At 42.7% G+C, this 71,603-nt stretch overlaps 2 protein-coding genes across 21 annotated transcripts; one reads left to right on the top strand and one right to left on the bottom strand.

Annotated features, from left to right (window-relative positions):
* Positions 1 to 12,188: 12,188 nt before the first annotated feature.
* Positions 12,189 to 45,936, top strand: EXOC7 (exocyst complex component 7). Of its 20 annotated transcripts, XM_033139370.1 has the most exons (23): positions 12,189 to 12,403; positions 13,932 to 13,997; positions 14,343 to 14,527; positions 15,644 to 15,749; positions 16,457 to 16,679; positions 18,682 to 18,822; positions 20,057 to 20,224; positions 21,554 to 21,565; positions 26,999 to 27,091; positions 27,790 to 27,858; positions 29,694 to 29,839; positions 29,929 to 30,081; positions 31,101 to 31,199; positions 31,714 to 31,776; positions 32,529 to 32,595; positions 35,356 to 35,394; positions 37,920 to 37,985; positions 38,821 to 38,938; positions 41,501 to 41,596; positions 43,970 to 44,033; positions 44,275 to 44,316; positions 44,440 to 44,573; positions 45,739 to 45,936. In XM_033139370.1, exons 1-23 carry the CDS (start codon positions 12,344 to 12,346, stop codon positions 45,839 to 45,841), a joined length of 2,313 nt encoding a protein of 770 aa, XP_032995261.1. In that variant the 5' UTR covers positions 12,189 to 12,343; the 3' UTR covers positions 45,842 to 45,936. The 20 variants fall into 20 exon arrangements, with proteins under 20 accessions (XP_032995261.1, XP_032995262.1, XP_032995266.1 ...); XM_033139371.1 differs by lacking the exon at positions 21,554 to 21,565; XM_033139375.1 differs by lacking the exon at positions 26,999 to 27,091 and having other exon boundaries at positions 12,190 to 12,403.
* A 4,872-nt stretch (positions 45,937 to 50,808) lies between these two features.
* On the bottom strand, positions 50,809 to 61,436 carry ZACN (zinc activated ion channel). The gene is made up of 10 exons (XM_033136220.1): positions 61,358 to 61,436; positions 59,644 to 59,804; positions 58,868 to 58,912; positions 58,518 to 58,624; positions 57,982 to 58,067; positions 57,365 to 57,553; positions 56,033 to 56,157; positions 54,794 to 54,998; positions 52,036 to 52,230; positions 50,809 to 51,189 (listed from the first exon to the last, which is right to left on the bottom strand). The coding sequence occupies exons 1-10, from the start codon at positions 61,434 to 61,436 to the stop codon at positions 50,993 to 50,995; spliced, it is 1,389 nt and encodes a 462-aa protein (XP_032992111.1). The 3' UTR covers positions 50,809 to 50,992.
* Between the last annotated feature and the right edge of the window lie 10,167 nt (positions 61,437 to 71,603).

Below are 71,603 nucleotides of genomic sequence, written 5' to 3'. Positions count from 1 at the left end.
AACTCAATATGGAGGTATTGCCTTCAAGCTTGTGGGAGATCTCTCCTGTTTGTGGCACACCAAGCTAGATTATCATGGGCTGTATTCCGTTTTCTGATATTCTAATACTATTATGCATGGGGGGGGGGGCAACACTCAGGGATAGGGGGCTAGGAGGCCTCAAGTTATTGGCTTCTTGGCGCCCCTCATTCCTAAGTATCCATTATAGCACCTGTCTTCTCATGCTGTTCACCTAGTGTAACTATTGTCCTTCACAGACTTTCAGCACTGCCGCAAAGCCTTCCCTGTTCATGGTCCTTTTGTGAGCACCCTGGATTGAACAAGTGAAGGGCAAATGTGACTCGAATGCGCCCTGCATCAACTGCTGAGCGTAGGGGCTAAAGCCAAGGTGGGTTGAGAGAGACAGATAGCCAGGTGAGGTTCTGCCACGTCACTGCGCTCTGCTGGCCTGCTTGGCGGTAGTCGCGATGCACGTCCTGCAGAGTGACCTGCCCCAGGGAGCCTGGCTCCTTAATTACTTTGCCTCCTTCCTTCCGCGCACCTTTGGGAGGCCAGAGAGGTAAACAAATATAAACAACATCCATGGCACCCAGCCGTTAACTGGCTGACGTGCTTCTCGGCCGAGGCAAATGTGTGGCACAATGAGGCTGGCAGGCCAGGGCATGCCCATGAAAGGAAGAAGGGGCTTGGGAGAATGAGGCTACCAGTGACCTGAAGCCACAGGTGCAGCCTGTCCCTTTCACGGCCAGCATGCCAGGAGAACAATTCCTGTCAGCTCCAGCTCCCTCGGCCCACACCCTGGTAGACACAGTTGTAGTGAACATCTCAGGCACCTGTTGGCTCAGTAGGTGTGTGTGTGTGTCTGCCAGTTTATTCTCAGAGCCTCTGGAGGAGGGTCTCAAGCTATCCCTCCCTCCCCCCTCCCTCCCCCTTGCCTTGTGCACTGGCAACACTCTGATGGGTTCCTCCATTTATTTACTTATGGAATTTATAAACTGCCCACTGTTTCGAAATATTGTGGTGGTATGCCAGAAGAGAAATAATAAATGCAAAGTTAAAACAGTAAGAATGCATTAAATCCATCTGTACTCTGTCTTTGTGGTGTAGCCACTTTCAGCAGTTCTACGGTGAGAACCGTTAGCTATCTACTGGGTGTCCCTTCAAGATTAGTTTCTAGGGGTGAGGGAGGAAACCCTTTAATCCAACAGATGAATTAGTACTGAATTTTGGTGAATGTTAATTCTGGAACATTATTTTTCACCGCCAGTACTTACCCCACTTCCAAAATGTGCCCCGACTTCACGGTCTGTCCCTACATTTGTAGGTGGGAAGACCCTTCGTAAAGGACAAATGGTCTTCCTCGGGGAGCCCCCCCCCCCCCGGATCCAAAGGAGCGTTACATTCAGAATGCCAGAACGAAAGAGAGATGAAATGTGATAATTTGTGTGAAAGATGGACTTTCTTTGGAACTGCCCATCTTGAGGTTGAGGAACACTCGAGGTGCAAAAGTCTGCTTGCTGGTGGTTGCTCTCTTTCCACCCCTCCCCCCGCAAAAAAGGGTTCTGGTACATTATTATATGCTCAGCATGGATGTATTAACATCTGCCCTTCAGGGTTTCAAAGATGAAAATAGAAACACTTGTGTGTGTTGGTATTCTCACTTCAACGATTATTGCTTGAGCCCCCACTGCGTTACATGTTGTTGAAGGCACTTCTCTGCTCGTGGTTTATGCTGTGTTTATTTAATCTGCAATATTGCCTGACCTTCACCAGCTTTCAAAGGAAGTTTCTTTAAATGCATGCACTTTCTTAAGAATGTTTAATCTTGCAGTGGATCTGCTTGTATTTATGACAGAATAGAAGGCACTCAAAACACATTTACCAACATTTGCTATCTGGGTAAGTACTAGCAACGGAGAATACAGAAGGAAAACGGCGAACCGACATTTTTAGTTCATGCAATAGAGGGTCACTGCAGGGATTCGGCTACAGGAATCTGTGAGGCATGCATGCCTCATTTGCTTGGTTTGCAGGAGGCAGTGCTTTACTGCGGCAGCTTTTACCACGAGACACATTAACAAGGGTGAGTGTATAAATATCCAAAGGTCACTTTGCTCCACTCCTATGATGAGGAGCTGCTTTGATCCGTTCGCAATTTATGAATGATCTGGCCATACAGTCAGGTTATGCAGGGCTGGAAAAACCTGGGGAAATTACATACAGATATTGCACTGCAGTAAAGGAATGCTCGCGCAAGATATGGTCTGAAGCTCAACATCAAAAAAACTAAGATCATGGCCACTGGTCCCATCACCTCCTGGCAAATAGAAGGGGAAGAAATGGAGGCAGTGAGAGATTTCACTTTCCTGGGTTCCATGATCACTGCAGATGGTGACAGCAGTCACGAAATTAGAAGACGCCTGCTTCTTGGGAGAAAAGCAATGAAAAACCTAGACAGCATCTTAAAAAGCAAAGACATCACCTTGCCAACAAAGGTCTGTATAGTTAAAGCTATGGTCTTCCCAGTAGTAATGTACGGAAGTGAGAGCTGGACCATCAAGAAGGCTGATCGCCAAAGAATTGATGCTTTTGAATTATGGTGCTGGAGGAGACTCTTGAGAGTCCCATGGACTGCAAGAAGATCAAACCTATCCATTCTCAAAGAAATCAGCTCTGAATGCTCACTAGAAGAACAGATCCTGAAGTTGAGGCTCCAGTACTTTGGCCACCTCATGAGAAGAGAAGACTCCCTAGAAAAGACCCTGATGTTAGGAAAGATGGAGGGCTCAAGGAGAAGGGGACGACAGAGGATGAGATGGTTGGACAGTGTTCTCGAAGCGACTGGCATGAGTTTGGCCAAACTGCGAGAGGTAGTGAAGGATAGGCGTGCCTGGCGTGCTCTGGTCCATGGGGTCACGAAGAGTCGGACACGACTGAACGACTGAACAACAACAAAGGAATGCTCAACCAATCATCATCCTTTTACCCAAACAAGTTGTCCGTTTTTTGTTTTGGTTGTTTGACAATTGTTTGTAAATTGCAAAATCAGAAAATTATAATAAAAAAGAGAGAAGGAGAAAAACTTCCCTCTGTCTACTTTCTCCAAAAAAAAAACCAACAAAAAAAACCCCCAAACAAGTGAGTTGTCCATGTGGACTTTAATGTGGGCAGGTGGGCTGCTGTCAGGAATACTTCCCACCGCACAGCAGTTTACTGGCGGAATCAAGTTGGGACAATAGAGATGCAATAAGATGTTGTTTAAAGAGATGCTTTAGTTGTGATTTCTGCATTGCAGGGTGTTGGACTAGATGACTCCCAGGGTCCCTTTCTAACTCTACAATTATATGATTCTGTAAGCTAGATGTTTTGACAGCTCTGTCCACTTCTCCAACATAGTCTGGAGGACCAACAATAGAAACAGTACAACTCCAGCACACGTAATCCCCAGTGTTCAATAAACTACTGTATTTCCCATTCTGTTGCAAGTTGTAATCCAAAACATTTAGGGGGTACCAGGCTGGGGAAGGATGATATAGTATTTATCATAACAAGAAGGATAAAACTCTGTATTCTATTGGTGCGGCTTTTGAACTCTGAGCCTTGTTTCTCTTCCCTCCCTTAAATCAAGGATGCTGTTATTGTCCACATGGGAGAGAAGAACTGAAATTTTCCAATGTTTTGAAAACCTTGAGCTCATGATTTTCTGGGTAAAGAGTAATTGCCCTAAAAGATGATGACCCAGGTGAGATGGATAAGATTAGATTGCATGTGGGGGGAGATGGGAAAGTGGCACAGTGGGCTCTCAGGCAGCCTGTTCTCACGCTTTGTATCACTGGGGAGGCGTCATGAGGTCACACAAGGAGGGGGGATTGCAGGGAGACTGATGTGTCCTTGCTTGCAGCCCAATAATGAAGGTTTTGTGATTTTATGTTAAGCCACGTGAGGTTTAAATAGTTCTTGAGCTCCTCTCCCTCCTATTTGTCAAGCCCAATCATTGTTAATGCAAAAAGAGGAAGAGGCATTTGCAAAGCAAATGAGCATGCTGGTCAATTTAGGTTTCCACAAGTTAGAAGACAATTAGCGAAGGTATTGCTGTATAAGCTGTATAAGTGGAAATGCCCTAAGTTTACAACGTCTCAGGCAGCAAAATGTCTTGATCGGGCCAGGGGCGTACCCAGAATCAAAACTGGAGGGGGGGGGAAGCCATGGTCGTTCAGGTTGTGACATTTCAGCATGGAAAAGGTGAATGAAACCAAGTTACATGTCTTATACTAATATCATTTTTCTTGGGTTTGAAGAAAACTTGTACAAAACTTTCGTTTCAATCCAGTCCTGATTTTCCTTGAAGAATTTCCGATGGACGCTCATCAAACACAACCCATTCAGTCTGTCCTCTCCCATTGTACTTCTGAGCCAGGTCTTTACCCTTCAAAGGGTACTGAAAGATCTTCAACAATAGCCGTGGTGGACGGGAAAGCACTTAAAATACTGATTTTAACTAGCGGCGGGCAGCTCAGTTTATATAGTGACGCGGAACTCACTAGACCCCTCTAGAAGATTCCCTCTTCTCTCTGCTAGAGCCTGCTAGAGACCTCTCCCTCCCTTGAATCCCATTGGCTGGCTGACATAGATTCCTCTACCAGTCGCTAGGTGGCTCTAGATACTTCTCGGTTTTTACACCATTTCAGTGTGGTAAACAACTGATTATTTGCCATCTCCCTACCTAATTTTGTTTCGTTTCATCACTTTATAACCATTTAATATATTTTTTTGCTTCTGGGGGGGCAGCTGCCCCCCCCTGCCCCTCGCTGGGTACGCCCATGGATCGGGCCCTGGACCAGGTGCAGAGCTGAGGTAGAAAATGGCAACCGTACAGGTTGGGGGATAGAAAACTGCTCTAAGTGCTAGTAGGACAGGAAGAGAACAGGACCCTGTATTGTGGAAGACTCAGATCTAAATGACTTGTGGACACTGGTGTCATCTAAATATTGCCAACTACAGATATGAACTGCTATGGTTTCATCTTGAAATACGAAGTATCTGCTAGCTTTAGATAGGAACAGAAGGCAAAGAAAGCATCTTTCAATTTCTGCATTACCCTATTTGTCACAACGAAGTGGAATACGGTGACATATCAGCGGAGCCTTCACCATTGTGTGCCCATCAACCTCAGCTGCGTCAATTAACTGGGGGAAATTCTCAATCTGTGATTATACGCTTTAGTTGATCTACTAATTATCTTGATTAAATCTTGCCGCCGTAATTATTTCATTTTGCAGCAAAATAGGATCCCAAATGTGAGGATCAAATGACTGTGGCTATTTTTAGCCACACAATAAGATCAAAGTGAATGAGTCCACCAGAAAGGCCCCCTTGTCCTCAGACAACATGTGAACCTGGGGGATTCGTCACACGCAATCCTGATCTGAAGACAGCATCTCTCACAAATGACAAGAGTCTCAGTAAACATCCCAACAATATTATTTTCTTTCTTGCACAACGTAGTGCCTTTTGGCCAAACAGTACTGACAAACAGGTTCCCTAGTCATTGTATAGATGTGGTGGCATGCAAATACACTTGCCTACAATTCACTTTTCATGGTGGCAAATGAAACTGCTGCTCTTTGAATGAGAACCAAAGAAGTACAGGCACACCCTAATAGATATTCATCAGGCATGCCCTTCCTTGGCTCTCTGAAACAATATGAAGCATGCTTTGGCCTCTCCGTAAGGCTGTCTGGTGGTCTAACAACTTTATTCACTTCATGCTGTGAAAGGAACTCAAAAGCTCCACCCTACTTTCATATTGCCTCTAAAAACCTTGAGCCTAATGAATAAAATTATAATTATTTATTAAATTTGTATCTCACCCTTCATCGAAAGATCTCCTGGCAGTTCACAACATAAACATACAAAATGAGAAAACAAAATACATAATAAAGCAAACCAATTGACCCCCTCCTGCAAGCACCTTTTAAAAGGCCATAGAAAGGCCTGGTTCTAGAGAAATGTTTCCGCCTAAATATATACCCTGTATTGTTGTTGTTTTTATATAAAGAGGGCATATTCTGAATCCACATCCTCTAGGCTCCATTGTGTTTCCCATTACATCATTGGGGTGTGTCACAGTGGGGTGTTTATGGCCCTCTGAAAACCTCAGACCCTCCAAACCACATTGGCTTCTTACTGGAGGCAGAGGGAAAGCAGAGAGGGTCCTACCAAAATTTGTAAAGTGCTATGGGTGTGGACAAGGCCATAGGCTCTGGATGCTGTCAAGCTGGTAACATGTTCTGAAAGGGTCTCCCTGAGCAAGACTTTCTCTGTGGGGTTATCTTCTCCTTGTTCCCATTGGTGGCATCTGCATGAAGCCACTGTTCCTCTCCCTCCGAGCCCAATCCTCACCATTGCTTAGAGGGAGAAAGGTAGTCATGAGAGCAAATAAGGACAGCAGCAACAAGGAGGAGAAGTAGATGTACTGGGATCAAATTGAATATGAAGCAAGCAGTTCAGACCCAAGATGCTGTGGCATCAGTTCTCTGGAATTCTGGTGAAGGAAGCACCATGGCTGTTATGTTTTCGACATCAGTTGATAGCTTTTCTTGCAAGTCTCCCCAGTTATCTATTTTTTCCTTTCCCCCCTTTTTATTTTTTTATTTTGACAAAGTAATAATCATAAATAAGTAAGAATAAAAATGTGCACCCCACCACCGAGACCATTCCATTATAACTATCCAGCCTCCCAAAATCTCAGCACCTCTTGAGTTGGTTCGACCCCTTTCCATTTTAACAGTACATATTCTACAAACACCTTCCATATCTCCTCAAAATCATTCCTTCTGTGTATTGCCCGTCTTACCTTAATGGCACGTGTCAATTTATCATTTATAGCTATATCCCACACCTCTTTATACCATTCTTCCATTTTATATTCTGCTTGCCCCTTCCGCTTCCTCGCTATCATAATTTGTGCAGCTGTCAATAAATTTGTGAGCAAGTCCTTCATAGTTTGTGAACCTTCCACCACATCGTAAATAGATAATAATGCTACCTCTGTACTTTCGGTCAGCTTTAACCCAGTGATTTCTGTTATCTCCTTAAACACTCTTTGCCAGAAAAATTGAACATATTTACACCCCCACCACATGTGTACATAATTCCCTGTTTCCTGGCACCCCCTCCAACATAACACCAAATATTCCTTGTTTATTTGAATTAAATCTATTTTATTTCTGCAGCTTTTCATTCTTGGTTCAATACAGTTATATGATCTGTATTATGTTTTATATTCTGTGTCTGTACATTACTGAGGTATTCTCTGTCTGATTGCGGCGAAGTTTATATGTACAGTGTGGGAAAAGTGAATAGAAAAAGGCTCCCCCCCCCACCATAACACTAGGACTCAGGGACATCTTTTGAAACTGAATGTTGGAAGATTCTGAACAGAAGAAATAAATTGTTCACAGAGCGTAACTATGGAATTCACTCCCACAAGAGGCAGTGATGGCCACTAACTTGGATAGCTTTTAAAAAAGGATTAGAGAAATTCATGGGGGATAAGGCTAACAGGTGCTGCTAACCCTTATGGCTATATTTCACCTTCACTGTCAGAGGCAGAATGCTTCTGAATACCAGTTGCTGGAAACTACGGAAGGGGAAGAGTGCTGTTGTGCACAAGTCCTGCTTGCAGGCTTTTCATGGCATCTGGTTGGCCACTATAAGAACAGGAAGCTGGGCTTGGAGGCCTGCTGGCCTGATCCAGAAGGCTCTTCTTATGTTCGTATAAATTCTGAAATTAAAAAATCAGATTGATGCCCTCAGCAGAGGATGGTATCTTGCCACAAGTGTTGAAGGGACAGTCTGGTTGCCTTTTGTAAAATGGAATAGGGGAGGTGCCATTTTGTCATTTGCCTCAGGCAGCAAAATGTATTGGGTTGGGTCTGTATACTACGTTGCAATAGCCCAGAACTGTGAAATGTTCTCAGGTGGCGTTGGTGTGACATGTGAAGCATGATTCAAAAGATTATATTGTGTTAGGGACATCTTTTGAAACTGAACGTTGGAAGATTCTGTATATGATAATTATCATAGCCACCACATTCGTGGTAGTTGTGACAGCCTGGCATATATAGATGGCAGAAAGGGGGGAAATCTCAAGCCTAGACCCCCTCTCTGAAAATCCAGGATTTTTGCCAGAGTTATTAGGAGCATAGTGGGGCCCCTTCTGCCCTAGTAGTTCAGCAACTTCTCTGTGTGGCTTGAAAGAGGCCAGCCGTGGGGCAGCTAATTTCCGCTCTTTTCTAACCCTCCTTCTCCTCTTCCAGCTGTGACTTTGTTGCTGGGCTCCTGTCTGGCAAGAATTTGGCTCTTCACCTTTTATCCTCCAGAGTGTTTCTTTAAAAAGGACGAAATATGTGGTGCTTTGCTCACTCCCCTCCCTCCTCATGCTTCTCTGGAGTAACAGCCTGGTTTCTTCTCAGGAGATATAATGCTTTGGCTAGAAATGAAAAAAAAACTCCAGCCAGTAGCACAACAGTAGCTCCTGCTTCCCTGTTCCAGTCCTGTCCCCACCCTTTCCCTAGTCAAACACTCCGATGCTTATGGTCAGATAGTAACCAGGAAGTCCCTCCCCAAGGGGCTTGAGAACAAGCAGAGAAAAGAAAAGAATGCAATGTCACAAAAGGAAATGAAGCAGGCATTCCTTGCCTAACAATCTGTGTTCAGGTAAACCTCACCTAGTTGGACACCAGCTAGACAAAAGCATGATACCCAGGAGTAAAGAGGTGTGGGTGTAAAACAGGGCCCACACCTCTTGGTTATGTATGTGGAGTATATACATGGCTATTCTTATTTTGGCCAGGAAAACACCATTAGGCCACTAGGTTGGTTTGTACATAACCAACTCTTTTGGGGGCCCCCAAAATCTTGGGGTGACGGGGTGGGTTCCTCAATGGCAGCAGCAGTAGCAAGGGGAGCTGTCAGCCATTGAGGCCATGCTGGCGTTGCGTTTGGCTCCACCCCTGACGCCTCCTGACATTGTAGGTGGAGCCACATATGTAAATTTTACCTTTGTGCAGTAAGCTAGTTTCTACACACACACACACACACACACACACACACACACACACCTCTTTATCCATGCAAGTGAAAAGCATCATCAGAGATCAGGGGCACATTCCAAGGGCACATTCCAGCCAGGCAAAAACACTCAAGGAGGGTGCGAAGAAGAGATGGAGAGGATTGTTACCTGAGAGTGTGTGTGAGAGAGGTGAAGGGAATCCCATGAGTCAAATCAAGAGGACTGGGGGGTTGCATTTGGCCCCCAGGTCTGAGATTCTTCACCCCTGCTGTGCATGTTTACACAGAAGGTAGCCCCACTGTGTGCAGTTGGGCTTACTCCCAGATAAGTAGGCATAGAATCATAGAATTGCAGAGTTGGAAGGGACCACGAGGGCCATCTAGTTCAAACCCCTGCAATGCATGAATCTTTTTGCCCAGCATAGGGTTTAAACCCAGAACACTGAGATTAAGAGTCTCATGCTCTACCAACTGAGCTATTCCAGCCTCCAGCATCTTGTATGCTGTTAAATAACAGTTAAAAACACAATGACAAAAAGTTGGTGCCAAGTGGAGCTTTCCCTTTCTCATACCTGCATTGGTGGGCAACAATGTTCGACCAGTCAGGGAGGGAAGGGATAACCCCCATTCCTTGTGCCCCTCCACATCTATAACAGAATAAAGAAAAACTAGATGTAGCTGTAAACTACGCATTTAATGCAATGTGAACCTTGGCTCTCATCACTCCACCTCATGATAGGGCCAGTTCTATTCTAGCTGATACCTTTCCTTGCAATTGCTTTCTCACATTGCGTCCCTAAACCAGTTGTGGGGAAAGCTGCCTTCTGAACAAACTCCATAATATATGTACGGTATAAAATGGAGTCTGGGTAACTGACACCTCTAGCAAAAAGTTTTCCACTGTAAATTGGTACACTGTTGAGTGCACAGTATACGAAACAATTGTACAGTGAATAGGATTATTGGCTTATTTCACAGAGGCCTGATCTGGAATAACTTTCCGCTTGTAACATCTCCATCTGAAAGAGTCAATGAACTCCCTGCCAGGTAGTGTATTTCCCCATTGTCTAACACATTTTTGCGGTGTGTGTACTGTTGTTTGCTAAGTGGATTAGGAGTCAGGACATAGTATTTACTTTTATCTGAGTTGCATCAAAAATAGCTTGCCCCCTACCTGAAAGGAATGTCCCAATTAAATTACAAATGGCATATCCTAAGTGTAAGGACTGAAGTTTGATTGATTGGTGGAAACAAACAAGGCATTCAACCCTCACTATTCCCTCTTCAAAACTGGTACATAGAGGACACCTAGTGGAAAAGACATGTTGGTTGAGTACATTAAAAAACGAACAAACCCCGGTTTTAGCATGTCACTAATTTCTTGTTGCATTTGTAATTGTAATATCACTAAAGTGCCATCTAATTTTTGTTCCTTCTGTAAGAAGTAACCAAGGCTTACTGGTTGCAAAAGGCTATATGTTGTTACCCATTTGAATGCCTGAAGATTTGCGTCAAACCCCCCCCCCATTTCATTGTTTAGAACCTCAATTACAAATAATGCACCCTTGTTTTTTCTCTCTAAGCATCCAAGCATCTTGGCATCTATGCCACAAGAAAACAACCACAGAAGGAGAATTGTCAAGAGGAAGCTTTTTGAAGTGTACTGATTTGAACTCCTAAAACAAGAGATAGTGTCTAGGGACTTATTCCCATCTCCATGTGCAGGGATTACAGCGTTCAGCTCTTTTTAATAATAATTGGCTTCATGTGAGACAGCTATACCTCTGCAGCAAGTTGGGACCCAAATGGTCCTTTAACTGCCCATTTTATATCTAGAGCAGAAGAAACAGCTCACAGTGTACAACAGTAATGAATGTCCTTCTGATTTATTGGGGTGTTTTCCATCCAAGAAATGCAACATATGTAAAGGGTATGTGTTTGTAATGTGTACCACGCCCTGTGAAAATCAAACTAATCCAGCAACATCTTTTGCTTTAAAATGGTTTATTTCTATAAAACTCCTTAGATTTGAGGACATTTTCACAGGTGACCCTTCTTGTAAAGGTAGAAAGAAGTAGCACTGAATTTAGTGGAACTTAACTGGCTCAGGCCATCCCAAAACACCTCTGCTCTTACACATCTTTACCTAAAAGTAAGTCCCACTGAGCTCAGAACCACTTACACCCAAATCAACGTGTGCCTAGGAGGATTCCTTTGTTAGTGCAGAATGCAGCTCTTGTGATGGTTAAAGCAATACCAAAGAAAGTGGCAGAGTTAGAACTGTGAGCCTGATAGATATCGTCCAGCATTTGATGGGAGGAAAACAGAAACTTTTCTTTAAGGTGAATGGTAACGAGCAAGCTGCATCTACAAGAGCTAGTAGTATGCTATTCAAGGGAATTCTTGAAAATTAACATTTCTGCAAAGCCGAAGAGCTCGCTTTCACATTTAGATGTTGTTTGTGCAACATCTAAATGTTAAAACCTTCGTAATTTCAACATACAGCACACGTGCTTGCAGTGCTCTGACGTCTAGTTCCCAAGTAATATTAGTATCTGTGGCTGGAACACTTTGAAGTTTGCAAAGAGCTTTGCAGTTTGGGTCAGAATTATTATTTTTCTACAGTCAACCAAAGCCATTTGAGAACTAGGCAGAATATAGGCAAATCTGTATGTATATATGGCAGGCACATAAGAAAAGAGGGGATGCACAAGGTGCTCCAGTTAAGGATATTCTTAACTTAATGCAGTCGGTTGAATAATTAAACGAATATGACCAGGTGACTAAACCAAGCTTGCTTTTCTCTGTGTCATGAAGCGACTTAGGTACAACTAGCTCCACCTGTTTGGACCCCGAACAGATTGCCACTGACTGCCGTATCTGGGCGGCATTAGCTGCCTCTCCTAACATGGAGGCGGCCTGAGAGGGTCATCTGTACTCAGCGTTCCAACCCCAGCCCCCTTTCGCGAGCGCTTGCGCACTACCGCGCCAAGCTCTCAGAACTCCTTTCATCTCTCAAACGTTCCGCGCATTCCCACCCCTCCCACCCGCGCTCGCTCGCTCGCTCGCTCGCGGGGCGGGGCTCCGTTCGTTTCCTGTCACTTGGCAGCCTCGCCCGCCACTCTCAAGATGGTGGCCGTCGCATGCCGGGAGAGGGCGGGGAATGAGGCGGAAGTGAAAGCGGGCAGTGTTGACAGGGAGCTATAGCTATTGAAGCGGCCTTTGCCTGCGGAGTTGCTGAGGGGGGAAGAAGCGCCTTGGTGTCAGGATGATTCCGACGGAGGAGGCGTCCGCCCGGAGGAGGGAAATAGAAGAGAAGCTGAAGCAGGTGGGCGGCACCTCACTGTGCACCCCCCCCAGCATCGTCCTCTCAGCCTCGCCCTCGTTGGGCTGAGCCTGCTCTGCCCTCCCCTTTTAAAGTCTCCCCCCTGCAGAGGCCTCCCTCAGAGACCACAGGGCCAAACCCCTGCCTTTAACCTGGGACTCAGTTCCAGTGAGCTCAGGGAGGCTTACTTCCAAGTAAATACAGGACTGGGCCGCGAGTGATTCCCTAAAACCAAGTGGGGGTGGGTAGGTGGGTGGGAGGGAAAGCCCACTACAAGGCAAGATTGCCACTTGTTTACTGTACTTGCCCTGTAAACTGCTTGTGTGACACCCTGAAATACAACTAATATATTAATGTATTTCTTGGTGCTCTAAATGAAGGGAAAACCTTCACCTGTTAATTGTTTTCTGTGCTTAGTGGCACAAATAAGCCTGGCTGTTTTGTTTCTTTGCGTCCTTTACATGTTGTCCCAATAACTGGGTGGCTTTCCAATACTGTAATAAAAAAGTCAAGACAGGATCGCAACACTAAGGAACTGATGCAGCACAAAACCAGAAGAAAACAAGTGCAACCAAGTTTACAGCAGCACCAAATTATTGCAGACATTTAAAGTCCAAGAATACTACAAAGATGTAAAAATCAGTAAACGGTATTAAGCCTAAGAAGGTTGACAAGCCAACGTTTTTGTGTTGCACGAACGTGCTCCAAAAGGTTTAGAAGTAGTCCCAAGATCCAGGAGTACAGCCTTCCCCAGCACCCTTGACAAGAGAGTGTTTCAGCAAGAATTTTGCTAGCCCAGAATTGGAAAACACCAAATTTACCAACGGTAGTAGAATGGAGAAGGAAACTCTTGGAATATTTAGAATTGGCTAGATTAACAAGCAGAATAAGAAATCAGAGAGATCAGCAGATAGATTTGGATTGGAGTAAATTCTTAGAATATTTAAAAGACAGTAAAAATGTGTAAACACTTACAGGTGTGACGAAATTCTTGCAAAGCAACAGAGAAAAAAAGAAAATTTTAGAGAGAAATATCAAAATTGGTATAATCAGACAAAATTGAGAGAAAGCGGATGAATGATGTATCTTGGAAAACTAATGTACAGATGGAGGGAAGTCGAAAACCCGGCGGAGTTTAAGATATAATGTAAACTATGTAAAAATGACAAAAGTGTATTTATTTTTTGTTTTTCTTTTGTTTTGATTCTATGATGCAAAAACAATAAAAAAAACAATTAAAAAAAAAAAGACAAGAGAGTGTTTCTCCAAAGCTCTGTGGGTGTTTAGTTCAGAGAGCGTTGTGACAAATTGGAAATACAGTACTTTAAAATCTCATGAAAAGGTATATTGGTTAAAGCTGCTTTTTAAAATTTTGTTTAAATTCATACCCAAATCTTGAAAAAAGTTCATTTACATTAAAACATATAAAAGCAACACCCTGTTAGCATTTTTCAAGTCTGCTAAGCATCTAGAAAAGTAGTTCAAGAGCCAGAGTAATTGTTTGTGTCTTTCCTCCTCTCTTGCAAGACAGGAAGAAGAAACATTGTCTTTCATTAGAGATAGTTTAGAAAAAAGTGACCAGCTCACAAAAAATATGGTAAGTTTGCATAACTTATGCATTTTATATTAAAGTGGAGCATAAATATATTATAGTGCAATCCTATGTGTGTATGTACTGGGAAGTAAGTCCCACTGAATTCAATGGATCTTATTCCGAAGTAAGTGTGCTTTACAGTGCAGTCTTAATACATGCTAACTGAGAAACATAAGCTGCATTGAGTTAAATAGAACTTAACTCCCAGGTAAGTGTGCATAAGATTGCAGTGTAAATCTCAGTTCATGTTGTGTTTCACTTGATGGAACTGCAAACTAAAATACAGCAATGCAGGTGGTTATTGTTGAAGGAAATGGACCCCACTCTGTACATGGTTTTGTTTTTTAGGTTTCCATTCTCTCATCTTTTGAAAGCCGTCTGATGAAGCTGGAGAATTCAATAATTCCTGTACACAAGCAGACTGAGAATCTTCAGCGCCTGCAGGAGAATGTTGAGAAGACATTGTTCTGTTTGGATCACGTTATAAGTTACTACCATGTAGCAAAAGACACAGAGAAAATTATAAGGGAAGGGTGAGTTGAGTTTCAGGACCCTCAATATCTTTGTGAGGTCTGTTCTTTTTTCCAGTGTCAGTCTCTTCCCCTGTCTTTTACCACCTTGAATAATCTAATCTAATTAATTTTAAGAATGGTGGTTGAATTACAGAAGGTAACTGGAGATAGGCATTTTAAGTTATAAGAAACATGGCATCCCCTTTTATTAGGAAAATAAACCTGACAATAGTTATGAGCAGGCTTTCCCCAGTTGTCCCATTGGTTTTAGAATAATATCTATGAGGAGGTACAGCAGAGCACACCCCTTTCAGGTTTCAGGGGATGAAAATTCAAGGCACAACTCTTAAATATCACCTTTCTGGTCCAATATAAATTGTGATCATTTTAAAAGCACTCTCCTATTTTATGCATGCATTTATTATTGTAGATTTCATCATAGAATTGTAGAGTTGGAAGGGACTCTAAGGGGCATCTAGCCCAAACCCCTGCATTGCAGGAATCTCAGCTAAAGCATCCGTGGCTTGAAAACCTCCAGTGAGGGAGAGACCACCACCTTCCAAGGGTGTCCGTTCCACTGTAGAGCATTAAACATCAGATGAATGGTTTATATTACCGTATGTAGTGTTGGTTTAAAACACATAGAGCAGAGCATAAAGAGGGCTAAAATATATAAATAAGGTCATTTTGTTGGAGCATAGTGAAGTGACAGTCTGGTTTTTTCCCCATTGAGGACTTCAGATAGATGCAGTTATTTACCCTTTGCCTAAAAATATCCCTACCACTTGTCTAGGCCAATGTCTCAAAGAAAACTGTTCTACTGAAGCTGGTGACCTGGTACCTAATGACAAATCATAGGTCAAAAGGTTGTTTGGGCTATAATGTATGCCAGCTATCCTTGTAACTTAAATACTTTAATCCCATCAGTGATGGCAGACTTTCCTGTTGGGAAGAAAAAATATAGGATATTATTATTATTATTATTATTATTATTATTATTATTATTGTTGTTATTATTGTTATTTATTATTATTATTCTCTGGGAGAAAATGGTAAGCCAGCTTCATAGGGATTTTATGGTAAGCAGTTCCTCTTCATGTAGCTTTGTTGTTGAACCAGATGTACTTTTAATTGCAGCCCTACAGGAAGATTGGAGGAGTATTTGGCCTGCATGGCTAAAATTCAGAAGGCTGTGGAGTATTTCCAAGACAACAATCCTGACAGCCCAGAGCTTAATAGAGTGGTATGTAAAGCAGTTGCACATGGGACTACTGACTACAGATTCATTTTCTTCAGAGCTCTCCTTGCTTTCTCCGTTTAGTTCACAGTAGGCTTAGCTCCATTTGGAAGCAAATATCAACACATCATAATCTCTCTGAAGATAGTTATCCAGAATGACACATGAGCACACCTACATTTTGTTTTTGAGCTTTCCTCAGAGAATCCGCCTCTGCAGAAGCCCCAAATTGTCTGTGTTTAAAAAAGAAACATGCACAAAAAAGTTTTGATACAGGAACTTATAAAATAGAAAATGGTGCTCACTTACATGTAGTATTTCCCTTCTCCTTTACAGAGTGATTTATGCCAATTATTAAAAATGGATTTTGAGCAGACAATATTAAAGTGGGGGGAAATACTGTATAGTACTGCTGGGAATCAGAAGAGGGGAATTCAGGCATTGTGGCCATTGTGAGAACAGGATACTGGGCTAAGATGGGCCATTAGCCATTGGCATGATCTAGCAAACTTTTTTTGAAAAGGTTCTTATGCCAAATCTCTAGTTTAGGAGGTGAAAGAGCTATCTGGTAGTCCTGCAGGTGTGTCTTCTGAAAGGAAAACAGACATATTTGGATGCAAATGCACTGTGCAGAAGCTGAACAGTGCTGTTTTACCACCTTAAAACCAATAGTTATTACATCTAATCTTTTTCATATATGTTATTCCAACCAGAAATTGTTGTTCGAGAAGGGGAAGGAGTCTCTGGAGTCTGAATTTCGTAGCCTTATGGCACGGCACTCTAAACCAGTTCCACCAATCCTTATCCTGGATCTCATCACTTTGGATGATGAAATGGAATCGCAGGAAGATGTGACATTAGAACACCTCCCTGAGAGTGTTCTGCAGGACATTGTCCGTATTTCTGGTTGGCTGGTGGAGTATGGGAGGAACCAAGGTAAGTCGTGAAGTGATGAGCTGTTTTTCTTTTCCTTTCTTTTAAGCTTCAGGCAGTCAGCTAAGACCTCCTTATTTTGCTAAACTTTCAGTGTGGGTTAAAGTTTGGTCTTGCTGTTTTTATGCTGAATTAATTGTCTTCTCTTCTTGAGTTTATTGTATGAAATTGATCTGAATAGTTTGGACAGCCTTACTGAATTTCATGCATTTTAAGACATCAGCAGTGGTTGAGGTTACATTCTTCTATAATATTTGAATTAGTTGTTGTCACCTCATTTATGATACATGAACATATTCTGATATTTGTTCCCCCAACTGATCATGTTAGCTTTGCATAATCCATGCAACTCCCAGGATTCTGTGGGGGAAGCCATGACTGTCAATTCATCCATTCCACGCTGCAATTCACTAGCAATGGCTGTCTTACTCAATCTAAGGAAAGAAGCATTATTGCTGGTCAATGTCTATCTGCCCCCCTGTAAAAAGAAATCCGTAGTTAAAGCCAACTGGGAAGAGCTGGAAGCGTTCCTAGAGCCCCTTGAGTTCTCCTATCCAACCACCCCAATTATAATCGGTGGGGACTTCAACACACGCATGGGAACAGATGATTACAACCTATACAGTCAATATAATCAGATCCAAGACCCTGGAAACACAGCAGACATAGGTCTCACACGACTCTCCAGAGACAGTAGATGTAACTACTCGGGGCTATGCTTAGCCCAGGTTGCAAAAAGAAGGGAATTGGCAATATTAAATGGCAACAAAGTAGGGGACCGCCAGGGGAATATACCCACTTTTCAAAGGCGGGAGGAAGCGTCATAGATTATATACTGATATCAAGATTTGCCTACAACCTTGTGTTGAAGTTCCAGGTGGGGCATAACACTGAGAGTGACCATCTACCACTAACCTTAGCACTAGATGGTCCACCTCTTACTAAACCTATGGCCATGACTGTCAGAGTGGTATAAATGTTCTTTAAATATATGGTGTGGTTTGTCTGAGCCTCAGTTCAGGCATAATGCAAAGCCAAGGATCATGGCTCCTGCTCATGAGCGAAGTTGAAGTTGAAGTGGAAGTAAACCATGAACCTTGGCTTACCAGGACATGCAAATGCAATACCACTGTGTGGCACAAATCTTCAAAGCCCTTATTTTAAAGTGACTAAATTTGCATGTATTATAAAACTTGTCAACCTAATACTAAGATCAATTATGGTTTATGCAGCAAAGGTGCATATTTAAAAAACCCAGTTTGTGTGTAGTAGGCAAAGATGCACAGCTGGACACCCCTGGCCTGGGTCTCATCTGTTGTTTTTCATATGTAGTTATAATTCTACTGTGTACACTTGTGTACTGAGAATGGAATAGGCTGGCTCATTGATTTTTTTCCCTCACTTCACTAGTCCGCAACCTTCAAAATCCCCTGGGTATCTGTTTTTTGTCTCCCTTCTGAGCAGAGGATGGTTATTTTTGTGGTGATGTTGCTGGTAGATGCAGGCTAATATGGAATAGAAAATGAAAACATATCCTCTGCCCTACATAAAACTCCAGGTGGAACATTTTGTGTGCCAGCTTTTAAAAACAATGCTAAGCATTAAAAAGTGTTTCGGAGTTCATCATGCTTCATCTATTCTACACAATCTTGTTGTAATCCTTATAATGACTCTGTTTGATATTATTATTATTAACATTAATATTATTATCATTATATTGAGAATGAAAGAATGAGAAAGGGTAGTAGTCTATTGCCTACACAAATTCAGAAAAGTCAGTTTACTTCTAAGGTGTTCCCTCTTAACTTAGCTACTATTCTGAAATTCCTACTGTGAAACTCTAAGTGCTCTTTGTGATTACAGTAATGTATTATTATAGTACTATGCATATAGTATGTATACTCTGACTATTAGTTACTACAACCCTAATCTATGAAGCTCTCTTGTCATCTGAACTAAGCGCTGTGGGCATCAGTTGTATGACATGGTTTTTCTTGTGGTGCAGGATTTAACTGGCTGTGTGAGGAGGAGCATCTGTCTGCAGGAGCCCAGAGAGGAAGCCTAAAGAGGGAGCACAGAACGGGGTCTTACACCAGCATAGCCTCTAGGGAGAGCACTGTAGGGCGAGAATTAGAACACAATCGTAGTAAGTGTAGGCAGAGGCATAGAAAGGTCAGGTGGTACCCGGTGTGGGAAATTTCTTGTCACCCCCCCATTGATTCCGCCCCCCAAAATGGTTTTACATTATTTCATATTTTCTTACAAAGGAATAATAAGTAATAATAATAATAATAAATTTATTTATATCCCGCCCTCCCTGGCCAAAGTTGGGCCCAGGGTGGCTAACATCAGATACATAACATTGGTATAAAATCAAACCAAATCAAATCAAATTAATTTACCTCCTAAAAACATCTCAAAATCAAATTAAAGTCTAATTAGATGGCTTTCCACGTGGTTAGGGTTGGGAGCAGTAAGTGCTCCACTGAACTGAAATTTCAGCCTTCACAACATAGGAAAACAGCCAAGTAAACAGCTATTTTGGTGGAGGAGGGTCAAGATATTAACCTATATGCATGAAATTTCATATATAGCTATATAATCCCTAGTATAGTAAGATAAGACCTTTGGAGCAGGCGTTTTTAAAAAAAGTTTTTTTATGAACTGCCCTAGTAGGGCAGTAATTGTTCCTTGATAATTTGTCACCCCCTCCATCATGGAACATGGGGCGGTCCGCCCCCTACGCTGCCCCTTCCTACACCCCTGAGTGTAGGAAGCTTAGATTTAGAAAGCATCTGGGAGTGATGTAGAATACAAAACTACTTTCATGTGCACTGAAAAGAAATCTATAGATTTTTTTTACAAAGTAACTAGTAGAAGTGGTCCGATTTTATTATAGTAGTAATATGTTGTTGTTTTTTAACACATTGGTGTTAAAATATTTCTATCAACAACTAATGCAATTTTCAAACAAGTTTGCTTTGTTTTTCTTTTTTCAGCAGGATTTTTTACTAACTTAGTATCTAGTGGCTAAGCCTTACATTCATATGAATAAACCTTAAGATGCAGTAGACATGCATTTTGATGTACTGATGAGGTTTCTTTTAAAATCAAGTTTATTTCAATTAATACAAAATAAGCAAGTTTTAACTGAACACGGAATATAAAATTTATAATTCAAATTTATGGATTATATTGTTTGAAGATTGGCGTTCATTTTTCCATTAAGCAAGAAATGCTGTCAACTTTTAAACAAAAATATTGTTTGATTCCCCCCCCCCCCCCCGTCATGATAGCTTTGATAATATCAAATGTGGTTTGGAACAAAAAAACTAACTGCTGATGTACACTACTTTAAGTGTATGTATATTTCTTCCTAGACTTCATGAATGTTTACTATCAGATCCGTTCCAGCCAGTTGGATCGTTCTATCAAAGGACTGAAGGAGCATTTCCGAAAAAACAGCTCTTCCTCGGGGGTCCCATATTCCCCTGCCATTCAGAACAAGAGGAAGGACACACCAACTAAAAAGCCCATCAAAAGACCAGGTTAGTCCGAAGTGTTACATGCCAGTTCCTTGGATTTGTTCTGGGAGCTCCAGGCTTAATAGTCCTGCTTTTTAATCAGTCTGTTCATCTGATGGAGTTCTGTTTTTCTTGTGATGTTTGGTTTTTCATTAGGTATTTTCTAGATGTGTCCATTTTGGTTGGATGCCAACATAAATTTCCAGGTTGCTGTGAAGAGCCCCTTAAATAAAAGCTGCATTGTGTTCTTTTCTTTCTTTCTTTTAATGAAATGGTTATAAGGAAAGTGATGTATGGAGGACCCATCATTCCCTGGGCCACTTCCAAGACTTGGAGATGCCCATCATATTTCACTGGCCCCAGTAGACATGCTTGCAGATACAGCAAGCATTTTAACACACTCTAGACAGAAGATTTTTGTACTGTGTTCCTTGAACCATCAGTCTAGGTCTCATTGGGGGCAGATGGGCTCTGCTGTTGTCATTAGTATGAAAAAGCTAGAGTCTGTTATAATTCCTCCATTGTCACAGACCGTGCTAGCTAAAGAAAATTGCTTTTTTGCCAAACATACATGCACATATTGCTCAAGTGTAGATTCTAGAGTGATTTCCTTCTTGGAACTCCCCACTGCCCACTGTTGGTGATGTGGAGCCTTAATAAAATTGCAAAATAAAAATCCCTTTGCTGAACTTTCACCCTTTGTGTGGAGCAAAGGGCTTAATTTTAAGGGTTCCTGGATTATAGCAGTTGCTGTAAATATTTAAAAGATTCTCACACCAAGAGTTATTTTAAATCTCCTGAGTGCTGGCTCTTTGTTAAGATTTTCTTGCTATTTTACTGCTCTAGGCTGTTGGCCTTTACATCGTGGGCATAGCCAGGGGGGGGGCGGCAGCAGGGGGGGCAGCTGCCCGCCTAGATCAAATAAAACAATAGAAATACTTAATTAACTGACCAGTCACGTCGGTTCTGCCCCCCCAACAAAGTCCTGCCCCCTAACAAAAATCCTGACTCCGCCCATGCTTTACATACAGTAGAGTGTAGCTGTTTTATTGATTAAAAAATGATAACTATCTGACAGAGAAAACAATGTTTAAGGAGGTAGGTATTTTATACCAGCATCATCTTCTGTTTATCCAGATCAATTCAAAGCATTGCATAGTGTGTCCAGGGAAAAAGATATTAATTTTACTGGATGAAACTAAGAATTATAAATGTTCTTCCAATCTATAGAAATAATAGACAAGTAGAAGATTTGTAGAACAGTCAGAGATTGAGTTATGAGGCATTACAATGGCATGTTGTAATTGTTCTATGTCTTTGTTTTTGTTTTTATAATCCTTATGTGAATGACAGTCCTCATCCCAGGTAAAGTGTGTGTTTTGTGTGTCTCTTCTGCAGCTTGACAGACCTTAACCAAACATCTATGTGCTAAGATGCCATTGCAGACCTATTACTAGTGCTAGCAAAGTCTGTGCTTGGGTTTTTTCAAGGGGATATTTGCCTATGGAGGGGCATAGTTACAATGCCCTGGAGTTCTTCCTGAAAGCTGACTGTGCTAAGAGAGAAGCTGAGGAGGTTTGGGGTCAGATTTTTAAATTAAAGCCAGGTCCACTGTCCATGTGTACATATACATTGACTAGACTATCAGACATTTTACCTCTCAGTAAGATGTAAGCAAATGTTAATTTACTGAGTGCAAGATATCACTTTCCACCAATGGTGTTTTTGTTTTCCCAACCCTGAGACTAAAGCTGCTGTTTTGTCTGAGACATACCACTTTATCTGGTATGTAAGGCAGTAGATGCAGTGAAGTCATCCTTGTCTGACTGCCTTTGATATTTCCAAACCAGTGGCTTGCTATAGTTGTGTGAAGTGTAGGGACAATTCAGTCCTTAAATAATTTTGTCGTGTGTGCTAACCATTTGCCTACAGTACCTATAAATGCCAAACTGAATGAAACACTTTCTTCTGACATGCTGGATGTGCTCGGTCTGCTGGCTTTCTCAATTGGTGATCAACTAGAAACCTGGAAAATGATCAATCCAAACTAACAGTGTGTATTTGAAATAGACCTGCAGAGAAGCAAATCTTAAAAAATAATGACAGATAATTGTGCTATATAATTATTTGGCAGATACTGAATCACTCAGTTTCATTTCCCAAAACTATTCAGCTTTCAAGGGCAGCTCTTCACATGACATTCTAATGTCTCTGTCAAAATTGTCGCTCTTGGTTTCTTTTGTCGGAATGTAATCATCCCTTATTTTGTCTCTTATCTGTCTTGAATGATGGGCAAAGAAGCAACTGTTCCATTTTCTGTGTTGCTGCTTGAAAAAATAATGTTCACTCCACCCCCCCAGCCAATGTTTAGCTTCTAGTTAGTGTTCGATGGCTCTAATGGAAGGGTATCGCTGTACTACATGCCTATTTTAATCCCATACACTGAATGAGTTAAAACCTTGCCCCTCCTGAAAAAAGAGAAAAGTCTCATGGAACAGGTATCATGAGCTGGGAGAATATGTGCTACGAAAGTGTTATATTCAAGGATGTAAATGATAGAGCCCCACCAAAGGGTAACTGAACTTGAGGAGAGCTTGTCTTGTCAGTATATGGATGTCAATCCTTTTATGCTGTTGTTCCCCCCACCTGCCCCAATATCTCTACATCATTCCAAACAAAAACTTACAGTATTCAAGGATAGTTTGTAATGCAAAGAAATTACAAGGTGGCATGCTCAGTGATTCCTTGGGACTTCTTAAATGGATCACTAATTTATCGACTTAATGCCGTCATGATGTTTGGACACATTTTTGCTTCATAATAGGAACATGGTCCTAAGCAAAGTGGGGGGCGGGTTTCTGCTGTGGAGTGACTTTTAATAAAAGTCTTTGAAGCCAATGCACTAACAGAATTATTTATGTTGAAAAGATGTCTCTTCATGGGAAAAGGACCTAAAGTTCCCTCACCACTTGGCTGCAAGTAACCTAGATGTCTCCAAGTCCATCCTCTTGTTAGTGGATCCTCAGCACCACCACCACCCATACAAGAATCACTGGGTTACTGACTTCCAGAATGCTTGCAAGGAGATAATGTTTTGAGGACAGCTGTGTAAGCTTAGAAGTAACAGCCTGTTTCTCCTCTCTCTGCTTGATCACTGCCTCTACCTTGAATGTGATGCCTTCATTAGTAACCGCCATGCTGTCCCACTTGGTTCAAAAGTGCCTAATCGGAGAAATAAACCTAGAACAAAAGCAGTTGGTTTCCAATAGAATCCATCAAGGCCTAATTACGATGCTAAGTACTCTGTTCTTAAGTAGCACTGATTTAATACCCAGAAGCACTTGGTGTGTCTGGAGGCAAATATGGCTAATTGTTCTTATGCAAATCACAGGAAGACACTGAGCCAAGGTCCCTTATCTGTAGAGAGTATGGAAGACTTAACTTTGTAGTTTTGCATAGGGAATAGCTCATACTGATGCTTGCTGAATACATAGTAGCTAGAGTCATATTTACATTCCCAACAAAAATAAGAGTGCTAATTTCAGTTATGCACCAGCTCTTCAGAGCCTAGTGATGCTTTGCATAATCAGTGGTAAGGCTCAAAAATGTAGCATGGGTAACTTCATTCTAGGAAATCACGAAGCATGGGTCAATTGCACAGTTCAAAAAGCTTAAGAATGGCTTCATACTTTTGCAGGGAAAAGGGATTTTTAAAGTTTGTTCAATATTTATTAAATTTACATCCCACTTTTCCTCCCACAGGAGCCCCTGGTGGCCTGTGCCTCATTTAGCGATACTTGCTGACTGCTAGCATTGCTTTTAGACACAAGGCATTTAAAAATGAGGCATATATGCACACCTGTTTATGATCTTGTACTGCTCCACTTTAATAATACAGAATTTGAGCGAAATTTAAAATTTGCTGTTCTTTGCAATCACTTTGAAGATAACTTGATCTGGCTTTCTTAACACAATGATTGGTCTCATTATTTATTCAAGTTATCTTAATTGGAACTGTCCCTTGTAGAAGTTCAGTATTTACAGCATTGTTGCAAGTTCGCTAATATAGAGTGCCTGTGGTGATTGCAAGCCATTTGTGGTTTTCTAAAATGTTTTAAAATATGCTCTGTAGGTTTAGTCAATAAACCCCAGCACAGATTCTGCAGTGTTAATGTTCTTGCTGTTAACCAATCAGAGTTTTAAATATCTGGCAGGTGGAGAACAGCTTACTGTATCTTCTGCCCTGCTGTTGTTAGCCTACCGTATGATGGCATTTGATAAATAATGCAACTATAGTATTGTCACAATGACAACTTTTGGGGAGAGATTTCTTCTGCCTTAGTTCTTTCCCTGAATACAACCCCACACATTCAAAGCTAAACTTGCCTTCTTTGATGCATTTGTATGCCCTGTTGTAGGATCACAAAGTTTTAGGCAAATTGTTAAGTCAAATATTCTCTTGTTTCAGAAAAGTGCATTCCATTGATACAAGGTGTGCTTAGCATAAATAGAAACGTAAAGGCTCACAGCAGTGGCAAGGGTACTTCTTTCACCATTATTTTGTTACAGCACATAAAGTGCAATTGTACCATGATATCTGCTCTAAGTGGGGTACACAGTATTTGCGGACTTTTAAATCAGCGATAGGGAATATAATATCACAACTCCATGAGATTATGGGTGCTGGGGTTGGCTTGTTTGTGTGTGCATTGTAAGCAAAAGTGAAAGGTATTCTTAGTGATGTATTACATAGTTTGTCCATTTTTACCATCATTGGAAAGGTTATAAAGCACTTTATACCTTTCCAGATTTGTTTCTTCTGTGTCTGTGTCTAGAGTGTTGTTTGTCTGATGTCGAAAGCATTGCCTGCACTCTGGGTGTATATGTACCAGGGAGGGCGGGGGTTATGCCTATGTGCGCTCTTGATTCTGTTGGTATGTTTTGTTGCATGTTCACTAATACATTCTCATGTAAAACTGAGGTTTTTTTGTGGACTGACATTTTAACGCTTTCTCTTGTGCTTTTTTCAGTGTTTCTTAGTTGCAGCATCCTGCTTCAGCTACAGTTTAATGCTTTCTTCTTTTTTTGTTTTACAAAAACGTTCAATTTTTGTGATGTATTTCATTTGCATTTATTCAGAAGTAGAGTCCTAGGGGCTGGGGAGGGGCACAGCTTGACTTTTTGTCCTTTCATTTTGCAGCTAGGCAAGGGGGCTGGAGCAGATCTGAGCTGTGCTGTTAGCTTCTGCCTTCTATTTTCTACAGCTCTCATGGATGCTTACCCTGTTCTGTAAAGACTTAGATTTCTCTTTACTTTACCTTTTTTGTCTGTCCATGGTGAGAATGCTCAGAATAACACACAGTCTGTAACTATTTTTGTGGCCAGCTGTTCTTGCGCACAAGGCCATTGGGTATGCCTTATGTGGCCATTGGGGGCAGGCCTTCCCTGGGTACTCTGGTACCTGCTGTGAAGCCTTGGGGTGCTTGGCTGTCATTTGTGACTTACATTTGTGCTGCTTCTGCTAGACTGGTAGAGGATTGGGAAAGAATTTCCAGGATTCAGTATATGGTGGTCTCTAGCACAGAGTCATGTGCCTCTCTGTGCATCTCCCTACCAATTATTGTTGATATTCTTCTCTCATTTCATAATAGCAGAAAAATATCCAAAAGCTTCTGCTCCCACATGCAGTATTGGAAACTCTGTGAATTGATTTGGTTTGACATCAGACATTAAGTGCAACGTGGTTGATGCAAACAACAAAACAAAACAAAACCGCAATATTTTTGTGTGGCATGGTCTTTCTTGTTTGTAAATGGTAGCCTTGTGGAAAAATGGCAGACCATGCTTGTGCTTACAGACCTCATGGGAGGTACTCTAACCTGATGCAATCCAACTGATGCAAGCAGTTGCTGCTTACATTATTATTATTAAATAATATTTAATAGCAGCAGCAATCCGTTATTAGTTTTAAAATTCTTAATGTCCTGTTTCTCAAGATTCAGAGTAGCTGACAAGGTAATAAAAACAATAAGACCATCACAACAATTAATAAAAACAAAACAGATAGAAAGGATAAAACAATTAAAGAAAAAGAAGTCATCCAAGACTACCAATTAACAGAAACAGCAGAAAATGAGGATTAACCCTCAACAGAGCAACAGACTCCTCAGCTTTCCCACAAAAGCTTCCCTGAAAAGCCACATATAGATGGGATGGTGATTTAAAATTAAAGAAGGGACAAGGCCATCTTCCACAGTTTAGGTCCTGACATACACCTGCTTAACCTTAGCTGGTTGGGAAACTGAAGCAGGACCTCTGACTATCAGAATGCACAGGGCTCTGCATGGAACTCACACTGCAAAGAAATGGTCCTCCCCTTGTGGTGCTCATGCAGCATCTGTAATAAGTGAAGCCATTTAGGGCTTTATCCACTAGTACTAGCACCTTGAATTGGGTCTGGTGGCACACGGTCCCATCAGGCTGCCCAACTTGCCAACCTAGCAGCTGCATTCTTCACTAACTGCAGCTTCTGGCCATTTTCAAGGCAAGCGCCACATAGAGCACACTGCAGTAGTTCTTCAGTCTCTCTAAGGGGATTAGTGGCAGTATTAAAGGGCTCATAACTGGGCATTCCCGAGTCTGTGTATGTGTATATGCAGAGCATTCTCACTGTTGGCCAGCACTGCCATGCTAGGTTTGGTTGGCAAGGCACTGGTGGAGGGTTGCTTTGTGTTTTGTTTCTCTCTCATTCATTTCCAAGGTCTCTTTGTCTCTCCTCTCTTGTGGCTCTGGTGACAGGCACGATCCGTAAGGCTCAGAATCTTCTGAAACAGTATTCTCAGCAATGTCTAGATGGGAAAAAGGGGGCCTCTAACCTCATTCCTATGGAAGGTAATCGCTTCTCTCACTTTTCACTCTTGAAGGGGGCGTCTAACTTGGGTATTGGCCTTTCTTCCGCCTTCAAGGCTTCTGTTAGTCTTTAGCCCCACTGCCCTATACAGTGAGGTTGCTCAATAAATATCCTGGCTTCTTTGGGACACAAAAACAGCACGATGAGCAAAGAGACCAACACAAAAAGAGAGGGCAGCAGGTAACTCTTTGCAACGCTCTAAAGAGTTGCAGGCCACATAAATTTAGAGAAGTCCAATCTGTGATGCAGTTTGACTGGCTAACAGAAGTTCTGTTGTAGCTTGGTGCGACCTTTTCTCTCCATGATCTATCCTTGTTCACTTCATCTGGAAAGGTAGCAGCCCTTTCAACCTTGATCAAATTGGAATCGTTAATTCAAAGTACAATGCCTTACTGTCTCTAAATGAATTTTAGGGACTACATATAGAAACAAAGGCAGACAGCTGTGTCAAAATAACGGCGGCACTTGCTTTTAACTATGAACCATGCATTATGCCATATTCTTGATCATGTTTGAAACTGCTACTACCACTATGGTATTAGAAAAGTGGGTTGTAGACCGGGTTGACAGGAAGACACTTGTAAATGTCTGAGACAAGCAAATAAAACCTGAAGAGACAAGCACTGTGATGGCCTGGATAAACCACTCCTTCTGTTAATGCCCGCTGACATCTCGCTAGGTCATGAGCATGATTTACGAGTTAAACACCTTTCCGACACCCTGAGTGACAAGCATGGGCCAGCTGCTGGTAAGTACCATATTAAAACTTAAGCTGGCTAATTTAATACTTTTATTTTTAGTGTTTCTTGAGGTATTCTCTTAGGACAGTTCCAGGTGAATTTCCTCTCCCACCCCAAATCGGAGTGTCTGACTTTTTCAAGCCGCACCGGATTGTGCTGATCTCTGCCAGTCTGAAAGACAACATGGGCACAAGAAGGGTTGACATGGATGGATCTGTCCAAAATCTCCTATACTAGCTGGGACCTATTTCCTGTAGCACTCTTCTCCACAACCCCCGAACACAGTTTAATCTTAAAGTGCTAAGCCACCCATATCGGAGATGACTGTCTGGGGTGTTCTTTCCCATTTGACTTTTAATGTATTCAAGTCTTCAGTTCGGTAGAACTCGTCCCTGGTATTTTTACACATAATTATCCCTGCTGTGCAAGTTCTCCAAACATCCATCTTCAGCTGAATGGTGGGTGGGTGGATCTCCTCAGTGGACATAAAACTGAGCAGATTATATGATGTCACAGTGCCAGTAGCAAGATATAAGAAGAAATTGAATAAAATAACATCGTCTCTTGGCTAATGTCTTCAAAACCCATATTTTAATAGTATTTGCAAGCATTTATTTTTAAACCTGAGTTGCAACTTTCATCAGAATTGTAGAATACCTTCACATGCTCTGGTGATAGGTGTGTATAATGGCAAAATAGATGTGTCAGCTTCTCCCCACATCATAGCAGACATCATGGCACATGGTTTTGTAATATATTGGATACCTATTCCATTATTCAAGACAGAAGAACTGGCTTCCAGGGGGGAAATCTTGTAGAAATAATGGGGGAAAGAAGCCAATAGGAAATACCAGTAGCATCATTGGGAGAGGCACTGTTCCAAGTAGAGAGATGTGGAATATGTTCCTGGCCCATCAAGGGCCTTATTCTGCTATTTTTGGCATCAAGAACTTACAGTGGTGCCCCGCTAGACGAAAATAATTCGTTCTGCGAAAATTTTCGTCTAGCGGGTTTTTCGTCTTGCGGAGCGGCAATGACAGCCGCGCTCCGCAAAACGGAAAAAAAAAAGACGAAAATTTTTCGTCTTGCGAGGCAGCCCCATAGATTTTTTCGTCTTGCGGGGCAGCCTTCCGCTAGACGAATGCCTTCGTCTAGCGAGTTTTTCGTCTTGCGAGGCATTCGTCTAGCGGGGTACCACTGTATTGGCATTATTTATCCATTTAAAAGCATTTTCGTCTCACTCTTAGCTGAAGGACAGATTATTTTAGCATCTTGGAGATATACTGATGTCTTGTGGCATTAGGATTTTTTAAAGGCATTATCCTAGTTTTATCAGCTAAATGATTTTTTTTAAATGTTCCTGTACTTTGTTGAGCATAAATGTTTTAGGAATGGAATGTGCTAATAAATCAAGGCAAGGCAAGCCCCTCCTTTTGTATCAATGATGCTGTTGCAAATAGGATAGATCCTTTGTAGGATGGAATTCTTTAGGAGAAATTCTGTTTCACAAAGGCACAAGTTAATCAACACTAGAGACTGTTGCACAAATTTAAGGTGCTTTTAAGGTGTGAGTGAATGTTGAATCATTCACATTTGGGCTCTCCTTACATGCTTGCATTTAGCTGCTTAAAACATTGTATCCTGTCAAGAAGAATATGAAATATTCACCTCCCACCCCTAGATGCACCCTATGAGCTGGCATGTAACAAAATTTGGTTTGTTTGTATAGTTTGAAATCAGTGGTGCTAGACACAAACTGCTCCACTACAAATGAAAATATATGCTAATATTATCAGGCTCCCACAGGAAACTGACATCTTCTGTGCTTTTGCAATCCCTACAGGGAGAGATGACATGTTGGACATGGAGATTGATGCTTACATTCACTGTGTTAGCGCCTTCATCAAACTGGCCCAAAGCGAGTATCAACTACTGACAGAAATCATCCCAGAACACCACCAGAAGAAGACATTTGACTCCCTTATACAGGTCTCCTTGAAACTTAACATGGTTCCTTTCTTTCGCTCTTGTGGAAAAAGCTCATTTCTCTAATTCACCCAGGATTTGTTTTGCTGTAGGAGTCTTTAGACAACCTAATGATAGAGGGGGACAACATTGTCTCTGCAGCCCGAAAGGCCATCATACGTCATGATTACTCAGCTGTGCTGACTATCTTCCCCATCCTAAGGCACTTGAAGCAGACGAAACCAGAATTTGATCAAGTTTTGCAGGTAACTGCCTATCAATAAAACTCACTACATTGTTGCAAAGCAAGGTCATGTACAATCGGGATGCCAGATCCAGTTATTCATAGCAGGATTAGGACTCCAGACAGGATTTTGTAACAGTTGAGAACTGTGGTAGGGTGAAGGCCAGTTCACAACACAGATGACTCTCTTCCTTTGAGAATTTCACTAGCTGCCTGTATGCAGTCCAGGACCCAAATATTTAAAGGAACACACCTCCCAATTTATGGTAGCCCGTGCTGTGTGATCAGAGGGAAGAGGCCCTATGAGTGAGGTACATTCTGTAATGGCACATAACAGGGCCCTATCTGCTGTAGCTTCCCCTGACTGTGAAACTCACATTGGAATTTCAACTGTCCCCCTCATTGGTGACATTCTTATGCCAGCTTAAGGAGGTTTATTCATTCATGCATTTGAGAGATAGTCAGAAGTGTGGTCCCACATAGACAGATATTAGAGTTTTGTGGAGTTAATGAAGTTTTCTGCTGCATGAATGGTTCTAAATAAAACTAATAAGTATATAAAATTTCTAGAAACCAAGTGAAAGAGAAGTATCTAGGACTGAAGCACAAATGTACGTTTAAGACTAGCAGGCTTGTTCCCTCTTTCAAGAGCCGGAAGAGCCATAACTCTGCAGTAGAGCATCTCCTTTGCAGGCAGAAAGGCCCAGGTTCAATCCCTAGCCTCTCCAGGTATGGTAGGGAAAGACTCCTGCCTGAAACCCTGGAGAGCGGATGCCAATCAGTGCAGACAATCCTGAACTAGATTGGCCAACAGTCTGATTTGGTATAAGGCAGATTCCTATTTTCCGATGAATGCACACCAGGCCTGGCAGTGTGTTCTGCAGGGAAGCTTATGTTTACCTGCTGCTAGCAAAGCTTGTGATTGGTTTCTTAGCACCAGCAGAATTGTGAGTGATACACTCTGTGTTCAGTAGGTGATAGTAGCCGACACACACACACACACACACGGAGTTGTCTCATGTGCTGTGCTGGATATTTCAGGGCACTGCAGCCAGCACTAAGAACAAACTGCCCAGCCTCATAACCTCAATGGAAACCACAGGAGCCAAGGCTCTGGAAGATTTCGCAGACAACATCAAGGTAATGGCTGCCTTTCTGCTGTTTATCTATTTAGTAATCCACAGTAGTGCAGGAGATCCATGCAAATGTTGCATTAATTATGTTTAGTTGTACTGTAAAATCTTGGAAGTTATAATGGGAGGAGAGGGGGAAAAGTGACTTCCTTTCCTGGAATTTAAAGTGTGCATTTAGAACTAACTTGATTTTGATGTAGTCTCTTTAACAGGCAGCACTGACAGTCAAATGAGACACAGAAAGTTTTGTAAATGTTCACAGATTTTTTAGCAGAGAGAGAGAGAGAGAAGTGGTTATGGAGGGATCAAATGTAACGGCAGTGGCGTCTGCTTAAAATCTATTTTTGTCCATGCATCCTTTTTACAGTGACCAGTAGATGGTGCCCTTGACCCTTAGGGCTGTAGAAGTAGTTAGGTGGTTCAGGAAATATAACTGCATAATAACAAGAATGGGGTAGTTTTATGCAGTGCACATTTTTATTCTTCTTATCAAATATTCTTTGGGGTTTTTTCCTCCCTAGAACAATCCAGACAAGGAGTACAACATGCCAAAAGATGGGACAGTTCATGAACTCACCAGCAATGTATGTGGACCAATTCAGAATGTCCCTTGGTAAAACCAGCTCTGTGACTTCATCCTTGTTTTGTTTTTCTTTGTTGCATAAGGGTAATATTATTGTTGAACCAGGAGAAATGGCATGTTTTAAACCCGGGCTTCCATAACTGACAGTGTCTGGGGTTAAAGGAAATTGATTGATATAAGGCTGAGCCCATAGCTGCAGTGGCACCCTTCAGACCTTCCCCTGACATCTGCGAAGCCTTGGAGTCCCTGCCCACTGACTCCTTTGTCATGATCTTCCTGAGATAATGTGTGCTCAAGCCTTGGAGCACTTTTCAGGCACAGAAAGGGTGTGCATTACAGTCTGGCAGGCAATTTGGAGCCTCACAATTGGGTGACCTGGTATAAATAGTAGATGCCTTACACTCTGCCCTTTGCCAGCTCATCAGAGGAGTGCCTTCTGCTTGCTGTGCTTTAGGTTCCAGATTCCAGCTTCAAAAAAATGTCCTTGAGATCTCTGGGCTGGCTAATGCATCCTATGAGTGGCCAATGTCAGCCACAACTCTCACCTATTCCCACCAGGTCTCATCTTCAAGCAATGACCTCCCTCTCCCTTTGCTTGCAACCTCCATGATCTTTGAAATTTACTACCATAGATTATGCATTTCTCCAGGATAATTATAGGTTTTCATAAGAATGCCTCCCTGTTTCTTTTTCTTCACAAAGTGGAGAATAACAAATTGATTTTTAAAAAACACGTCTTCCTTCTTTTTACAGGCCATTCTCTTCCTGCAGCAGTTGCTGGATTTTCAGGAAACTGCAGGTGCCATGCTAGCATCCCAAGGTACTCACACACAGCTCCCTGGATACAAGAAACAACTTCCTTGCACTAATAAAGTCATTTCCTTTGCTTGCCTTGCAGTAAAACCTCCTTAACAAGGGTACAGTTTACGCCTCACCTCATCACCCGTCTAGCTTTATCTGGCACAGCAAAAAAACAAAAACAACCCGCAGCCATCTAAGAAGTTATAAGAGATTCTCAGAGAGATGCCTCTGGTTTTTCACATTAGTTTGTTAGTCTGCTGCTAGTTCTATAATCATTGAAGCCTACAGACAAGGGTGAATTTTGAGATAGCCTTTCATCTCCTAAGATAGGTAGTTTTCAGTGAGAATCATGTTGGAGTATTGTTATCACCACATGAACAAGCTGTTAACTGGTTTTGTGGCTAAGTCATAATAATATGGAATAGTCATATGTTTCTGGGTCAGTTTCTGTTGGTGGAAGACAGTGTAAACTCTTGAAATTCAGGGAGTTGTTGCTTCTGGCAGAATTAGTAGCTAAGACTCTGGTTTTTAATATGTGTACTTCAGATGTTACAGCTGAAACCCAGGGTATATAAAATTGTAGTTGACAATAATTTAGCAAGATATGTTTTTGCCTCAACATTATGTAATGTTTATCTTCCTAGGCATATATACCTGTAAGTTATGCAATGGTGTATCACTATAAGCCAGTTAAATCTCCTCTATGGTTGTTTTTGTTTGAAAAGAGGTGAGGCCATTTTAAAGATTATAATGTTTAAAGGGGACACCAGTTTGTCCAGTGAGGTCCGTGCTAAGGAGGTTTAACTAAGCAAACTGCACCTTGCATGTTCTGTCCATCATCTGTCCTTTAACAGGTGCCTGTATAATACTCAAAACAGGATCCATTTCTATGGCTGACTCACCAAAATCCCTTCCGCGTGCTCCTTTGCCTGCTTAAATTGGTTATGGGCAAAGACAGTTGTGGAGCCAACTCTTTCATGGGCCAAAGGAGTGGCAGTGTATTACCAGTAGAGATAGCTGCAATTCCTTTTTGTGTCTTTTGATCAGGAAAACATAACAATGACTGAGATTGTAGCAGCTGCCCAAGCAGTAAACAGCTTTGTACATGCAAAGGGTTTTTTTTTTTTTTTAAAGTCCTAATGGTTAGCAGACTGTGTCTCTGCTAACCTGGCCAATTATTAGGTTTGGGGCTTAATTGCAAAATTTCTTTTGCAGGGTCTGATTGCTTATATTGTCATTGATGTAAAGCAAAATGTAGTAGATAAAGAGCTGGGGATTTTGTTGCTAATTTGAGACCCAGTCAAAGGCTAACCTTGACTTCACAAATCTATGTAAAAGAGCCACAGTGACCTTCATTTTTCAAGTAAGTTTAAACAGTTTCATGAGTGGGTGTCTGTGCTCTCAAGTAGTTGCTTCTTTGGGCCAGATGCCACCTCTTCAGGATTCAGAATGCATATTTATCTTGTGTTTTTGATCCCTGTCAGGTAAGGGGAAGGGGCAGATAAATGATTTGCAGGGAAACCATTATGCACAAACACCCCGGCAAAAAAAACACCTTATGGATCTAATTACAGTTATTCAGCTTCTCTGATCAAAGAAAAGGAGTAGGGGACAAGAGCTGTACTATAATGGCAGGTTCAGGCATAATTATAAACAGTGGCTTATTATTACTTGCATGAGCCTCTGGTTCATGCACTTATGGCTTTCCTCCTCTGGCGCAGTCACAACTAGAAGACTGGGAGCTTTCTGTACTAATTTCAATTCATCACAGTATAGTGCTGCATTCAAACCCTAAGCTGTAGATTATCTTAACAATGGTTAGTTAAAACAAACCAGCTTCATAAATTATGATCTGAATTTGGCTTGTTTCAGCTAATCAAAGTTAAAGCTAATCACTGTTTGTCTGCAATTAGTTTGAAATGGAAGTAAACTTCTAAACTCTTCTTCCTAGCTATGCCAGGCATGAGGAGGAGCACACAACCCAGAGGCTTGCTGCAGCTCATTCCTGTAACAATAAGACATGCTTTTTTATTGCACCCAAATAAGATGATAGATAACAACCCCTCCCCCCCACAGACTTGAGTGCAAATTTCAATTAACCTTTTATTAGTATGCAAGTTGTGACATTCTTCACCAGTAAAGACATGTAGTGAATCTAGGTTGCAAGCCTATGCGTGCTTGTTTGAGAGCAAGCCCTTCTGAAACAGTGAGACTGAATTGAGACCAGGGAGATGTAGGTTCAGATCCCTGCTGAGCCATGAAGCACACTAGATAACCTTGGAATTGTGTAAGGAAAGGAAGCAGAAGCCACTATCTGTGCCCACTAAAACCCAATAGAGGCCTTCCTTCCTTCCTTCCTTTTTGAGTCTACAGCTGCTGTTGACACATTATTGTGATAGCAGTTTTTGAAAAAAATCTATGCCCATCAAGGCTAGAAACCCCTGTTTTCAGTGGAAGCTGAGATTTTTTGGGGAAGTCAGAAGCCCTTCTGCATAGTGCGCTGAATATAAGCAGCCTTGGCTATAAGTGGTCGCCTTAGAAGGAGTAGTATATAAGCTCCCTACTAGAAACAGAGGTTTCCTCAGTTTCCTGTCACATCCATGCTCTAAAAAGGAGTGGCTCCTGCCTGCTGAACCCATGTAATGCTCTGTGTTGGTATCTTCTGCTTGGTTCTTGAAAGTATGGTTGTCTCTAACGTGTCTTTTTGCACTTTGCATTTCTTCCTTTCTCTTTTTTTCTTCCTATCCTTTTTATCTCTACTCTGCCTTAAATTTTATAGTTCTTGGGGACACATACAATATTCCTTTAGATCCCAGAGGTAAGCAGCAGTGGTACTTGTACTACCCACATGCATACATAATACTACCTCTTTTTTGCACCTGGTTACATATTTCTGCTTGTCTTTAATTGTACCCTATAAAAACCATGTCTTATTTCATTTATCAGAAAATGTCTGAATGCAGAAGTTGTTCTCCACCCCACCCTACCCCAAAAAAGCTTATAACTTGTATGTGAATGCAACAGCTCATTTTCAAGGAGGCTAAATGTCTATAAAGCAGTAAATAGCTCTCTGTGGTTCTTGATGGTGGTAACAGACCACTCACTTTTGATCTAAGGAGTGTGTCTAAAACTCTAATAGGCAAGCTGTGAAAACACACATACATACACACACTCACACACTGATGCCCCAACAGCTAGTAGGCGCTGTGGTCTAAACCACTGAGCCTCTTGGACTTGCCAGTCGGAAGGTCAGCAATTCGAATTCCTGCGAAGGAATGAGCTGCTGTTGCTCTGTCCCAGCTCCTGTCAACCTAGCAGTTTGAAAGCATGCCAGTGCAAGTAGATAAATAGGTACCACTGTGGCAGGAAGGTAAAAAACATTTCTGTGCACTCTGGCTTATATCACGGTGTTCTGTTGCACCAGAAGCGGTTTAGTCGTGCTGGCCACATGACCTGGAAAACTGTCTGTGGACAAACGCTGGCTCCCTCAGTCTGAAAGCGAGATGAGCGCTGCAACCCCATAGTTGCCTTTGACTGGACTTAACCATCCAGGGGTCCTTTACCTTTATCTTTTTCCTGCCCCTACAGTTGTTTTTTCTTAAGACAATCAACTTCAGGAGACTGGGATTTGGAACTGGAAAGCCCATTTTACTCCAAACTGAATGACACCCCCCATTGTTTTGCTTCTCATTATATACCTTCCCTTGCAAACACACAGCTGGGACAACATGAGATGGAAGAAGGGAGCAGCTTGGCAGGGGAATGTAGCAATGGAAAAATGGTGACCAGGGAAAGGGTTAACTACCCTTCCTGCATTTCTCCAGTAACCACCTTCAAGCTATTTTTTTGTTTTACAAGAACTGGCAATTAAGACTTTGTTATATATATTTGCATACAACACACAGGCTCAGTTTCCACATAGCAGTAACCCAAATCATGGCTTAGTGTGAACATGCAGCTTCCCAGAGAGGAGAGGAGGTTGTAGCCACTGCATTCCTCTCTTGGTCCTGCTGCTGCCATGCTCTCTGGGGGAATCAACATGAAGTGAAGGTAAAATCCAGGCATGCTCAAGGTAAGCCTCTTGGAGGAAAGGTGCCTGTTTCCCTCCCGCAGGAGCAGATAACACACAGTGTACCTGCCCTCATGCAACAATAAGCAAGCAGGGCCTGTGAAGGAGCACTTCACCTGTTGCCAACTTCTCCCTTGAGAAATAGCAGCATAAGATGTTAGGCAATATCAGGTGAGCCACTTCAGCTGGAAGAACATGTTCCACATAGAATGAGCCCTTGTAGGCCACATCACTAGCACCTGCCTATAAGCCAGCTAATAGGTAAAAAGCCTGGGTGTTGCTTGCAGGCCAAAGACTTCCATGAGTGCAGTGAAAGGCTCAACCCTAGACCCACCATTGGCAAAACTCTTGTCCCCTTCTGTTCGCCTTGGAACATCACCAAGAAGTCATATGTGGTTTCGGTATCAATTGGCTCTGCCAGTAAGAAAAGTTCACATACACTTCAAATAGTTGAGCCAGCTGACAGCTTCTCATCAAACTTAACACAGTTTCAGAAATAAGTACAGCACTGCTTAAAAGTAAGTTGGTCATATTCACAACAATCCCACAGAATATACACTGCTAAGGTTCCAATGAAAATTATGTTTGTGTTCATACAAGCCAAACCTTTTGATAACCTGCCTTGTTCATATGACAGAAACCTTGGCTATTTCCTTGCTAACCTAGAAAGTGTCACCCGAATCTTGCTGAAGTCAAACAATTGCTTGCATTAATATGAAATGTTAGCACAGTTTTTGTGGTTCACCAAAACAATGTTTTGTTTTTATCCTAATGAGAATATCTGAGACAAACAGATTTTCGGGGGGTGGGGGTGGGAATGTGTATAACCAGTATCTTTTCTCTGTAACGGTGTTCACTATATATGAACTTAATAAGATTATGGTAAAGTAATTCGTGAAGTAGTATAAGCCTGAGGTGACAAAGGTTTGGACTGAATGTAGCTCTATTCTCCATTGCATAAAATGAGCAGGGGTAAATTTAGACCAGCCTTCCCAGCCTTGTGGCCAGCAGATGTTTTGGACTACAACTCCTAGCATCCCCTGTCAGCATGGCATGGGGTTTTGGGATTTGTAGTCCAAAACCATCTGGAGGGTTCTAGGTTAGAGTGAAACTGATCTAGTCTAGAGTTGAAGCAAATTTGCTGTTTCCATCTCATAGTACACCCAAGATTAAAGTTTTATCTGAATTTATAGAAATAAAACGTTGCTTGAGTAGGAGACAAAGTAGCCATATAAAAAAATATAATAATTGATTTAATGTTTGCTGCCTTTCAGAGACCAGCTCTTCAGCCAGTAGCTACAGTTCTGAATTCAGTAGACGGTTGCTCAGCACCTACATCTGTAAGTAACTCTTCACCACTTTGCTACCTTCTTCCTTCTCACGGCCTCAAAACTATAACTATGATTGGCCCATTTGTATTTAAAACGTGCTGAGTCCCGGCAATCCCTACATTATTCAGCTGAGGCTGAGACTGATGCCAACCAGTTGTGCAGGAAGGATTCCCACCCCCACCCCCCATTTACCCACAGCTATGCTGGGCTGCAATTGCTGCTCCTGCCAAAACAGTAAGCAGTCTATGAAATGTAGATTAGTTCCCTGTTTCAAGGAAAATAAAATATGAAAGATGGCATTTTAATAATGTATGGTGTTTTTTGTTAATTAAGGCTGCATTCAAACTGTTGCACCTTTCTGTAGATATCTTACGCGTTTTTGTAGGTTCCAGTATATGTTGTTGGTGTATTAAGGGGGAACCTTTATAACACATTGCAAAGCAAGTGGGTACATTGTGATAAATAGCAAGGGCACTGCTGCAATCTTGCACAACAAATATGATTTAAAAACAAACAAATCTTGGACTTTTTTTCCATAAGAAAAATGATGAGAATAACGCCAGTGGAAAGTTCAGAATAATAAACATCCTATAAACTGTGTGCAGTGTGTGTGTGTGTGTCTATAGGATTAGGATGACTACTAAATATATACTTCATCTGCAAGTGGCCTCAATGTTGGTTATCTCACACTGGATGCCAGGATCTTCAAAGAAGCATCTTCACTGAGACTTTGTGTTATATAAATTGGTTAGAATTTAGCCAGTCAGCTAAGTGGCATAGGTAATCTACTTAAGATCTTTACAGTGGTCTCCTTGTCTCCTACTCATGCATCCTTTCTGTTAAGGCAAAGTTCTGGGCAACTTGCAACTAAACCTTCTCAGTAAATCCAAGGTTTATGAGGAATCTTTAAGTGCCATCTTCCTGCTTAACAACTACAATTACATCCTGAAGTCCCTTGAAAAGTAAGTACTTGGATATTGTTTATATACGTGCTGGAAGACTGGAATTTCTGCCACTATAGCTGAATTTGTGCTTATGAGGTTCTTTCGTTAACTCTCTGGCAGAGCACATTTTGTACTCCAGTTTTTCTGCTTCACTCATGCTTTGCTCCCCTTCAGAAAGGGCCCTTTGATGTCTGTCATTCCTACTGTAAGCAATGTCTTACACAAAGGAATGGAAAATAAAAGCAGCCAAAAGGGCTGTGATTGCATCAGGCTCTTTCATCTTGTCAGCCGAAAGGCTCTAGTTCTGGAGAGTACTTCCCAATAAATCCAAGAAATAATTTACTGCTGGTTGCTTTGCGTGACTCAAGAGCAGCTACTCAGACGAATAACTATTAGTGTAAGCCCTTTGCAATTTTACATTCCTGCAGAAGATCTAGTCCACTACTCAGTACTCAAGCATTTATATATCTAAATGCTTCTATAGCAATTATATATCTAAATGTATATTTCTACCTGAATATGCATACAATAATACAATTAAGTTGGAAGTATCCAGATTATGGTGTACCAACAGGTGGCACAAAGCACACTGCCATCAGGGAGGACCATAGTATGTTTGGTCAGATAAACCCAATTGGCACATAGAAAGTGAGAAATCCAGTTCATTATAGGGGACTGTCCCCATTATAGCTGGACTGTCCTTGTAATTACGGTGGTGAAATCTTCGTAACCACCAGTCTAGCAATCAGCTTTGCCAGAGTATGAGAGCGGGTGGCGCTGTGGTCTAAATCACTGAGCCTCATGGGCTTGCCGATCGGAAGGTTGGCAGTTTGAGTCTGTGCGACGGGGTTAGCTCTCATTGTTCTGTCCCAGCTCCTGCCAACCTAGCAGTTCGAAAGCACACCAGTGCAAGTAGATAAATAGGTACTGCTGTGGTGGGAAGGTAAATGGCGTTTCCATGCGCTCTGGTTTCCGTCACGGTGTTCTGTTGCTCCAGAAGCGGTTTAGTCATGCTGGCTGCATGAGCCGGAAAGCTGTCTGTGGACCAATGCCGGCTCCCTCGGCCTGAAAAGCGAGATGAGCGCTGCACCCCATAGTCGCCCTTGACTGGATTTAACCATCCAGGGCTCCTTTACCTTTTTACCTTAGTCAGAGTGCCTAATATTTCTAAGCCTCAGAGCCTTATATTTCAATTTTTAAATGTGAACACAACACCTATTAGTTCTACATCCCCAACAGCTGCTCTTCATCCCTAGTGCCTCTCTGACCATGAGCCCATGTTGCTATTGCTTCACTTTCATCTTAAAATTGCCACTGATGGAGGCTACTCCCACCACCCAGACAAGTGCACCTTTTCCATCTCCCAGCACCACCACATCTTAGATTGCTTTGATCCTCGGGGTTTGGAGGACAAAGGGTTAAGGTATGTCTGTTGAGAGTCTAGTACGCAAGCATGCCTATGCTGGCTCGTTAACTTCTGGTTCTGCTCATTTCCCTAAGACCTGACTAGAAGCTGTAACTTCATAGGCCTGGCCTCCTGTGAGAGGAAGGGCAGTATAGAGATGTAATATCTAAATAAATAACATTTTACATGCACCCAGAGCTTGCAGGCAAACCTATCCATAAAACACAGCTCAGGGAAAGGCCCTTAGCAATTCAACATCAGTCTATGGCTATGCTATCCCATCCTGTATCTCATCTTTGCTGCTAGTGCGCTGCAGAAGGATGGGGAGAGGGAAATGTTTTGCAGTTTGATCCTGAGGAACAGCTGCCTATTGAAATGCTGGGTGGAAATGAATGATACAATGCTGGGTTTAATTGGTTTTCAAGATAAGGCTTCGCTAATGTGCTTGCCATTGGTGACTATATTTTTTATTCTGCTCAGAGCTTTTGCTTTTCTCTCTAACCTGGAGGAGGATAATTATAATTATAATAGTATTATTTGTATCCTGCCTATCTGACTGGGTTGCCCCAGCCACTCTGGGTGGCTTCCAACATATATGAAAACATAATAAAACATTGCACATTTAAAAGTTTCCCTATATAAGGAATTCCTTGGGCCTTGTACTGTCTTCAGAAAAGCTCAGGAAGCAGTGCATTATCTTGGTGCTTTCCAAGCCTTCCCAAAGTCAGGGCATGGTCTGAGAGACTCCATGCCCCGATCTAGGCTTGGAAGAAGGAGGGGAGTCTTTTCTGTCCTTGTGCTGAGGCTTGAAACGCAGCGAGACGGATTGTTGCTTTCCAGTCATTTATTAGTCACAGAATGTCAGCTATAAGCTCAAAGCTTGCGCAGGAACGAGTGGGTACTTACCCCCATAGTTGCGCTGAGCCTCTGGTGTGCCTGGAATATCTCCTGAAGCTCAATGTGATGCCACAGTCAAAACTCCTTCCCCCATGGGGCAGCGATGAACCCACATTTTGGCTAGCTATCAAGGCTAGCCAACATTTGTGGGGCTCTGTTTCAACTTAAAACTACAGGTGGACTAAGCAGCTGTTTTGAAACTCTACCCTCAGAAAAGTGCTGATGCCTTGTGACTTCATTGTTCATGTAGCACTGCTTGTCCTTGTTCTTCCTCCTAGGTCTGAGCTAATCCAGTTGGTGGCTGTTACGCAGAAGAATGCAGAAAAATCTTATAGAGAACACATTGAGCAGCAAATCACTGCATACCAGCGCAGGTCAGAAGAATGCGCCTACTCCTTTCCCATTAGAGTCAGGAGGACCTCAACACTATAAATAACCTAGAATCATTGTCTATGTGAAGAGGCCTTTCAGTAGAACATTATGAAGTTGGAGAAGGCAATTTGTCCTTCTTGGAAATGTTATTCAAGTAAAAATAATTGGCATAGATCGCAGTTCTGACTCAGCAGCAAATTTCATTCCCACAGCTTGCATGCAGTAGGGTACATTGCTCTTTCCAGTATTTGCCAAAGGTTAGTTTTGCTGATGAGATAGGAAACCAATATGTGAATGGATGGCACTTAGATATGTTTAATTGAAAAGGTGTTGGGTATCTATACATATGCAGATTGATAAGCAGCTAAGAGGCTGCCTTTCCATATGAAATAGGCATTCAGGAGGTGAGCTGAACTGAAAGCTTCATTTTTATAAGAAACAACTTAGGTGTGTTGACATGCTAGTCCTGAGATCCAGACATCAGCTAGTACCACAAGCCTTCCTGTCACAAGTTGTAGTGGACTTCAAGGAACTGAGTTGGCAAAAGCCAGCCATGATCCTAATACCTTGACCTGTCTCTGGCCTTTTAAAACTTATTTTTATATAAAGCTTCACACTTCAGCAGAATGTTCCCAAGCTGTGCCTACTGCGACGAATCACCAACGCTTTCAATAAATTTGAAACAAATTAAAATTTTTAATAAATTTGAAAGACGAAGGAAGTCCAGGGGTGAAGCAATTCACCCTCAAATCCTTCCGTCCTTATTTTAAACAGCTCTATATTTCTGGACTTCTTTGAAATGAGAGCCTAATTCCAGCTTTAGTGGCCCATTATCATAACCCATCAAGGCTTTTTAAATGAACAACCTCTTACCTACAGTAAAGGGCCTCCCTCAGCACGGATCCCCACTGTATCAGTTTGCCTTATCACCCTGGCAAATTTGTGGCACTCTAGGTTTTCACCCCCATTGACCCTTTGGTGTGACTCTAGGACACAAACTATCCTCTTTTTCCTTAGGCAAGTTTTACCCTCTCTTGAGTCTTCACTTCTTTGAGTTTTGATACACTGCTCGAACAACTAAGACGATTTTTCTTGGCACAACAAGGATGAATTTTATTTTTTTTGCAAACATAGTTTTTAAAGATTCATAAGGTTACAATCTTGGTTGCATTTGTACATCAATTCCATCGAACTTTTACTTCAAGTTACCCTAATCCTAACCAAAACACCCACTATCCTGGCCCCACACCTTTCTTCTTCTTTTCTTTCCACTCTACACTCCCCACTCTCTCCCCTTCCAACTCCCAAAACGGCTGTTCCCTCCTTTTTTAAACCGGGAACCGCCCCGCCCCTAAAGGATGCGCTGTCAGTTAAGTCAGTGTTTTTCAACCTTTTTTGGGCAAAGGCACACTTGCTTCATGAAAAAAATCACGAGGCACACCACCATTAGAAAATGTTAAAAAAATTAACTCTGTGCCTATATTGACTATATATAAAGTAATTCTCTTGAATAAACACAAAGAAAGTATTTTATAATTACTTTTCCATTTTTCCCACGGCACACCAGGCAACATCTCGCGGCACACTAGTGTGCCGCGGAACAGTGGTTGAAAAACACTGAGTTAAGTTGGAGGTGGATTAACTCTTACTAAGCCAGAGTGTAATGAATCTTCCATCTTAGGGCTAATCCATTACACCTACCTACTCTGTATCTGATATCATATATGATGTGTGCAGCACATAAAGACATGAATCCCTGTTGCAAGAGGGTTTTCCAGGTGCTGCTGATCATTGGTGCCTGCCAACTTCCTGTATCTTTGCCCGAAGGGTTTGATTTCCCTAGAGGTTTTTAAGCAGAAGTTGGATGGCCATCTCTCATGGATGCTTTAGCTGAGATTCCTGCATGGCAGGGAGTTGGACTAGATGACCCTTGGGTCCCTTCCAACTCTTAAGATTCTATGATTTCAGACTGGCAAGGCAAAGCAAAATGCTTCATCTGATGTCATGGTGATGTTTACTTGTCAAAATGGCCTGCAAGTGCTGGAGGATGTCAAGATGCAGCCCACTGGTCAGATCCATTTTCATACCCCTGGAGCAGCCTAACAAATATTATTATTCTTACTTAATTTCTGTATCACTTAATGCCCAAATAACACAAGCTGCTTAAAAGCACATACTCTTCTGAGCCCTGGATGTACAGACAAATCCATGTTTGAAGCCAAACATGCTGTGATAAAGGTCTGAACCCCCTATTTGGATCCCCTATATATTGGAGCATATATAGCACATGCATTTGTAATTTGTCACTTATTTTATTCAGTTGTTTGTGTGGCAATCACACCCACGTTGCTTTCTCTTCTTTATGTCTATTTCAGCTGGTTGAAAGTAACTGACTCTTTCTTGGACAGAAACTTGCCTGTCGTCCAACCTGGAGTCAAGGTGAGAACACTTCAGAAGTAGCTTTCTGTGTTGGAAAATTAGGACATATATTAAAAACACACAAACACACACCCCTATATAAGAGTTTGTTGTGGAAATCACATTAGAGCCAAACTGTTCATGGTATTGAATGTGTTAAGTGCTCCCAATTAATCAAGAAGCATTGGAATATCAGCCCTGGAACAAATTAGTCTGAGAAGAAGAAATAACCAGAAGAGCTCTTTTTCTCCATTTCCCACAGCTCAAAGACAAAGAGAGGCAGGCCATCAAGGATCGCTTTAAGGTAATTGGCGATCAGATCCTAGATAGTTATTCTTGTTCTTGGTTTTGCACCCATTGTGTTTACTTTTCCAGCTGCTCTTCAAAACCAAATGCATGCTTTAACATTATCTTCTTTCTGGGAAAGGGTTTTAATGATTGTCTGGAGGAGCTGTGTAAAATCCAGAAGGCTTGGGCCATCCCTGACACAGAACAGAGGGACAAAATCCGGAAAACCCAGAAAAATATTGTGCTAGAGACCTATTCTGCCTTACTAAGCAGGTAATTATTTGACCCACAAAGATGTCTTTGTTCAGAGAGTTTTGACAGGCTTTGAAAATTGTGTTCCTGTGTTCCTATTTTGAAAGCTATCATTGTCTGTGATGGGTTTATAGATATGTGCAGAATTAGCCCCTCCCCCCAGTGTCTGAGGGCCCCCAGTATATCAGTATGCATTGAGAGGATGCCTTTGAAACGTGACCACGAATTGCCATTGTTGAATTTTAGTCTGTTGCATTTTTTTCCACTCTTCACTTCTCCTAAACCCCCAATTGAAATAAATGGATTCTGACCGTAAGGGTGGAGGTTGCCAGCCAGCCACCTGTGAAGGCCCACATTGGCACACCTGAACAGGAACAAGTGACTCTGAGCTTTCTTTTCTTTTTTGGGGGGGGGGGAGTCTCTAGCTCTTCTAGAAAGAAAGTTATGAAGCATGATCTGGGGATCTAAGCAGAAGGATGGGTAGAATACGTCTTCTGGCTCTATAGCAACCCAGAGCACTTGTTGGAGTTGCAAAGGCTCACCCACTTCCAAAACCAATGGGCTGCAAGGTTAACTCCCTTCCTCATTTTTGGAAGAAAGGATTTGCCTAGGCAGTTGTTATGGGAGAAAGATGGTGAGGAGAGTTAGGATAGTTGCCACCCCTTTGTGGGTTTTTGTCTGTGTAACTAAGTAGCTGGCTACATTTGATTGTAGGTGGATCAAGAAGCCTGCATTTTGTGCACCAAATGTATGTAGTTGTAGCTCAGCCTGCATCACATTAAACTCCCAGCACTCGGAATAAACACAGCAATTCTTTTTCTCTTCAGTCTTGCTGTATAACAGATCTTTGACCGCTTGTAGCAATTGGATAACTTCACTGGCATTGAATAGATTGCGGGAATTCAACATAATGCAGTGTTGATTGTTCTGCCAGTTCAAGTGGAGGTTTTGCCACCTTTGCCCCCTGATCCACTTTCAGGGGGCGCATGGGAGAGGAAGATTGAAAGCCCCATTGCACCAGCAAATGTTCTTGCACAGACTTTCATTAGTGGGACTAGTTAGTTGAATCCTGCCCACTGCATGTTGTTCTGGCATCTGGTGAAGAAGGGGAGGGGAATTGCGGAGTGAAAAATCCTGTCCATGCTTGTCACACCTTTCCCCCCCCCCCTTTCTTTTCCCTTGGCAGGTATGGCAATGTACCCTTTACCAAGAACCCCGAGAAATACATTAAATACAGGGTGGAGCAGGTGGGAGAGATGATTGAGAAACTGTTCGACACATCAGCATGACCTCCCTGCCTGTATGTCTCAGTACTTTCTCAGCCCAGTATGATGGCCATGAGTTATGCTTGTATTTATCAAATTTATAAATTCCTAAAAACATGGTTTACGGGTTGTCTCTTACTTCTTCCAAGATAATTGCTTGAAATCTTGCTTGGTGGGTAGGTGTTCCTAAGATACTAGTAATATATATAGAATTCTCTTGTCTGCACAGGGCTAAATCCTTCTGTATAGTGTGCACACAAGTGCAACCTATAGCTTAAGGATGAGCTAGTTTCTCCTTCAGAGGCACTGCCCTGGCCATTCCTATGTAAGCTTAAAACCCACCTCTCCCTAGTTTTCCTTTTCCTTTTTATTTATTTTTATTTAATTTCAACAGGAGTACAAGGAACATACAAACACCAACAGTTACCCACAAACAAAAAATCTACTTGTAGGTGGCACTTGGGACAGCTACATGGTGCTATAAGTGGAAAGATGCTGCCACTCACAAAATACAGCGAAGCCTCAAATTATTAAAAATGTATACAGAGATGGTCGGACCGAAACGGTAGCTAATTGCCTGGTACAGCCAGCCCAATAATGAAAAATCAAGAAAGGCCATCAAGTATCTGCAGACTTACCCAGCTTAATCAAGCCCTTGCAAAGTCCGCTCTGTTGAGTTATTCTGGCTAGTTTCTTTATTTCTTTTTTTAATCTAGAGGTTCTTGCTCTCTTTCCTTGTATGCCCTGTTGAAATGTATGGGAAGTTATTCCCGAAAGGAAAGGGGGGAAATCACTTATTGATTACTACCAGTGGATATGTACAGGTGAAACTCGGAAAATTAGAATGTCGTGGAAAAGTCCATTTATGTAAGCAATTGTTTTCATTAGCTACTGGAGTTTAATATATGAGATAGACTCATGACATGCAAAGCGTGATGTGTCAAGTCTTTGTTTGTTATAATTGTGATGATTATGGCATACAGCTGATGAAAACCCCAAAGTTGAAATTGTTAATTTGGGGTTCTCATCAGCTGTACGCCATAATCATCACAATTATAACAAATAAAGGCTTGACATATCTCGCTTTGCATGTCATGAATCTATCTCATATACCGTATATACTCGAGTATAAGTCGACCCAAATATAAGCCGAGGCACCTAATTTCCCTACAAAAATGTGGGAAAGCTTATTGACTCAAGTATAAGCCGGTTCATCTTTGCCACTGTGGTAGAGGAGGAACGAGCAGCCCAAAGCAGCCCTTTGGGCTGCTCCTTCCTCTTCTTCCTTTGCTGCTGTGGAGCTCACCCCGTCGCAGGGTTTCGAACCGCCATTCTTCTGATCAGCAAGCCCTAGGGCTCTGTGATTTAACCCACAGTGCAATGTTCCCTTGTGTTATACAGAGAAGGCTGGGATCCTGTCCTGTTTAAGCAGGAGCCAGGGAAAGTGAGCACCTGTGGGGTTTTAATACTTCCTTAACTGATAGGCTTTCTGCCTTCTGGGGTCTAAAGTTTGCATTTATGTGAGCAGTTCAGGAATGGAACAAGCTGCCTGGGGGGAGAGTAAAGAACCACCGTTCTTGTACACTTCTTAAGGAATGGTTGACTTGAGTATAAGCCGAGGGCAGCTTTTAAAGCACAAAAAGTGTGCTGAAAAACTAGGCTTATACTCAAGTATATACGGTATTAGTTTCACCTTTTAAGTTGAGTTACTGGAAGAAATTAACCTTTCCATGAATTTTTCGAGTTTCACCTGTAAATGGTAGATAAGTATCCTGAAAGGCCAATAATTGGCAAGAAAATAGGGTAATGGATACCTTCTACTTTTTCATGACGGTTGCATTCATAAAATAATCTCTTCCATGCAGGGCCGGCGTGTCCATTAAGGCGAACTAGGCAGTTGCCTAGGGTGCCAAAATGGAAGGGGCGCTGGCCAGGCTTGGGGGGGGGGGGCTAGCAGCAGCTTCTCCGTTGTAGCGGAGAAGGTGCTATTAGCCCCTACACCACCCCCACCTCCCGCTAAAGCAGACTTGGGCGGGGGGGCGGGGGGGCGAGCAGCAGCTTCTCCACTGTAGCGGAGAAGGTGCTGCTAGCCCCTACACCACCCCACCTCCCGCTAAAGCAGGCGCGGGGGGTGGGACAGGCAAGCAGCAGCTTCTCCACTGTAGCAGAGAAGGTGCTGCTAGCCCTTACACCACCCCCACTTCCCGCTAAAGCAGGCTTTGGTGGGGGGCGGGGCGGGTGAGCAGCAGCTTCTCCGCTACAGCGGAGAAGGTGCTGCTTGCCTCTCCACCACCCCCCACCTCCCGCTAAAGCCGGCTTTGGCGGGGGGCGCCAGAAGGTGGTCTTGCCTAGGGTGCAAAAAACCCTAGCACCGGCCCTGCTTCCATGCCTGGTTCAGCATTTTATCAGTGAGCCAGAAAGTTCAGTGGAAATTTTCCTGACATGGGGTCTGATATGGTGTCAGAGGATCTTGTGCTGACAGTGTATCTTGGTCTCTTTTTTCATTCCCTTCTCCTCTAGGGACAAGTAAGACTTGGATGTATTTATTAAAAAAAAAATTCTAAGCTGCTCTTCCTCTAATGGATTCCAGGACAGTGTACAAAGAGATATTAGCATAAAAGCAACACTGTAACATCTTTCATAACAACTTAGCAATGGGGAGGCAATCAGAGACTAGAGAAACTAAAAGCAGATTGAGGCAGCTTAATGCTTTCAAATGCCAGCCCTCCACCCGCCCCCACCACGTTTTATCCTGAACCTGGCAACATTGGACTCTGGGCATTGTACTACTTTGGGGAGGGCATTCCAGAGTTGGAAAGCAGAAAGGCATTTTGTGCTGGCTTGGCACAGAACATATGTAGCCGTATGCAGACATGCCTTAAGACATATCTGATAGTATATTTACTTGTACTGCTCGAAAGCACTGTTAGCCATTTGGGGATCTCTACATCATAGAATTGTAGAGTTGGAAGGGACCCGAAAACTATCTCTATGGATTTCCACTTCAATTAGACCTCCTAGCTTCAAGGTGTAATTTTTCAATGGTAGATTCAAGAGCACCATTCCTTTCAAAAGCCTTCCTTGCAGTGCAGTCACTCCAGAGTGCCTGAAGATTTGAAATAATAGCTGTTACATGGGTTATCTTAAAGGCACTCAGTAAAGAGCTGGAAAGGTCTCGTAGCTATTCCCTGCAGTTTTTGAGTGTTTTTCAGTGGTAATGGTAGTGCATCTTCCAAAGATGACCTGCAGATATATTGGATTGTTACTTTTCAACTACTGGATCACAATGTTCTGCTTCTAAAAGAATTGCAATCCAGGCAATTGATTTCTCTAAATTGCAGTAAGAGCACAGATTGTATCAACACTTGAGGCATTTTTAACAGAGGTGTGATTTTACTTAAAAGTTTTAGGACTGTTTCTCTAGCATTATCTGAGAATAATTATTATCTTGCCCTATTGAGCTAGAAACAAACTTGTGAGAAAGAATGAGGAAGAGTGCCATATTCTCAAAGCATTGCTATGAAGTCTGGATGACCTGCTTGTACTCATCGTAGACTTTCACAATTCCCATGACACAACCAACCTTTTCTCACCTCACCAAGACACAGAAATAGAAAGCTGCTGGAGCTATTTAACACTTAATTTAACAGCTCCTGTGTGATCCCATTTCTGCCTCTGTCTTCAATATTATTAAAAACTCAACATTTGTTTCTTAATGGTAGGTTACCCCCCTCCACTATTTGGTTTTCTTACTAGTGACCCCTACCATTTATTCCCATTTGCATGTCTTCTTCTTGCAAGACTCTGGTTGGACTTTGTTAGGCCAGTTCATATGGCGCATGCTCACTGCTCGAGTCATGCGTTGTTGAATACTCACAGCTGAAGATATGAGCAGACTCCACTGAAATGCACTGTGCCCGAGGTGGTAAGCAGGTTCTTTTTGCAGTGCTTGATCTCTGGTCCCATTCACACATGCAATTTGTAGCAAGTGCAGCACACGCAGCAAGTGGTGAATGTGTATTTGTGAGCCAGATAACTTTGATTTGGTACAGTTCTGGCTTTCGACCTGCATGTACCTTGCACCTTTACTCTTCTCTCAGTATTTGTTTTAGCTAGTTCCTGAGTCATGTCTCTTTTGTTGTCTTTTGAGCAGGTGAACTAAGACTGAATGTTATTCCCTTAATCCATCTGGTTGTTTTATCATAGCAGCAATGAAAGGCATCACCTGTACTCCTTTTCTTTTTGTGCATTAGTAATTCTATACTGTCCTTTTATTGGAAAATGCAGATCCGAGGGAAAGAGGAATAGTACACACAAAGGTTAATCTAGGTGTAATTGGAGAGCCACGTTTCAGTAATTGTACGATGCTGGTAGCAGCAATACATTACCAGACAGGTGAGTGTAAACTACCTGGGCTTTCTAGGAGCAGGGTAGCCTGGCTACTGCTCTGTAGTTGTTTATGTGCAATATTTATCGATTGCAGGTGAATGAATTTCCCCTTCTATATTTCCCTCCTGCAGACCTGCACACACCCCTAAACCCGCTCCAAAAAGCGCCACCAAAACTCTCCAAAGCATATTTGGTGGACAGGCAAGGGGTTGCAGGAGAGAAGTGGAGAAAAGAAAAGAAAAAAGGAAGCCCTGTTGCGTGAGCAGAAGTCTGTTGCAAAAGTGGGCAGGCACAACTGGGTATCACTCATTATTTCTATTGATAAAATGATGGACAATAATTCAAAAATGCAAATAAACCTAATCTATACACAATAGAAAAATAGTACCACAAAACAAAAATACGTAATATCTCCACTAATCCCCAGACTTCCAACAAAATGAAAAGGTTTTCACCTGCCCACAAAATAATATCAGGGTAAAGCATCTACTGGAGAACATTTGCTCTGCAACATAAATGAACTGGGAAAATTCCCCACATTTTTTAGGAAGAAGTAATCATTTGTGTCACATCTAAAATACCATTTTCAATGTATTCTTTTAAAAATTTAATCAGTTCAGAGAATGATCTGAAGGCACAAAATGCATCTCCTGGAAGACTGCTGAATACACTCCATTTTCTATAATTCTTTAGATCAAAGCAAATTATGCAGATAGAGGATCGGCAAATATGCATAACTTCAACTCAGTACAAAGCAAGGCTTTACACGGCTTTAAGGATGGTACATTATTTTTGTTCCCATTTGATTCCATCTAAATAGTCTTCTCCTGGAGGCTTCCCAGATTCACATTTCCAAAAGAGCCAGAGTGCTGCAAATAGGAGATGAAACACAACAACCAGTACAAAGTAGATGATGAAGCAGAGCCTGTCCACATGGGCAGAAGCTTGTTTGAGATGCGATGACTCTTCAGTTGTCCCACAGTCTGGAAGGTAAAGGAAAAAAACAAGCTGAATGAATGCTCAGCTTGCAAGCTTCATATGACCAAAGCACTTGGGGAATTCAAGTGATCTCACTTGCAAACCCTTTCGGGTGATTGCCGCAGAAAACAAAATAAGCAGAACCCGAGATGCTGTTGAAAGGTACATTTGAAGTATTACTGATGGACTTTGAGAAAATAAACAGCTGGTGTTCGATGAATTTGAATTCAAACCCCTTCGATACATTCTTAGTTCTAGTGTAGACCCAAACCCTTTCCTAAGTACTGGTGTTTGTTTGGGCCCAGATTCTGCAACAAATGAATTTTGCCTCTGATCAGAATTCAGAAAATGATCGGGCTTGTTAAATTCTGATTAAAGGAGGTATTGTACTTTAAGTGGGTTCTTTTCTTTGCAGGATAGATGCTTGCTGGGCGAGAGGGAGGACAAAACTGGGACAGAGTTCTGCCTTAAAGCTTCAAGGGTGTGTTGTTGAGGCTCTCATATGCAGCTGTCCATCTATTGATATTCAGAACCACCTTTCTGTTGCAACACCATAGCAGAGTTTGGAAGAAAGTAGGGTGGCCCTGCTAGCAATTAATTACACTTCTGATTCTTTTCAATCATTATTTGGCACTGCACTACCTTCCTGCCACAAAGCCTTCAGTGGATCCAGAGGCTTGCCTGCATCAGGATGTTGTATTGTCAAGACCAGCTTTTCCCAGCCTGGTGCAATACTGGCTGGAGTTGAGTTCCCCATGTTGGGGAAAGGCTATTGCATACTGAAATGGGGCTTGCTACTAGTCACCTTGCTTGGGGAATGTCATTCTGTTTTATTTCCCGTTAGCACCTACCGCTTGTCCCAGGATCTTTTGTATGTTCTGGATTATTGCTTTGGTCTTTAGGTACCATAGTGGTAGCCTTTGCCTTTCCCCACTGACATCCACAATTCAGCCAGAGATTACTGTTGTCAGTAACCAACTTTGTCACCAAAACAGTCTCAGTTGTGCTAAGGAATAGTAATACCAGGAGACTGATGTAGTAATAACCTGGAGTTTAGAAAAAAAAGAGGAGATTAATTGCACAGCTGTTGAGCAAACCATTGGATAATTGTTCTAAACAATTGACTTCAAGAAATTGTTTAGCAAAGCTGTAGAATGCCGCAGGGAAACAAGCAGACACGGACTGAAAAACTCAAAATAAGCATGCACATAATTTCCAGTGAAACCATCATTTTTACAAAACATTATTTTTACTTGGATTGTCAGAAAGGAGGGCTGGAGCTGCCTGCTTGGCCTTGATGTTTGGTCTTCGTGACCACTCTTTTGACGGCATTACATTCCTTAGTGAAAATGTGCTGTAAAGTAAGGAATTCTTTATAGTAGTGTGAGCTGAGGCTTAACCAAGAGGCTTCAGCCAGGATGAAGAAAACAAGGCAGAGCTAAAAGATTGAGCAGAATAAAAGCATGAAGTCATTTCAAAAGACGAGGGAAGGGTTTTTGTAATGTATTGCAAAGGACAAGATAACAAGGCACAGGGAACAAAAAAGTGACAGGTTTGAAGAGGCACACAGTGAAGGCAATCCTTATAGTGTCATTCCTTGCAGGAACAGGAGCAATAAAGAATAGCGTTTCAGAGGGAATGAGCAAGTGTTTTGGCAGTATCAGAAAATGATGAAGTTGAGCAATAAGTGGAATCGAGTTCCACCTGTAACTGACAGTTGCTTACTTGCACCGCTCATTCCTACCATCCATCAGCCTAAACCAGAGAGGGGGAACCTGTGCTCCCCCAGCTGTTGCTTTACAACTCCCATCTCCCTGACCATTGGCCATTCAAGGAGGAGGCTGCTGTGAGTTGGAGCCTAACAACATCTGGAGGGCCAGAAGTTCCCCATCCCTGACCCATGTGTATGCCAGACATGTTGTTAAACGCATCATTCTCGTGTGTGTGTGTGTGTGTGTGTGTGTGTGTCCCACCCCATTGTAGGAATAGCTAAGGCCTGAATCTCACTCACACTGGCCCACTTTTAAAAAATATTTTGTAAAAGAGGACATTGATGATGTGTTCAGCATCAGGGGCGGGCAGACTTTTAGTTTTGCATATTGTATTCTATTAAAATGTCAGGATCTATGAACCAGTGCCTGTTGCAAAATGGTGTGCACTTAGAAGCAAATTCCTGGGCTCAGAATTATTTAATTCTAAATTCCAGAACTGAACAGAGCTCCTGGTTCTTCAATACAAAAATCCATACCCAGTTACCCTAAACTTCCTTCATTTCAGCAATATCATTTAGAATGGGAGTGGGGGAGTCATAGAACAGAATAATATAATTAGAGTGTTGGAAGGGACCCCACAGGTCATCAAGTCTGATCTCCTGCAACACATGAATCTCAGCTTAAGTATTGGTGACATTTTGTTGCTATTATTCTTAAACAATAGTGAGTCAGACTCGTTGTCAATACACCACAAAATCACCCAAAGATTCATCAGTAGAACCAGATCGACCTTCTGCCTATCTCTATTAATATGATATTTAGTTTGGCCATGTGCACGCATGTGGAAAAGAAAGAAACCTTCACTTTGTAGTCTTGTAACAGCCATTAAAACTGGTCTGGGAAGGAGCATATGAGTCATGGCTCATGACTCATCCTAACAAATGTCTCTTATTCATCAACAAAGTCAACCATGTTTAAAAAGCAAGAGATACGTGTGTGTGTGTGTGTGTGTGTGTGTGTGTGTGTGTGTGTCCCTGCCCATGTAAGAAGCCTTCTCTTTTGCTCCTCTCTCCTGCCCTGACTCCATGCAAAGTTGTGATGAGGCACTACAAATCCTTCCACAAGGGCTGCACAATGACAGCCTTACAATTTTTTGCATCTAGGAAGACACGCCCACACCCACCCACCTCCTTCCCTTTCTGTAAGCAGCTATGCAATGTGTAAAATGGTGAATAGAATGATACTGCCGTTGGATGTACCGGTAAGAACCAACCATTTGATAAATCTTAATTAAGAAAATTTAGGCTCTTGTTCCACAGCACTCTAGCTCATTCCTGTGTGCCTCAGTGCACAATGAGGGATATTATGAGTTAGGGTGAAAAAATGTGTGCCTGCAGGGATTGATCTCCTCCTGCGGGGGCTTGGGAAGAAAACTGCATGCCTGCCAGCCATATAGTTAGCGGGGTGCAGCTGGCGGGCGTGCAGGGAAAGGGAAGACTGCCGGCAAAGCCACGCAGCTCCCCCACTCGCTAGGGCGCCCCTGAGAGGCCAGCTTCCTGGCGCAACGAACCACTAACACCAATGGGGAAAACGGCTCTGCACAGAGGGGATGAAAATCAAGTTCTCCTGGCTTTACACCTAGGGAGAGGGAAAGGCCTAATCCTGCTACTCAGCCTGCTGAAAAAGAGACAGCGTTTGTCCATTGCATCTCCGCTGATCTCCAGTAAGCTGCCGGGGGCAGCTTTTATGTTCATTGTGGTACATCAGCTTGTGGGGGGGAGTTAACCCCCCACTAATTGCACTCTGTAATGTGTGTTTCTCCCTCTAATTGGTTACCAACATTACAGAGAAGTCAAGGGAAATGCGCCAAGGGCTGCCATTTTGGGCTACAACTTACTGAGCAGTGGGTTGCAGGAAGAAGAGCCTGGTAAGGAGCCAACAAGCGAGGAGTGGAACACCAGGTAAGCCAACAGCAAGGTGATCATGTATGCCAGCCTGTCTTTGAGTGGGATAAGGAAGCCACAGAGATCAGCTACCACGAGTGCCAGGCTTGGCACAATTACAGAGAGGACGACTCGCATTCCTGTGTTTTCTAAGTTCACCTAGAAGAGAGGCCAGGGTTTGTGGGTGAAAGGAACGAGCATTTGAGCCTTTCAGCATTTCACAAAACATTAGCATTGGTTGGCAAAGTGGCTGGATACATTTTTTTATTATTATTTATTTACTTACTTACTTACTTAATCAACCTCCCTCTAATAAGTAAATACCAAAAGAAGAACACAAGCTTTGGCACATTCCACTGCTGTGGAATACTACTGTATTGTCAAGTACAACGGCATCTAATGTGGAACTGGCAAAGTCAAGCAAAATTTTAAAAGCCGCTTGCCCAAGTTGGTCATTCACGCCCTTCTGGCCATTAATGTAGAAAGAAGCAAAGTTACCTAAAAGCAGACATTCGCCCAAAGGTGCAATGAATCTTCTTAAGTGAACATTTTTGACGTTAAAAGCGGACTTTGAGGGCCCTGGAAACCTCCTCCCTGTGAACTTTTTCTCACCAGATGCTGCTCAAATACAATTCCCATCATCCCTGACCATTGACCAAGGTGGCTGAAGTCCAACAACACCTGGAGGGCTTCAGGCTCTCCATCCCTGATCTAGTCCTACCTTACAAGGTTGTTGTAAGGATTACAGAAAATGTACGCAGAGTGCTTTAAATCCTCTGAAATGCTACATAAAAACCATGTTGCAGCAGCAAACTAAAGATGCTCCTTAAATCCAGGGTGTGGAACCTGTGTCTCTCCAGGTGTTACTGGACTAAAACGCCCATCATCTCTGACCACTGATTGGCCTTGCTGTCTGAGGCTGATGGGAGTCAGAGTCCAATAGCATAGGTTCCCTGCCACAAGTAGAGTTCACATTTCCAAGAAGAGCATTCCCTGCAGCTCCTCTCCCAAGTAGTTTACTCTGTCTCACTTGCCTTCTTTGCCTTCACCAGCAGAGCTGAAGGCACATGGTGCAGGGAGGTCCTGCATTGTGACATTCCCATGCGGCCCAATCAGATGAGAGGGCAGGACCCAGCAGAGAAGCCCCTTGCATGGCTTCTCCCAAAAGTTACAGTCCAATTTCATCTCCTTACCATCACTACAAAGCAAGGCTGTGGCAAATTCTTCAGGCTGCTGACTTTCACGTCCGTGACAAGGTATTCACGCTTTAAATTCAGAATCTGGTTTTGAATGGAGACGTTGAATTCCAGCTCATTGACTTGAAAGAGTTATACACACACAAGTTGTTTGGATATGCAATGGAAGTATAAGAGAGATTTTAGGAGTCCAATCGATCATCTATGCTCCCTTCAACAGAAGGGAGCCTCAAGGACCATAAAGTCAGGCTACTCCAAGACATGTTCCCCTTAAGGCAAACCTCACATGGGCATACCCTCCAACATTTCTCTGATGAAAATAGGGATGTCCCATTCCATAATGATAATTTTACTACTGGTATTTATACCCCACACATTTTATTGGGTTGCCCCAGCACTCTAGGCAGCTTCCAACAGGCATAAAAATCTAAAAAAAACATTAAACATTTTATTTTTTAAACTTCCCTGTACAGGATTGCCTTCAGACAGCTCGGGGGGTCAGATAACTCCATACCCTCCAGCATTTCTCCAATGAAAATAGGGACATCCTAAGGAAAACTGGGATATTCCGGGATCAAATCAGAAACTGGGACGGCTTCTCTAAATCAGGGAACTCCCTGAATCATGGGGACACCTGAGGGTCGGCATACAGGACTCTTATTTGATTTGGTAATTGCCGGCACAGGCGCATAATGACTGCGGCAGGTGAAGGGAAGGCAACAAGAATGACAAAGGAGACTGGTATTGGGTTGAATTAGGCCACAGCTTTATTGATTCCAGGAAAGAGTAGGTTTGGCTAAGGCATAGGGCATGTATCCTGCATCAGACAGCCTGCCTTCTACCTGTTAGGAACCTGGTGGGGTCAATCTTGTGCTAGGGAGTTGCCCCCCAACATGGATTAGATGCCACGACTCCACACAGGCAGCCATTGAGAGAGGTGTAGTGACCCATTGGTCCCCCAGTGGACTCCCAGACAAAGTCACCCCACCTGAACTGAACGGAGGGGTGGGGCAGGGGACAGACAGGCAACTTGTCTTTTCTCCTCACTGATTCCTTCACTTTTAGTAACTACTTCCTAAAGTAGATCACTTCCTTTCAGGCTTCCTTCCTGCTACTTCTCCTAGCTCAGTCAGAATGAGCATGGTCTTCTGTTGACTTCTTGGCTCCATCTTGCAACAACTATACCTAGAATAGGTTTGTTTGCCATGAGTAATCAACCTTTTCTATTTACCCTTTCAATCAGCAGTCTTGCCAGACTATTTCCTTCTGCACTACATTTACCAGATTCTGACATTTGCATTGCCCAGCCTAAGCAGGCATCTCACTTACCCGTGTTGGCTAGAGAGGAGAAACTCAGAGTGCAGCGAGTGCTGTCTCGTGGGTAGTATAAGAGATCAAAGTTGCAGTTGCTGTCGATGCGCAGAGAGAGCGCAAACTCCACTTTCCCGTCACTGTGAAGCACTACGGGAGGCGACTCTGTCTTCCATGTCACTTCAAACCTTCGGTAAGCAAAAGGAGCTGTAAGACAACGGGGACAGCAGAGGAGAGTCCTCAGGCCTTCCTTGCTCGCTGCAGCATGCATCTGATGCTGTTTTGTCATGTAGAATGGCATCTACTAGGAACTCGCCCACAAGGTGAGTGTTTGGGTCACCTGGGCAGGTGGATAAGAAAAATGAGCAGGGGTGGTGGTACAGGAAGAGCTGGACGAAGGGAGGCAACCACTCTGCGGTTGAGCTTCCTATGAAAAGGTCAGCTTTGTGTTACTAGACCAGCTCCTCACTCAAGGTTTAATAACAGACCCTGTCCTGTCTTCGCACATCGTAATATGAAGATACACAATGCTGTATGAAAATGGGGAGGAATGAAATCCAGAAAAGGAATTTATGCTTAGCTAAAGTTTCCCATCCGCCGGTATGTTACACTCTTCTGTGTTTATGGAGAATTACTCCTATCAGTTATTGCATTGGCCAAGAGGGAGACGGTACAGCGCCCTGTCAGATTATTCTGTGTGCAAGGCTGTATAGGTTTCTGCCTTCAAGGAGATGGGTGCTTTACAAAAGGATTGGACAAATTCATGGCAGGTGGTTAAATTTCAAAGGAGCGTACCTCTGGGGACTTGATGCCACGGGTTGCAGGTGGGAAGCAATGGGATGGTTGTCATCATCTGGCCCTATATGCAACATCCCAGGGACCTTGGGTCTGATACAGTGTTGGATGCTGTTATCACATTTTCCTATTCCTATTCCCTCTTTCAGTGATGAGGACTCTGGGCCCCTCCAGATGTTGCTGGACTCCAGTTCCCAGCATTCCAGAATATTAGTCATGCTGGCTGGGGCTGATGGGAGCTGCAGTCCAACCATACCTGGAGGAGGGCTTCAGGGTCCCTACCCCTGTCCTGTGCCTTTTTCCAGGGTCAGAGACTGGAAAAACCCTTGGGACATATGTGGTATGGTACATGTGTACATTTTTCAAGGCTACTTACGATTCTTTAACTGTGAGGGAAGGAGTCCACACTGAACCCCAGGGCACAGTGATGGTGGTGAAAGGGAACTTTGTCTCATTCCAGGCCAGCTGTTCAGCATACCATGACTGAGGATTTCAGTGAAAGGAAATGTTAATCTTGACTGTATCCTCCTCCCCACTCACCCACCCTTTCAATTCTAAAATCTGCTTCTCTCACCAACTGTATCACTTCAGCATCCCATGGACATGATCAAGCTAATTATTTGACCAGGAAGCATGAGCAGACAATGTGGGGAGTGGAGCCTGCCTTCAGGACTGCTCTATCTCCTATTACTTCCCAGTTCTTTGGTAAGAAAGACTAAGCATTACCTGATAGAGCACAAGGACGGATGAGATAGTGTATTGCATGATGTCCTGGTGGATAAAGAATTCAAGGTCAAACACACACACACGCTGTAAAGTTCATACAAGAATTTTCAAGAAAACATGGTTCCAAAATATCTGCCTTTTTATGTTGGCCAACAAACTCTGTTGTCACTTCCATATAACAGCTCTAGCTTGGGAGACATCTATAATCAGTTTCATCATCATCATTATTACTATTATACTGCGCTATAGGTTAAGTCCAGTCAAAGGTGACTATGGGATTGCAGCGCTCATCTCACTTTCAGGCCGAGGGAGCCGGCGTTGGTCCACAGACAGCTTTCTGGCTCATGCAGCCAGCATGACTAAACCACTTCTGGAGCAAAAGAACACCGTGACAGAAACCAGAGCGCATGGAAACGCCGTTTACCTTCCCGCCACAGCGGTACCTATTTATCTACTTGCACTGGTGTGCTTTCGAACTGCTAGGTTGGCAGGAGCTGGGACAGAGCAACAGGAGCTCACCCCGTTGCGGGGATTCGAACTGCCAACCTTCTGATCGGCAAGCCCAAGAGGCTCAGTGGTTTAGACCACAGCACCACCCGCATCCCCTTACCCATATACCCATATACCCCATACCCCTTACCCTATACCCATGGGTCTCAGGGTGATTTGAACATACATTATTTTGAACATTATCTTGAACATATATATTTTTAGTATAATCCTTGTTTGCAGGCAGAATGTCAGTTTGTAAGCGTGGTATAAGTTGTTATACCTACCACATGAAGCACATTAGACATCTGTATGTTGACATCCACCACAAGGGGGCCAGTTCCATTTCTGGGCATCAGGGATGGGGAATATGTATTCAGCAGTGACTCTAATAACTTCACTTCCAAGAAGTTGATAGAATCTTGCCAAGTCATCTGAGGTAAGGCTGCTATAAAATCAAAATACACAAGTACTCTGTTTCAGAGCCGTTCATATAATACACTCCATCTCAAATCAAACATTGATTCTTTTATGTTGGAAATACGGAAGATATTTGCAGCAAATTATCCCACTCACAACTATTAGGCAACAGAACTATTTTGCTCTGCGAGGGCTATTCATATATGTATTTGTAGGATTTCTTTCTTTCTTTTTAAATCATTTTATTTTTTACAATTAAAACAATTTACAATAATCCAAATAAAAAATACCATGTAGGATTTCTTATTCACGTTTTACCATAATATCCCAGGGCTGTTTATAACAATGTAGTTACACAGTTATAAAAAAAACAAATTAAATGTGTATTGTTTTTAATATGCATCCTGCTCCCTGAGTCCAAGACCACTGACCATGCTGGCTGGGGCTGATGGAAACCGGAGTCCAACAAACCCTGAAGCAGGGTTGCCGTGTTTCAAAAAGTGAAAATCCAGACAGAAGTTGTTCAGCTATTTTTGAGGGAAATCAGCAAAAATGACACTGCAGACATTTAAGCCTATTTCCTCCCGGACACTGCTTTCAACTGTAGTATTCCGGGTTTGTCCAGGAAATTCTGGACATATGGCAACCGTATCTGAAGGGCCACAGTCTCCTCACCCTTCAGAGGCTCAGCAGCATATTAGATTAAAAGCTGCAATGGTATGGACATGCAATGGTATGGACATGCAATGGCACCAGCCATCTGCATCATGCTGGAAAAAAACAAGCTATGGGGTTAATGCTTTCAAAAAAGAGGAAGATGAGAAATTTTGAGGAAGACCTCCCCTGCCCTCTAATAATCCCTCTTTTCCATCTGACGCCTTGTGTTTAAGATGTATTGTGTGCTACACAGAGATGAGTAAGTGTCCATTTCTCTCCATTTTTTGCAATCATAATTTCGGTTTTCCCCATTTCCCTATCAGTTTGCTTTTTAAAAAAAAAGTCGTCATGAAAATTATCCTAATATGCACATTTTTGCAAGCAGTTTCCCTAATATACATTTTTGTATGTTATTTTCACTAATAAATGCATTTTCATTTAGACTGTACCCAAATACCTTCATTTTTGCACACGTTACTTGCCCAGAGAACTGAACTGCAAAATTTGGAGGAGTGCACATTTTGACAAACGTTTGAGTTTTGCACTGCGTATTGTTTTGGGAAGCTCAAATGCAAACTGAATCAAATTTCTCCCTCATCCTTAGTGTTACATGAGGAATGTGTGCTTTTAAAAATTCATTTGAACAGGTCCCTCCCTACCTCTTCTACCCATTGAAAGGGTAAATGATGATTCCCTATATATGTATGAGTTTAGGTGCATATTTGCCATTTCCTCACATTTTATTTTGCTTGCATATAGGAAAAGCTGTTTCCTAGAACATTGCTGTTGCCCTTCTCTCTCTCTCTCTCTCTCTCTCTCTCTCTCTCTCTCTCTCTCTCTCTCTCTCTCTGAATAAAGCTTTACCCTCTAACAACTGAAAACTGCTTCCGCATTACATTAGTGGGACCAAGAGCGGGCACCTACCCATCAGACTATATGGGTCGCATCCAGCGTTGTAATAAGTGAATGTTCCATCACAGTAAGGATTTCTGCTTCTCCTCATCGCCTTCCCCCACCTACCCCCTAAATCTGTTCTAGGGCTTTCCTCCAACCACCCGAAGCCAATTTGGGGAGGGTGGGCTGGGGAGAGGGGAGAAAGTCCTGTTGTGCAAGTGGAAATCCTTGTGCTGGTGGGACACAGAAACAGAATACTGCCCCAAGTGTATGCAGCGTAAAAGAAAAGGAAGTTCATCCTACCTAGCACCAAGAGGAAGAGATTCAGGCAGATCCTTGTCACTGTCATCTTTTTTTAAGGTCCTGCAATATGAAAGCATAGCAGCAGGCTCTAACGCAAGGTAAATTTGACACCAATTCATAGCACAGAGAGCCAAAATGACCATTTGTCACACACGGTTGGTGGCACAGCTAGAGTATGAAGCTGCCAGTGAAAGAGAGATGGAAATTTCAATTCTGCTAGTTTTGAACTCCGAAGTGGCTTCCAGGTGTGTAGTACTGCCTAACGATACTTTCATGGGTATTCTCTCATTACAAAGCACGTAATCTTACAAAAATATGTATCTCTGTCTGTTCTCCACTGAGTGAAGGCTACTTGAGCTTCTCCACTCATGGCTTTCTGGAAGTTATAATCTCTAGGTATTGGCTTCTGCCTTATATTCCCAGGCTGTGGGGCAGTCAAACAATACTTATTATTCTGTAACCGCATGAACATAGATTCAACAAAAGCTGCCTTATTCTGTGACTGCAAAATCTACATGCCTCTGGACCCCCCACAGCATAACTTGCAATCAACACACACTTATTCATCATACCTGCAGAAGATGCCACGCTGTTCATATCAGACATGAGGTAAGGGCTGACCTGAGCATCACAGAACAAGTTTTTATATAGGCCATTTACTACAATATCTCTTTTGGGGGATGGATTGTAATGTCAGCCTGCTATGCTTCAATTCATGAACAACAAAGCTCTGCAACCCTGTGGTTTTCTTTCTACCAACAGCTGCCCTTTGGGAGGTAATTTCCTGGGCTTTCATTGCATTCCCAACAACAACAACAGTCCATTGTGAAACAACACAATGGAAGTGTGTGTGTGTGTGTGTGTGTGTGTGTGTGTGTGTGTGTAGAAGGGTGTAAATTGCCATAAAGAGATGTATGAATTAGTTCTCTGCATCACTAACCAAACAAAACCAACACCTTGTTTATTATGTGCTTAGATGTTAGTGTGTGTTCTCTTTCATTTCTTTGTGTCTACCCACCAACTACATTTGGGGGAATGAAATATAGTTTATCTCAGTATTTATTTCCAGCCAATGAAGAGTTAAACATGGACTCAGTTCTTTGCAAATACCTGCTATTAGAATACATTTTTAAATATTTCACAGAAAGAGGGACAAGTTCAAAGCTGTGAAATAAAGCATGCAAGGATAAAAACCACTCTAAAACAAAACAATTACAAGTAAAGCAAAATAAAATGGCACAACATAAAATCTAGCCACAGATTTGGTTGCTCAAAGCACATAGTGTGTCTTGCTAGCCTATTCTACCCCTTACAACAACCTTCTAAGGAAGGCCAGTATTACTATCTCCATATTGCAGATGTGGGACTCAGGCTGAGAGCTAGTGATCTACTTGAGGGTCCCTACTGCGTTCGTGGCAGAAGTAAGATGCGAAGCAAGGACCTTCCTGATTGCTAAGCCTCTAAAGCATGAATCCCATGCACACACTTTCCTGGGAGTAAGGTCACCGTAGAGCAATTCTGCACCAAACTTGCACAGAAGGACTGCTGCCAGCCCCTCTTCCACACTAGTTCTGTATGCAGGACAAATCTCTCCAACCCTTGCCTTGCGACAGCCAAATGCAAGCCGAGAGAGAGCATTTTGCAAAGTGTTGGTTCAAACCCGACACTAACAAATACCGTAAATGAGCAGCAGGCTAACACTCACGATGCAGAACAAAAGCCAAAGGTGCAGGGTCCTTGTCCCAGACAGCAGGCACAGAGCTGCCAGGAAATAAATAATTGGCAAAGCAATTCTGTTGCGTGAGGCAGAGCTCTGGGAGAAAATGGATTTCTGGGGTTCTTCAAGTCCTCCATTAACCAGCTCTAAACAACTGAAAGTTAAAAGGACTCCTATATACATCCTAAAATCCCATTATACGTCTCTCTCTCAGGGCACTCACTGTATGCAGCTGCACAAAAAATAACATGATTATCTTTTATGAGACTATTGCCAGTTTGTATAAGAGCAGGCAGGTGAGGGCAGTGATATGATTGCTGCTAATGATGCTGTTTATTTTATTTTCAACTTCCCCCCCCCAAAGTAGCTATTTTATTGGGGGGGGGTGTTAATATTTTATTTCAACCTATGCATTATTTTATAATGGTTTAGCAATGCGGCTCCTTTCTAATTCTCTCACCCATTCAATAACACAATATAATGTCGTTGTCATTATACTTCCTTATTACAAACAAAAAGAAACAACCCTTTTTCAAAACTTTGTCTTTTAAGAAGGATCCATAGGCAAGTAAACTGTTCCGGAGCTAAGTTAGCATTTCAAACCTTGTTTGAAATACAGTCATACCTCTGGATGTTGCGTTTGTCATGGGTTACGAATGCGCCGAACCCGGAAGTACCGGAACTGGTTACTCCCGGGTTCGGCGGTTCGTGCATGCGCAGAAGCGCCAAATCGCATCGGATCCCGTTCGCAACCAGAGGTATGACTGTATCTGATAAAGAATGGATGGTGAATTCTCCCCCCCCCTTTCTTTTGTAGGAGGGGGAGCTGTCTTAGATGGTTTGCAACCTGTCAACCAGAAAGTATGGCTGCAGCTAAAGGCAGTAGAAGAAGAGTTTGGATTTGATATCCCGCTTTATCACTACACGAAGGAGTCTCAAAGCTGCTAACATTCTCCTTTCCCTTCCGCCGCCACAACAAACACTCTGTGAGGTGAGTGGGGCTGAGAGACTTCAGAGAAGTGTGACTAGCCCAAGGTCACCCAGCAGCTGCATGTGAAGGAGCGGAGACGCGAACCCGGTTCACCAGATTACGAGTCTACCTCTCTTAACCACTACACCACACTGCCTCTCACTTAGAGTTAGTAGAGTTGCAGCTCCCCCCATCATGACCCACTTTGTCCCCTTTCCTCAATCTGCTGTGGGGCAACACAGGAATCCTGCTTGCCCCAGGAAGAGAATATCACATCACGTCCTCGGCTGCCACTGTTGTGGAGTGCTGAGCCATTTGTGCTGGTGCCTATGAACAATTTAGGAAACGGTCTGCCTCAAGCAGGCATATTCACATCCGCTACTAGTAGGGATAGAAGCTTCTTGAACATTTCCCAAGAAGATCTGCAGGGGTCACCTTGGACGTGTTTTAAGCTGGGGGATCTCAAGACGGTCCAGTATTAAATGAAACATGACATAAAAAGGAATCCCAATGGTATTGAAAGGACACTGTTCATGGATATGAAGAACTAGAAAGTCGCTGTTCAGGGCTTGGATGATGTGATGTTTTTGCACTGTTTGTTCTATCCTTTTCAACCCGGCCCATCAAGGGTTAATGCAGACTCCAGATTGAACTGACTGAACCTTCCATGAGGGGCAGGGCGGCTGAATGTTTAAAGAGAATGCTTTTTGGTGAATGGGTGGTTTTTTTGTCAGTTGAGAGGGTGCTTGGGAGAGGGAGTGTAGGGTGGTTGAAAAGAAGGTCTGTGAGAGTAGGTTTAGGTTAGGTAGTTGTAAGGTTATCTATTATATGATTAACAAAGATATTACCACTGAAACTAAGCTTGTAGGGGGAAAAACCTTAATGCAACCATTAGGATCTTAAGCAAATAATTTTCCATCTAAGTCGTCTGTGTTATTTTCCAGCAAAGGTACATGAAACTCATTTGAGTGAACACTCATTAAAAAGACAAAACTTCCTTCAAGAGTGGAACTGTGAGGGGGTGTCTTTGAGGTGCACTGTGAGGGCGAAATAGACAGACCCAGGGTGTCACAAAGTTACCTCAGGGAAGAGGCGAGCTTTTACATGAGGGGTTTTCTTCTAGTGGCTGAACCCCTTATACTGTGGACACAAGGGATAGTCTCATATTTTGCCTAGAGTTTAAAAGGGTACCTGACCACGTTGGTGCTGGAAAGGGACTCTATTTTATTTAAAAAGAGAAAGGTTTACAGAAAGGCTAAAGGGATAAGTGGGAGTTTAGTTTTACCTAAGAAAGCCCTGTTAGTTCTTTTAATAAGTGAGAGGACGAAGTTGTAAGACGAAAGGAAGGGTCCTTCGTCTATCACAGATGACCACTTGTCTCCCTCCCCACCTCTCTCCCCACCTGAACTGATCTAATGAATGTATCCCACATTCTACCAATTTCTTTAAAAAAGAATAGAAAAAAGCAGTTGGCTCTCTTATCTTTAAATCTGGATTTCCCCATAAAGTTAATTTGGCATGAGTTTATGGGTTGAATTCTAACTGCCATAAAGCTTGTTTTTGCCTTTGGCTTGAATTAAACTAAAGCAGCCTTCCCTGAAATTTCTTTTCATCTGACACATTCATTATTTGCTCAGTTCTTGTTAGCTACTTATTCTCTCTCTGTGATTCACGACACGTATTTCCCATCCTGCGCAATTATTTAGTGTTCTGACCAGGTAGGGATGGAATAGCTCCCAGACCTGGAGATGGATGGTTTGTTTGGATAGCACCATTTTACCTCTGTTTTTCTCCACAATCCTCTCCCAACTACCTACCCACCCCACCCTCTGCAATGATCTGTGAATGCACACATGCAGGTTCAGGTACCTGGTGGTTCTCTCCCCCCCCCCCGCCGCCTTTTCTTTTTTTTTGGCTTGGCAGTTCATGTTCCTGGCAGCCCATCAGGCATGAGTCCATTGGCCAAAGAAGGGAAGCTCTTAGCATTTTGTCCAAACAATGGCATTACTGGAATCCTTTCATTTGAGGGGAAATCAATTTCCTTCTGGAAATATGTTTAATTGCGCTTTTTTTGTTTGAAATCAATCAGGACACAGGCTCTGTTGAGATTAAGAGCCAGCCATATCGCTTCAAAATCATACACCCACTTGAGCGCTGCTGGGCTTTTATGCATGAAGCACTAGCAAACAATGCATTGCCGTTCAGAGGAGAAATTTTTTGATGACCTTTAAATTAACACTGTTTATTCCCAGCACAGAAGTGCATAGATACAGCTCAGGTTCAGATTAGTTCTGCCTGTTCAGTAAACTCTTGCAGGGAAAAAAGAACCTGGATCAATAAATGTGCCCCATTTATAGGACACCTCTTGTTCAAAAGCAGCCTCAGCTGTTACAGAATACAGTGGTACCTCTGGTTACATACTTAATTTGTTCCGGGGGTCCGTTCTTAACCTGAAACTGTTCTTAACCTGAAGCACCACTTTAGCTAATGGGGCCTCCCGCTGCCGCTGCGCCGCCAGAGCACGATTTCTTTTCTTATCCTGAAGCATTATTTCTGGGTTAGCGGAGTATGTAACCTGAAGTGTCTGTAACCTGAGGTACCACTGTACTGCACACCGTTGTCCTTTTCCCCAACAAAACTGTCCTTTACAAACAAAATATTGTGGGGCCACACACCACAACTTTAAAGCAGCCTGACAGCCAACTGCATTTCCACAGCTTGTTGGACCTGCAGTCAACCATTCTTTGACATCTCTGCTTTGAAGAAGGGGCTTGTGTAGATGAACTAACACATTTCACATTTAATACACAAGCGTCCAATATCCAGTGCTGCAACTCCACTGGCCCCATGAATTTGTGTACGCAGTAGAGCTTCTTCTTCCTCTATTGTTTCCCCCTGCACGCCCTCAAAATCAGCTCTGGAGGGTTACAGAACACTCTGGAACAGATTTGGGTGTGTGGGTGTGTGTGGAGAAATAGAAGTCCTCTTGTGCTAGCAGAACCCTGCTTGTGCTGCCCAGGATACGATCCATGGTCTTTACCAGAGCTTTTCTTTCAGCCGGAAGTCACCAGAACTCAATTCCAGCAGGTCACTTAGCTGCGTTATGGTTTTTGCTTTGAGGCACCTGGTGCCTTTTGTTCCTCTTGCTTCACACCATTAGGTAAGGCTGTTTGTGCTAGAAAGATGCTTAGCCTTGCAGAACACGCCCATTTCCCTTGAAAGATGGAAATGTGGAAGAGGCAGAGAAAGGTCATGCTTTCACCAAGTGTCAGCTGTTACATTCTTTAAGTGCCTGACAACGCTATACTTTGGATTCGTAATCAGTTAATTGTCTGAAGCCGATCTCTGTGTGAAGCAGAGTCCCCAAGGGCATATCTACATTCTCACCCAGCTAAGGAACAACCCAGAGCTGCTGGTGTTTGGTGGCCGAAGGGCCTCAAGGAAACAGGGTTCAACTTGCAATGATGCAGGAATTAGAAGCACAACCAAGGCCAGCTCAATCACTTACCATTGGACAACCTTTCCTCTTTGTCAGAAACAAATACCATACCTTTAGAGCACATGACTTACTCCCAAAGAATCCTGGGAATTGTGATGGGAATTGAGGGTATTAGAAATTGTTGCCCTGTGAGGAGTAAACCACAGGTCCCAGGATTCTTTGCGGGAAGTCACGTGCTTTAAAGGCACAGTGTGGATGTGAACATCTCACAAGAAACTGCCACCACCAAGTATGTAAAGAGATTACCAAGCAAATGGCAACCAAGATCCTTTGGGAGAAGCCATCACTGTTAAAGTGGTATGATACTGCTTTAAATGTAAGGTTCAGATGTGGCCTGAGACAATGTTAGGAAGAACTTCCTGGAAGTACAAACTGTTCTGAAGGTGTAACAGACTACTTTGGAAGGTAACAAACTCTCCATCATTAGCATCTCTTAAGCAAGGCTGGGGGGGGGGGGGAGAAGGCAAGCAAAATGCAAGGGAGATAGTGAAAGATACAGGAAATTGAATGCAGATTTCCAAAGAATAGCAAGGAGAGACAAGAGGACATTTCTAAACGAGCAATGCAAAGAAATAGAGGAAAATAACAGAATGGGAAAAACCAGAGATCTGTTCAAGAAAATTGGAGATATGAAAGGAACATTTCGTACAAAGATTACCACAATTAAGGACAAAAGTGGAAAGGACCTAACAGAAGCAGAAGACATCAAGAAGAGGTGGCAAGAATACACAGAGGAATTATACCAGAAAGAAATGGAGGTCTCATACACCCCAGGTAGTGTGGTTGCTGACCTTGAGCCAGACATCCTGGAGAGTGAAGTCAAATGGGCCTTAGAAAGCCTTGCTAACAACAAGGCCAGTGGAAGTGATGATATTCCAGCTGAACTATTTAAAATTTTAAAAGATGATGCTGTTAAGGTGCTACATTCAATATGCCAGCAAGTTTGGAAAACTCAGCAGTGGCCAGAGGATTGGAGAAGATCAGTCTACATCCCAATCCCAAAGAAGGGCAGTGCCAAAGAATGCTCCAACTACCGCACAATTGCACTCATTTCACACACTAGATAGCATCTTAAAAAGCAAAGACAGCACCTTGCCGACAAAGGTCCATATAGTTAAAGCTATGGTTGTCCTAGTAGTAATGTACGGAAGTGAGAGCTGGACCATCAAGAAGGCTGATCGCCAAAGAATTGATGCTTTTGAATTATGGTGCTGGAGGAGACTCTTGAGAGTCCCATGGACTGCAAGAAGATCAAACCTATCCATTCTCAAAGAAATCAGTCTTGAGTGCTCACTAGAAGGACAGATCCTGAAGTTGAGGCTCCAGTACTTTGGCCACCTCATGAGAAGAGAAGACTCCCTAGAAAAGACCCTGATGTTGGGAAAGATGGAGGGCACAAGGAGAAGGGGATGACAGAGGATGAGATGGTTGGACAGTGTTCTCGAAGCTACTAACATGAGTTTGGCCAAACTGCGAGAGGCAGTGAAGGATAGGCGTGCCTGGCGTGCTCTGGTCCATGGGGTCATGAAGAGTCGGATACGACTGAACGACTGAACAACAACAAAGCAAGGCTAGATGAACACCTGCCATCAATGCTGTAGCAGCATGCTTCCTTTACTTGCACGGGATTGTGCTAGATGCCCTTTGAGGTCCCTTCCATTGCTATAATCCTAAACTTATATTCATCCCTTAACACCCAGTCGCCATCACTCCTGAAGCGTCAGCAAACGCATGTTATCATGGCTTATCTCACCACAGCAGTTGCTACCACAGTGTTGGATTTTGAGGCCTATCAACTCTTTTTTTCCGAGTTACTTCAACAAGATGGATGGTTCTGCAAAACAGTGGGGTTACTAAGTAAACAGCAGCCTTCAATAAAAGCGAGCCACAGAGAAGTGCTTCAGGAGAACACTGCTGCAAAGTGGCTTCCTGGGATGCATCTGATTGCTGAATGCTTCTCAGTGGCAGGAGACCATAGAAACTTTAATGTGGTGGAAGGTGAGCCCTGTGTAAAATTTGGAATGATCTCAGAAGAAAAAAGCAACCATGTCACCTGAAATACTCCTGGAAAAAAAGGATTGGGAAATACAGGAAATGGTAGAATGTAAATCTTTCTTAAAGATAACAGCGGAAAGCGATGGTGACAGGAAATGGAAGTGGAGGATTATTATATTTAATCCAGAAGTCAAGTTGTGAGGTTGGGCTGGAGGAATTCTATGGCTGACTCTTACTCATAATTGTAATTGGAGAACCTCTCTTGGACTTTTTGGATGGAAAGGAAAAGGAATGAATCTGTGCTTCCTGGGTTGAACATTGGGAAGGAATAAATGGGTATTATTCGGGACTGGACATTGGACTATTATGAGGAACGTTTGCTGGCACAACTGATGGATGGATAGTTGGAAGTCATTTCTCTCTCTCTCTCTCTCCATCTTTGTTATACTCTCTCTCTCTTTCTCTCTCTCTCTCTCCTATTATTATTTCTCTTAATATTATTTACAGTATTGTTGTATTTGGGTAAGAATTGCATGCATATGAAGGTGGTGGGGCATTTGAAGGACCTTGTGTGAGAGACAAGGAAGGGGAGATATCCCAGGGTGGGAGGCTTGGGGGAAGAAAGGGATGCTTCCAGGTGAGAGCTGGGGGCAGCGAACATCTTTTTTTGTATGGGACAAAAGTTGGGTTACACTTGTAAGAGAGAATCTTGTATTTTAAAAAATCTTTCTTCTTTTCTTTTTTGTTATTCTTTGTGTGGGTTGGTGTGACTTTTATTGTATTGTGAAAATAATTAATAAAACTTTATTTAAAAATATTGTCTGTATTAAGTTAGGGGGTTTTATCTGCTCTTGCTGTGTTGTATTTTCATGTTGCGTCGTTTATGTTGTAACTCATGTTGGGCTTGGTAACAATGAATGGCAGACGAGAAAGTATGCTAATCAATGCTAATCAATAGATAGTAATTAGAGACAGTGGAACTTGCTTTTTTGTAAGCACAATTAGATTGCTTTATTGTAAAATTATTTATTTCACAATAAAACAGTGTGATAAACCATGCCCTAGCTTATCAAACCTATCAATTCTTAAAGAAATCAGCCCTGAGTGCTCACTGGAAGGGCAGATCCTGAAGTTGAGGCTCCAGTACTTTGGCCACCTCATGAGAAGGGAAGACTCCCTGGAAAAGACCCTGATGTTGGGAAAGATGGAGGGCACAAGGAGAAGGGGACGACAGAGGATGAGATGGTTGGACAGTGTTCTCGAAGCTACTAACATGAGTTTGGCCAAACTGCAGGAGGCAGTGAAGGATAGGCGTGCCTGGCGTGCTCTGGTCCATGGGGTCACGAAGAGTCGGACACGACTGAACAACTGAACAACAACAACAATGCATTTCATTTATCTCTCGTTTCTGCACATAAATACCTTCTTTCCTTACATGTCGCTTGCTGAATTTGCTTGGCTCTTCCACTCCCCCTTCCCTCCAGCCCGCTCTACGCTCTTCGGTATGCTGGGATATAAAAGAGAAGGGAACAATTTCACATTTAATTAGCACAAAATGCATTTGAAAAAGGGCTTTGCAGCTATGTCTTCAGGCCCTTTTGAAACAGCAATACCCACTCAATGGAAGGCAATGTTATTTGTTCTGGATTAACTAGCTCCGCGTCCTCTGTAGAGAGAGGCATTGCTTCCTTCCCCCATCAGTGAACTTGTCATATGGGATTCGTGAGGAGCTCTCCTGGGTGCTGTGACAACCAATTTGCTTGCCACCTTGCCTAATGGCAGGGCTGGAGAA

The sequence above is a fragment of the Lacerta agilis genome, chromosome 2 (assembly GCF_009819535.1).
Source record: "Lacerta agilis isolate rLacAgi1 chromosome 2, rLacAgi1.pri, whole genome shotgun sequence".
In the NCBI taxonomy this organism is placed as follows: Eukaryota; Metazoa; Chordata; class Lepidosauria; order Squamata; family Lacertidae; genus Lacerta; species Lacerta agilis.
Note: the sequence above shows the minus strand (reverse complement) of the source record. Positions and strands in the feature narration are given on the sequence as shown.

Coding starts and splice junctions, on each gene's coding strand:
- EXOC7 (XM_033139370.1), top strand. CDS start 12,344: ATGATTCCGACGGAGGAGGCGTCCGCCCGGAGGAGGGAAATAGAAGAG. Junction 15,750..16,456: donor GCCCAGAGCTTAATAGAGTG/GTATGTAAAGCA, acceptor TATTCCAACCAG/AAATTGTTGTTCGAGAAGGG. Junction 31,777..32,528: donor TTCATGAACTCACCAGCAAT/GTATGTGGACCA, acceptor TTCTTTTTACAG/GCCATTCTCTTCCTGCAGCA.
- ZACN (XM_033136220.1), bottom strand. CDS start 61,436: ATGAGGAGAAGCAGAAATCCTTACTGTGATGGAACATTCACTTATTAC. Junction 59,805..61,357: donor CGACCCATATAGTCTGATGG/GTAGGTGCCCGC, acceptor TTGATTTTATAG/CAGCCTTACCTCAGATGACT. Junction 58,068..58,517: donor TCCCTCACAGTTAAAGAATC/GTAAGTAGCCTT, acceptor ATCTCCTTGAAG/GCAGAAACCTATACAGCCTT.